General features: G+C 41.0%; 6 protein-coding genes across 6 annotated transcripts; 3 read left to right on the top strand and 3 right to left on the bottom strand.

Moving 5' to 3' along the window:
- Positions 1–403: 403 nt before the first annotated feature.
- On the bottom strand, positions 404–4,002 carry mospd1 (motile sperm domain containing 1). The gene is made up of 6 exons (XM_063487898.1): positions 3,863–4,002; positions 2,207–2,492; positions 2,023–2,098; positions 1,714–1,934; positions 1,203–1,364; positions 404–1,083 (listed from the first exon to the last, which is right to left on the bottom strand). The coding sequence occupies exons 2-6, from the start codon at positions 2,361–2,363 to the stop codon at positions 1,052–1,054; spliced, it is 648 nt and encodes a 215-aa protein (XP_063343968.1). The 5' UTR covers positions 2,364–2,492; positions 3,863–4,002; the 3' UTR covers positions 404–1,051.
- A 694-nt stretch (positions 4,003–4,696) lies between these two features.
- On the top strand, positions 4,697–23,519 carry ints6l (integrator complex subunit 6 like). Its single transcript, XM_063499437.1, has 18 exons — positions 4,697–5,257; positions 5,377–5,454; positions 10,301–10,450; positions 13,821–13,910; positions 14,103–14,286; positions 14,403–14,531; positions 15,214–15,377; positions 15,690–15,842; positions 16,083–16,215; positions 16,589–16,683; positions 16,759–16,869; positions 17,449–17,664; positions 17,784–17,910; positions 18,040–18,182; positions 18,274–18,505; positions 18,585–18,965; positions 21,170–21,263; positions 21,672–23,519. The coding sequence occupies exons 1-18, from the start codon at positions 5,147–5,149 to the stop codon at positions 21,769–21,771; spliced, it is 2,691 nt and encodes an 896-aa protein (XP_063355507.1). The 5' UTR covers positions 4,697–5,146; the 3' UTR covers positions 21,772–23,519.
- A 1,081-nt stretch (positions 23,520–24,600) lies between these two features.
- Positions 24,601–27,280, bottom strand: mmgt1 (membrane magnesium transporter 1). The gene is made up of 4 exons (XM_063487889.1): positions 27,169–27,280; positions 26,767–26,819; positions 26,570–26,673; positions 24,601–25,468 (listed from the first exon to the last, which is right to left on the bottom strand). The coding sequence occupies exons 1-4, from the start codon at positions 27,245–27,247 to the stop codon at positions 25,312–25,314; spliced, it is 393 nt and encodes a 130-aa protein (XP_063343959.1). The 5' UTR covers positions 27,248–27,280; the 3' UTR covers positions 24,601–25,311.
- Positions 27,281–27,497: 217 nt separating this feature from the next.
- On the top strand, positions 27,498–30,507 carry pfdn6 (prefoldin subunit 6). Its single transcript, XM_063487877.1, has 4 exons — positions 27,498–27,693; positions 27,897–27,967; positions 28,091–28,215; positions 30,242–30,507. Exons 1-4 carry the CDS (start codon positions 27,630–27,632, stop codon positions 30,360–30,362), a joined length of 381 nt encoding a protein of 126 aa, XP_063343947.1. The 5' UTR covers positions 27,498–27,629; the 3' UTR covers positions 30,363–30,507.
- Positions 30,508–34,697: 4,190 nt separating this feature from the next.
- her5 (hairy-related 5) lies at positions 34,698–35,519 on the bottom strand. The gene is made up of 3 exons (XM_063483562.1): positions 35,469–35,519; positions 35,280–35,375; positions 34,698–35,165 (listed from the first exon to the last, which is right to left on the bottom strand). Exons 1-3 carry the CDS (start codon positions 35,517–35,519, stop codon positions 34,698–34,700), a joined length of 615 nt encoding a protein of 204 aa, XP_063339632.1.
- A 3,260-nt stretch (positions 35,520–38,779) lies between these two features.
- On the top strand, positions 38,780–40,034 carry her11 (hairy-related 11). Its single transcript, XM_063483550.1, has 4 exons — positions 38,780–38,833; positions 39,049–39,144; positions 39,262–39,355; positions 39,442–40,034. The coding sequence occupies exons 1-4, from the start codon at positions 38,780–38,782 to the stop codon at positions 40,032–40,034; spliced, it is 837 nt and encodes a 278-aa protein (XP_063339620.1).
- The last annotated feature ends 18,527 nt before the right edge of the window (positions 40,035–58,561 follow it).

Here is a 58,561-nt window from a genome sequence, read left to right as displayed (position 1 = left end):
ATTAATATCTTAATAGTTCATAGAACGATGTGTGCATAATGTCTTGCATGCCATCAGACAACCCTGTGCATGCGTATCCTCCACCATCTCTGCTGCTGGAAAATGCTTCCACAGATTTCAGTTCAGCATTCTCTTAAGTGTCACGTCCCTCTCTGTATAATTTCTTCAGTGTTATTACTCTGCCTTATTTACAGCTTTAGAGGCAACTGGTTCCCAAGCAGCTGCAAATCATGTTGCTTTGAGATGACACCCCTCCCCTGAGGTAGACCGCGGGATTATTTTCAGTCACCATCATTGCAAAACTAACAGGAGCTTTATTGTCCTGTTCTGTGCCGTGTGCTCTCCTGACACAACATGTAATGTGTAAAAAATAAAACAGAATCTATCTTTGAACATGACACACTACAGCTGTATTGAGACTTTATTAAACATTTGATAAAGCACGGCAAGCGAACCATTCTTCTTTCAAGAGAAGATCCCTCCTTTGGTAACAGGCAGAAGTATCTTACTGCTAACAAACTTAAAGCCCACTCATACAAAGTATCCACACATGCAAGGAACAGCATTTAGTCTTCAGTCTACTCTAAAACGCTTTAAAAAAACATCAATTTAATAATGGTAACAGGTAACAAAACTTTAATGGCTTTATATACAAGTACCGCGTTTGCATGTTGATTCCTTCACACTGAAATGACCACTTTCTTTCACATAATGGCAACAGAGTTACAGACAATATGTGAGGCCAAACAACAGCAAACGGCCTCACGCTTCTCCACAGGCCCTTCATCTCAGGGACAGCTCCCCTCACTCTGACCTTACACACGACAGCTCTTCCCATTCACTTTAGTTCCGTGTATGTATTAACACAAATGTGTAGATTTGAAAACAAGTATGGTAAAATGTATTTTTCAGAGGATGAGGTAATCGAATAAGTACCCCTGTCCCCCTGCTGTCAGCTCTACTTTTTTTTACTCATAGTAGTGCCTCTGGTGGGAGAACATTCTCTTCATGTTTCTGTTTCTTTTCTTCCCTCCTTTCGGTTCACGGCACTTCATGTGCGTAGGATGACCATTGTAAGAAGCCCTAAAATATGACAAGAAATAACACCGGGTATTATAAACTGCACTGCACGCTTTGTCAAAACAAACAGCGTGGTTCTCGCTTGAGAATTGAACATGCAACTTCCTTCTGTTTTTACTCACCAAGAACATAAGCAGCTACAAGTTTCTTGTTAACACTTAAGTGGAGGTAGACAGGCACAGTAGATTCTTGCTCCCCCAGTGTCGGGAGCATCAGGGCAGCCATACACACCAGCCCAAGCAGTACTGTCAACAGACTGGGTCCTCCAGCAACAGGACGGCTCTCTGCAAATGTCACATACACACAAATAAACACACTTATTCAGTGCAATCACATATGTAACTCAGAAAAAGCCTGGTAATTTACCAAACTAACTTAAACTGCTTCCATTTAAGTCTGAAGGGGGACCCAAAAGTTTGGCCAAATAACAACATACAGCAGATTATGTGGCACTGAATTAATGTGGGTATAATTAAGAATATTATTTAAAACAAAGCAACACAGGGTTGGAAGAACAATAATAAAATTAGAATAAGCGATATCGCCTGAAAGGCTCACCAATTCAATTTTGTGATAATTTGGCTCCATCTAGTGGCAGTTTCACACAGCAGCGCTTTCCCCTCTTTTTCCTACCTGTCTGGAATACAGTCTGTTCAAAAAACTCGCTGTCAGCAATTCGGCGTTCCTCATCTTGGGGCCGGGGGCTAGGCGGGTCCTGTGAGGCAGAGGGACGGAGAGTGGCCGTCACCTCTTTGCGGCCCAGAGCTTTCCGCTGACTCTGCTCTGACACCTGCAGCCGGAACTTGTCGTAGACCCCGTAATGGCACGCGCGCACATCTCGGTGTCGGATTACTCTGCGTGGATGCAGAAAGTTAGCCGTACAGACAGCAATAAATTAATCAATCTGCTAGTTTAGGTTCACCAAAGCGTGAACTAACTCACATATCAACGCAACACTGAGGCTTGACGGCTCCAGTTGCATCCACCACGGTGTACTTGTTTGGCGCTGTGCACAGCACTGACAACGAAGAAAACAATACACGACGTAGCCATGTGATTGGAGATGACAAATGAACATAACAATTATACATAAACACAGAGATGTTGTTTCGATCTGCTCACTGACCTTTAAACTTGAGGGCGAACTCATAGGGATTGTAGAGCGTGAGCACCTGTTTGTGAGACAACTGATCATCGGCATAGAAGACGAGCTCATTGGGGAACACGAACACGGGAAGGCTTCCTCCCACCAACTCCGGCGGTCGATGCTGCTGCTGCTGCATTGGCTCCCGCTGAGCTCTACCCTCTGCCCAGGCCCCGCCAACTCTTCTATAGCAACTCTCAAGCTTTGTGAGCTCCCTTCAGGTGAACAGCACTTCCCACTCTCAGCTCCTTAGGGCCATGACATGATACTGTGAAGAGACACAAGTGATGAAACGCAAAATACACCAAGAGGCAACAACCTGCCACTCTTTTACATTTTATGAAACTCTAATAGGTTAGTAATAGTGTAGTGGTAATACATTTCTTTCATTTATTCATATATCTCCTATAGCTTCTAGTTACCTTACACTTTACTGTGCCTGTTTGTTTACTTTAGTGACCTGAAGGCAGCCAGAGTTTCTGCCCACCTCTTAGATGCTTTGTCTGTTTAGCTTCTCCCCCACCTCTGTGGGTTCACACCCTGTTTCTTCACCCCCACTGCATAACAAAGAGTGAAGCCATCCCCCGCCAACAAAAGTTACCCCACCCCCATTGCCTTCTTCATTTTATTATGATATTCTAGTATATTTAAAAGTACATTTAAACACTTATAACTTAATTAGATTCTAGATTTACTCTGTTCAATTTAAAGCAAAAAAAAATAAAATTATATCACTTGTGTGATTAAAAAAACGAGTATTTTAGACTCATCTAAATGTTTTTAGTTTAGTCTGTTTTTTAATTTTAAGAGTGTAATAAGATATTTACATTGATAAACATTAAAACCTTTTCTAAACCACCTAAACCCATGTCTTTAAAACTTGAGCACAGCAATGTTTTGTTATATACTGATAATCCTACACGTGCTATATTTTAACGCGACGTGTATTTTTAAAGGCAAGTACTTGAAACAAAACTCAGAACTTAATGATAAGCGAGAAAGCTAAGGCAATTTCATTGGTACAACTTTTTATTAAAGGCAAACAAAGTTAAAGTGAACTCCATGTGCCTGGTCACGTGGCCCTTTGTGTTTACATGGTAACGGAAGAGCTCGAGGAGCGAGACCTGTGGTGTCGTAACACTTTTTATTTTCTACGTATTGTTTGCTCCACGTCAGAAAAACACAATAAAATCACTACATTTGAAGCACGATGCAGAGAAGTCATTTTCAGTATATGAGATATGATATGTTATTAAGTTATCTAGATTTCTTTAGCATTTCGTTAGTGTATATAAACTCAAAGCTGCCTTTAAAGCACAGGTAACAACTTAAACAGACACCAGAAATTGGTTTTTCGTTGAATATTTGACATAAATCTATAACAACTGTGATTTTAAAGTAATACGGTGCCCATGATTAAGTAATACCGATGGTATAACATGTTCTTGTTCTGCTCGTTAGCATTACATTTTCACTGTAATGCTAACGGTGTTCAATACTGATGGCTAGCGTTAGCCGGCTAAGAAAACCCAGCTGATAGCAAATTGCCTCTTAAACGTTGTCTTACACGCGGTGTCATTTCAGAAAGCAAAGCGCAGATTTATTTAATTTCAATAACAAGTCAGAGTGAAACTTTACCTTGTTGTCAGCACACGGGTTCGTGAAACGTTAGAGCTGTAAACGAGATCTGTGCTTCTGCTCCCACCCTGTTGTTGTTGCTCCTCAAGCCTTTTTTTTCTTTGTGAATAATTGTACTGCAGACCTCGCGGTGCATGCTGGGATGGCAGAAGGCGAGTACGTGAGAACGTAAATGTTCTGCCAGCACGCGGGCTAACGTGTTTATTACAATTTCATAACGTTTGGATCGGAGCAGAGAAAACTTTACCCCCCAGGCATAATTTAATTATATTTGCAGAATGCTTTGACAACATAACTGCTGTGAAAAAATGTGCTCAAAAGTATACTCACACTTTCCTGGTGCAATAAATGGTTTTCTTTAGCATATAACGTATAAATAGGCCAACTGAAAACAAGAAATAGCCTGTTTTAAACTTCCACCAGGCATGAGGTATTTTTCTACACTGCTGGTATAAAGTTTTAAAACTTACTGTAATTTTAATTTTTCCGTTATTTCTCAATATCATGGTAGCATCGAAGCACACTATTGTGACTTCAGTATTGTCGGAGTTACCATCATTACGGCCAAACAATACAAAAAAGACGGTTCGGTAGCGAGAATTATTTTCCCGCTGTGGTATTTGCAAACTCAAGCATGCATGTCTAAGTTTCTTCCCCAGTTTTTGTTGTTTTAGTTAACAAGGTCATGTAACTACATGCGTTGTTATTACGTTAGTCAGAAGGACGGAGCCTTTGAGACGTCTTGAACGCAGCAAAAGAATCACATATGTGGGCGCGCGCGTGTGAGGTTGTGATGGGGCGGGAGGGATACGGCGCAAGCGGCAAGAAATTTCTGGTCTAACAATATAATTCTCACACTGCAACAATCAGTTATGTGGCTTCAAACTAGCCTCAAGGGACCACAGATACGAGGGAACTGTACCACGCTTTTGAATATCCACCCCCAACACCAGGAGACTGACAAACTGTACTCACGAGCCATTTCGACTTCGTTATATCTGTGCTTGAGGGGGCGTGGTCATTCCCATCGGACTCGGCCAATGGCGTCGCACTGAAAGGAGCTGGGCGTTCCATTCGGTTAGGAGCAGAAGTTGAACAGCGCGAGCCGAGACAGAGCTCTAGAAAGGCAGATAGGGAGAGGGCAGAGGCAACGGCCCTCTACTGGAGGGGGGGCTTATTATAACAAATATATACACACATGTGTGAACTGTTGGGCTGCACGATAGGTCATATGTGGATAATAGTTATTTTAGAAAAGCATATAACTGCGGCTTTACATTTAAAATGCCTATTTTACTTTTCCTGTTAGACACGTCCGCCTCTATGAATCAGCGCACTTATTTGGGTACGACGTATCTGGACGTTGCTAAAGGCGCGGTTGAGGTCTTTATGAAGGTAAATAATGATTTTACCCCGACCTTTTTCAGCACGTATGCACCTTTGGTTAGCTTAGGGTTCCTTGGGGAAGATAGGTCAAAATTAATATATGTTGTTTTGGTTTTCTTTTTTGACAGCTGCGTGCCCGAGACCCGGCTAGTAGAGGCGACAGGTACATGCTAGTTACATTCGATGATCCACCATACGGAGTGAAGGTAATTAGCAACTGATGCCATTTTTACATTTTACAAGTCGTTCGTATTTTTCTGTCAGTGAGATTTTATTGTCCTTCTGGTTTGTAGTCAGTGTTGGGCGGCTTCCCGGTGGCAAAAAACGGCAAATTAGTGCTCCAAATACTGGCAAACGCGGAGCTGCACTGCCTCCGAACATCCAGCAGACATTTTGCTTTTGTGTTGAGAAAAGTCTCGGGCGTTGAGATGGAGGCGTGGAGATTTATTATCAGCTATGACGTCGCTCTTTTTTTAATATAACAACGTGTAGACTGGTCAAAGAGCCCGCCGATCACTTTTTACTCCGCCCCTTGCATCAGTCACGCATTGCCATTGGCCAATCTGGGCTGAAAGTTGATAAGCCCTCTTCATCATGAGATTTCTTTTTTTTTTTTGTATTTTTATGAGTTCGCTCATGTTCTCATTATTCATATTATAATTATTTGTCATCCCGATACGAGTGATCGTCATGTCCTTGCATAGGAGCAATCGTCTTCATACATGCACAGACACACAGGAACAAATAAGAAATACAACGTGGGAATCACTGCGATCATTTCACGGGGTTAATATCAACAAAGGTTTCCTCACTATAATCTATTGACATGTTTTATGACCTGACACATATCTCCATCTGATCTTTTCATTCCCAATAAAATACAATCCACATGAACCCCTAAGGTCCCTGGTGTTCTTCAGTGGCTGCTCTCTACACTATATTAGGTCTCTCCAGGCTTCCATAACTCTGTCTACAAACCACACTCTACTACTCAACACAGCGTGCAGGGAGCTTACTCCATCCTGTGCCATCAATGCCTGGAGAAAACAGAATAGTTTGCATGCCCCACGACCAAGAAGCAAAATGCTCAAAGCTGAAGAGTTAATAAATGTACAAAAGCATATGTTAGAAAGCACCGCTCAGCTCACAGTGCAATGACAAATTACTTCCACATTTCAGTTCTTTATAATCCTCTCAAAAGCTGAGTTAATGTTTACTCTGAACTGTTCAAACAGCAGCGGTGTTTTTAAAGACACTGAAACCAGAAGTGAGAATCTGAAATCATATCTCATGATAATTAAATGCAAACTATGTGACACAATATTTTATGCTCCATCTTTATATGCCCAGTCATTTGGATAATATACTTAAAATCATTATTTATTATTCAAACTAATTCAAGTTTTCATTTAAATTTAAAACATTCAACTCACTACTATTAATCTAGTTATACTTTTGACTACTGTGTAATTATTATTTCGCCAGTATGCTAGTTTTTATAATTTCTTCTGTAACTTTATCATCTTGTGAAACAGGTTGTAAAATGTAGTGAAGATAGGCAGCTCAGAATTTTTTGTTTTCCTGTTACAAAATGTCTGTTACAATTAGCAGCTGTTTGGTTTAACCCAGTAAACTTCTTTTCTATTGGCATATTTGGAAGTTTAAAAAAATAAAAAATTCATATGTGTTAAGTAACACAGCAACAGTTTGGATGGGATAATAGAAGCAAATACAAAGTGCAAGTTTACACAATATCAATTTATTTGTACTTATAAAATCATGCATTTTTAAAAATGACATTTATGTGAGTAAAACATACAGCTACAATTTCTCATTCATGCATATTAATGTGTCATGTATAAGCGATGCGATGTATGCCATTTGCTGTTACTGATGCTACACCCTGCAGCCATATTATATGCATGAAATATATAGAAGTAAAAAAAAACATTTGAATATGGTAAAGGATTTTTTGCATTTGCTGTTGCATCACTTAAGTTATGCACTACATAATTTTTCTGACAAATTTGACAACTTCACACACAACCTATTAAGATAAAGAAAAATGATTATAGTCATATGGTCATATGATATATGCTCTAAGTAAAATATTTATGTAATAAAATCTATTCCCACTATTTGGAAACCTTATATTCTATTAAAAAGAATCTGAAACTGTGAATTAGCAAAAAATAGCTGCAGAGTGGGTAAAAATCTCTAGTTTTTCACACTCCAGTTTTAAAAAGAATTAGAAATATCAGTGTTAAGTTTTTGTTATCTTTTTTGGACATTACTGAAAAACCCTGGGTTAGTTGAAATACAGATATGTTACATCATAATTTTGGAGGGTTTTGCATTCATATATCAAAAAAACAATAACTTCTATCTGATGATTGGCACCAAAACTTGTGTGAACTTCATCACTAGGACCAACTTTATATCATCAACACCAACACATATACAATTCTGTTATTTGCTTGCAGATATTTTTGTGTTACACAGGTAAACCCAGATCTGTTATCCAATGTTATTTGTTATTTAATGTTATTTAATAATGGTCTTTCTTTAATAATGAGCAGTGCTGGATATATATATATATATATATATATGTGTGTGTGTGTGTGTTCGGATGACTACTACAAAGATGAAGATGGGCTCTTTCTCTTCATTGACCTTCATATTAAAATAAGGCAAAAGACCATTTTTAGCTCACATCTCTGTCCACCTCTGCAGCTCATATTGAGGCAAAAGGTCAGGCTTCAGACTCCAGGATGACGGGAATTTTATACTTTTGATAAAATTAAAAAGAAACAAAAATTTTTTAAAAACAATATAAAAGTTGTATGTCAATTTAAAGCTCTCACAATCAGTAATCAAAATTAACTGAACAATTAATAACCAAGTGTGATGGTAAAGGTGGCACTAACAGCGGCTCTGTATGATGTCAGTGAGCTCATATCTCCAATCCGGTCTTTAAGTGATGACGTATGAACCCTGCTTCCAGGTCCAAACTACTCTGCGTTTATTAAGGCTGTTGTGTTTTTAACATGTTTTAATGCTTTGTGTCTTGTTCTATTTAATCTGAACAAGCCCCTAAAAACAGTCAGTGATCCCTGTCGGCCTCTCTCGGTTTTTATTACCACTGTTCATTTTAAAGCTCAGTTTTTAAAACCTTACAATGTAACTACAGCCCAGCAGCAGTATATTAATGACTAACCTCATATTGTGGATGGATTATCTCAGTTGTTCTCCTGACTGAAGTTTGGTCCGTTTGCAACATCCTGCCATGCAATTGCATTTGTCCCTAACCATCGGGAACCCTCACGTTAATGTTTATCGAGTGGAAAAAAGTTAGCGTTCATCCTCCAAAGATGAAAGAATTTAGACAGTTTTCAACTCTCAGTGATGCTGCAGTGTTCCTTTGACTTTGGGACCTGGAGAGAAGTTTGGACCCAGAAATGGCTAATGACGTCAGATTTAAAGACCGGATATTTTGCCTGTTGTCTCAGGCACATGGCTTTCCGTCTGAATAGAGAAGCCACACCTACCTGCACTTTAAACCTTGTATTTGTGAGTGGCGCCCAATCAGAAGAAAGTTGGCTCTAAGGTGGAGGTGGTCTTAAACTGCTTATTTTAGAGCGTGAATGAAATGAAAGCCCCTGCCAAGGACCAGTATAAGTATTTTGAACTCTGAAGTTCCATGTTAAAGCTGCATTAATGAATAATCCAAAATTAACTGATCGATTAATAACCAGTTCTAAAATAAGTCAAAGTATAAAAATATGAAGTTGGAAATGACCCTGATCTCATCTTATTAAATATTGTGTGTAATTTTCATATGATTGTTATATTGCTATCTATAGGACTGAGATTATGCTACTTGTATTCACAGTATTCACCACCAGTTATAGATTAAAACAATCCAAAACATGATTCTCACCCCCCCAGCACTCAGAAGCACCCAGGTGCTGAAGTGCTTTTTCCTCATTCTAAAGTCTACCCTCAGCTTCATCCTGCTCTTCCTCTCTTTGTCTTTGTTGCTGTCCCCTCTTTTATTGCTTTCTTTGTGTGCCGAGGATTACGATAAAGGACAAGGTTATAGTGAACGGAGCTAGTCTGATTGCACAGTTACAGAAGCAATAAATTGTTGATGCAGAGGGAGAGAGAGATGAGGTTGGGTGGGAAGAAAATAGAAATATTCTGTAGTCTGAATTATTGAGTGCACACTAAGCCTTACACTTCTATCGGGGATGATCGGTGTCTGGGTTACTTTGCTGCTAACCCTCTTGAGTGTTTTTAGTGAGGTTTTCTTGTATAACTGCCCAACATTCATCTAATGTCATTCACATAACAGTGTGCTGTGTAGAAATTCCATCTAAATCGTGGCTTTGGAATCATATCTCATGTTAATCCAAAAATCTACCCACTGGCTTGATTCGAAGCATACGTGTTCATCCCAGCAATTCAAGCTTCTTTTTTTTAATTCTCTCTCTGTCTCTTCCCCTCCCTCTCCTAGCAAAGGAAGTGGTAAGCTTGCAGGTCATCCTTAGATTAAGCATGAATCTGCAGCGGTAAAGCACTTGACCCCGCTGGAGAAAAGTCCAATAGCAGTTACACACTCACATCCTCTCTTGGCAGTATCTCTCTGTCACGGAGGACAGGCAGCGCTGGGAAGTGTATTTTTGGATGCTTGTCATGTATGAAATTAGACTTTTTCTGAAAGGCAACTTGCAGCTCAAACGTGGGTGTGAGTTTCAACAATATTATCTTCTATTTCCAGAGCTTCACATTACCTGATCAAATTTTATAGTTACAATTACACCACGGTGCAAAGAGTCAGTGAAACTGAAACTCCTCTTACCAAAGGGTCAGTTTGAGCTTTTCAGTGAACACAATTTGCTGTGTTTTTTTCTTCTTATAATGACTTGATCTAACTATGTGTGGGTGTGAGTCTTTTTTGGTTAGTGGCTGTTCATGCAGAACAGTGACTTCAGACCTCCTTCGCTACTGCTTGTGCCTTAAACACACGTCTCTGCACTGCTTGTATTTCAGGCTGGCTGGAAGGAGAACCATGCCACCTTCATGTGCGAGCTGAAGAATCTGCAGGCGTCCGGGCTCACAACATTAGGACACGCTCTTCGCACCGCCTTCGACCTGCTTAACCTCAACCGCCTCATCTCGGGAATCGACAACTACGGGCAGGTGTGAAAGGTTTCAGAGTTATTGAAACGGGAACTTGTTTCATTGTTTGTCATGGATGTTAACACAACACTGCATAGTTAATTTTTAAGCCCTTTTTCGAGCATCCATGTTCCCCCAGATTCATTCATAGGGAGAGCCACAGTACGCATGAGCAAAGTCGCACTTGTTGCACTTCACGTTGTATACATCAAGTCTAGTAAAGCAAAATCCTAACATTTGGCACTTGCAATCGTGGCTCAAGAGTTGGGAGGTTGCCTTTTAATCGAAAGGTTGCCGGTTCGAGCCCTGTCTTGGACAGTCTCGGTTGTTGTGTCCTTGGGCAAGACACTTCACCCGTTGCCTACTGGTGGTGGTCAGAGGGCCCGGTGGCGCCAGTGTCCGGCAGCCTCGCTTCTGTCAGTGCGCCCCAGGGTGGCTGTGGCTACCATGTAGCTTGCCATCAAATGAATGTGTGTGTGAATGGGTGGATGACTGAATGTGTAAAGCGCTTTGGGGTCCTTAGGGACTAGTAAAGCACTATACAAATACAGACCATTTACCACAATGTTATGTTTACATGATCTGCAAAAGTGGCCCAGATTATTGTGTGTAGTGTGAGGTTTATTTTCCTTGTTCCTCTTTGTGTATAGTCTTCAGTTACTTGCAGTCTGTTTGTGATAATATGGCAACAAAATGTGACAAGTCAGGAAAAATCCCAAATTTGTTAGTGCTACATACACAGAAATTTACAATAACTACGTATTCATGTCATCAATCTTAAATAGAAATTCAGAAACAGTGGTCTAAGTGTTGCAGGATGGTGATTAATCTGCAGAGTAATACAGGTGTAGAGCAACTTTGCTTTTATATCGGAATATACCCTATAGCTGGCAACCATTTGAGGCAAGTCTCCTATTGTAAAGAGACTTGTCACAGTAGTGTTGCGTAGACAGACTCACACTGATTGCAATGCGTTGGCACTTTGTCTGCATTTATAAATTAGACAGCAGTTATTTGTGAAGCTTCCACAGTGTGGCTGAGAGTGATTGGAGTCGGTCCGAATCAGATCCTGATGGTTTTGAGACAGGTACTCCACCAGATGACTTATGCAATTTACTTGTGATAAAAAAGAAGTTGCTACAACTACTTGCAGTTTTTTCCATAAGCAAAAATGTTGAGTGCAGTGATCAGGCAACCAACAGTTTTTTTCCTATTCACAAGGAGGTTGCTGTCCTACTTTTACTTTCATGTGAATGAGCCGTTAATCATGAGTCTGAAATTACCTCACTCAACAGTACTGAGTGTCTCACCACAGGAATCTTGTGTAGTGGGGCTGACTGATGCAGTTAAAGTTGCCCGTTAGTGCATGACGTCTTGGAGTTTGGGATGAAATCTGACTGAGTGAAGCCATTTACTGTATATCACATTTCCACCATCCTGTGCTCCGACTCTACATCTGCACACACATTCATCAAAAAAGTCATCTCTCTTTCTTCTCATCCTCTCTGTCACCTGCTCACATACTGGCTCCCACTGAATATCAGCCTATAAATGAAACCAGAAACACAGGACTGTGACCAGATCACACTGGAATCTGGTACTGTCTGCTAGGGGAGAAAAAATCAGGACAACATAGTCAGTAGTCTGTGTCATAGTCATAGTCAATATTTTGCGTGGCAATATTGTAACAATACTAGACACCAAATATTGATATTTTATTAAGTAAAATGTGATATTTTTGATATATAATAGATATCTTACCATGGAATATCAATATTTGCCTAATAGGAGGCAACTTTTCTGCAAACAGTTGCAGGCTGACTCTGACTGATTGCAGTCGCTCTCAGAGACACGGCCATAGGTTTGCAAATAATTGCTGTTTAGTTTATAAATGCAGTGAGAGAACACGTTGTCATTAGTCGGATTGAATCTTGGTAAATGAGCACAATTCGAGGGGACTCGACTCAACTGGCTGCCAGCTGGCTGTATTCTGGTTATCTTCATATAGAACAAGAAAGTTTCTGAGTGCAAATTATATAAATGAATTTCTGTCTGTTTAGAAAGGAACATATGTGGGATTTATGACACTTTATTACAGGTAATGGTTGTATTATCAGAAACATATTGGATGTATTCGACAAATTGACTCTGTCTTATGGCAACATTTATGGCAGGTTTTAGTGACAGTGTCGGTGTGCTCGACAGTCTCATTTTACACCATGCCTCATATTATCATGTAGGAAATGTTTTAAACCTATTGCACTCTGGAACCTGAATTGATTAAGCACCGGAGACATGCACAGTCTTAATCTTGTACATTCCTACTGTTTAATGCATCTGCATGCAGTTCACAGCTTTTGTCGAGTTGAAGGTGGAAAATGGATTCACACATTCTGCCCTTGTGTGATTGCTTTAAACTGTTAGTCAGTGATATAAATGCATTGTCTTAAAAAGAAATTATGGGACACAATAGTGCTTTTAACACACTGATGTAGTTTTGAATTGATTTTACCCTGTATGTTTTTTGATGTTTTAATTTAGGATTGCTTGTTTAAGCTGCTGATGTACTAATCAGGTGACCAAGGGCAGGTCTACCAGAATAATGTGAAAGGAGATGTGGATTTTACTCATTTTAACTTTTAAAGAAAAGTACAAAAATGAATAGCGGCGACTGGTATTTGTTTATAACCGAGACATTTTATGGCTAAACCCAAATTAAGACTTAAGTTGGACTAAATGTAACTGAAGTAATAAGAGGAAGACATCATGTACCTGGAGACAACACGGAGAATAGAGACTTTTGACTGAAGCCTAATCCACTCGACCTTGCTTCAGTTAACCCAGTCATCTTCTCGTCAAGTACATCTTTTTTCTAAACCCCTGCTCTAAGGCACAGATAGATTACTACGCTCGGGCAGTGACCCGAGTTCTGTGCATCAGGAGCGTTTAAATCTACTTAAGCATTCTCTGTGTGTTTGAATTAGATGAGGCTGACCTCTGCAGCGCAGTGCTAAAGGCCTCTGTCCTTATTATCAAGGAACACACGGATGCTTTGCACCTTACAGATTCACCCACACACAAAGAAAAAGATTACATGTAGTTTCTGTGGGATAGTAATTCCATAATGATTCCTGCATCTTTGTAGATGTCTGTTTAAACGTTATACCAGCATTTTGCAATTAGTCGAAGCATGCAACGTGTAACGGTTGTGCTATTAGGTTCACATGTGTTACCAATTTTATGATCCTTTTCATCCACAGAGCCCTGAACAGTGAGTTGGAATGCAAAGAAAAAAAAGAAGTCAGAGTAGTGAAAATAAATGGCCTCAGTGTTTTTTCCATTTAGTATTGAACTTGGAATTAATTGCTGAATGTTGTCGTTTCCCTCTCAGGGCCGCAACCCATTCTTCCTCGAGCCATCTGTGATCATCACCATCACTGATGGGAACAAGCTCACGCACAGCTCGGGAGTGCCAGATGAGGTGAGAGCACAAACAAATGCAGTGGCACTACCATGTAGTATTTATACAGTGATTCCAGCTGGGTCTGTTGTACACACATGTCATAAGTTGAGTCGCTGAAGCCATCTGAGGGTTAAGATCTGTAAAACGAGCGACCTTTTGCGTTTCCACTTATTAACTTGCTCTCCTGCTTCATTCTTGTCTGCTGTGTAGCTGCACCTGCCTCTGAATTCTCCCTTGGCTGGCAGCGAGCTGACCAAAGAGCCTTTTCGCTGGGACCAGCGTCTGTTTGCATTGGTACTGAGGCTGCCAGGAGCAGCTACACCAGATAATGAGCAACTTGGTAGTGTCCCCACGGACGAGTCTGCAATCACCCAGATGTGTGAAGTTACTGGAGGTTTGTCATGTTTTCCTATTTTCATTCATTCACTGTGTGTCTGCAGTCTTTGGGGTAGAGCTCCACAATAAATTCTCTTATGCCTGATCGGCGTGTGTCTCGCTTTTTCCTCTCAGGGCGATCATACTGCGTGCGAACACAGAGGATGTTGAACCAGTGTCTGGAGTCTCTGGTCCAAAAGGTTCAAAGCGGTGTTGTCATTAATTTTGAAAAAACCGGCCCAGATCCGCCTCCAATTGGGGAAGGTGAGTGATCAGAACGCAGCGACCATTAAAAGTTCAAATCCCAGGATAAAGTTTTTCACCTGTTTAAACTTTAAACACAGCAAATGAAATTAAAGGAGAACTGAGTGCATTTTCTAGTTTGGCCAAGTACAGAGAATTATTATAAACTGGTGATTTAATTTAATTTAAACATCATATTAATGGTACACTCAAAAAAATATTTATGCCCAAAATGCTGATTTTACGTAATTTGATCACATGTAAATTTTCCATTTACAGTGTAATTCGTTACATTTAATGAAATCAAGCCAAATTAAATTTACTTGATTGGTATACAGTGAGTTTATACTTCCTTAATGATTAGTTATTTGGATAAATAAACCTTTGATTTGATATATTTAAGTTGCATTTTATTTAAAATTATTGCTTCATGTTTAAGAGGGCAAAGAATCATTTTTTGAGTGTAAGAGAAACTAGAGTTTCCTTGTTGAATGTAGTTTGGATGAATGTGATCAACTAAAATCAAATTCTGTTCTTTCCCATTTGCATATTTTGTTATTTTTTCCCCCGTTCGTGCAAACGTATTCTTATTTGCCTGTTAGCTCATATCAGTCAACGTGGCGTGATCCTGCCCGTCAGGTTCATCCCTGCCAAGTAGAACAGTTAGTATCAGCCTGCTTATTGTTTTTTTTTTGTTTTCCAGATAACTCTGTGGACTCAAGTCGGCCCGTGTCATCCTTCAGCCCACAGCCATGGCACAGCTGCCACAAACTCATCTATGTGCGACCAAACCCAAAGACTGGGGTGCCAGTCGGGCATTGGCCCATACCAGAGTCCTTCTGGCCGGACCAGAACTCTCCAACCCTAGTGAGCAGAGAAGCTTCAAAATACCTCAGCAGCCTTCTTAGTCTGTCTTTCAGATTACATCTTATAGTGCTTGATTATATGTCAATATTTGTATTGTGTAGCTTTATGGACACGCAAACTCTCTTACTTCCTTTCTCTTTTATTGGCACCAGTTTTTTTCTGTAAGACCTTTTAGTAACCGTCCAGTATAATTGTGATTACCTGTAAAACTTTAATGCTTTGTTATATACTGCTGTCATAAGGACGTCAGAGGATTGTGTATCAAAGACAAACACACCTAACAGTTTGCTCATTTCCATCCGCTGCTCGCAGCCACCTCGCACTGCTCACCCCGTGGTGCGTTTCTCTTGCGTGGACTGTGAACCCATGGTGATCGACAAGCTTCCCTTCGACAAGTATGAACTGGAGCCCTCTCCGCTCACCCAGTACATCCTGGAAAGGAAGTCCCCACACATGTGCTGGCAGGTAGAGTAAATGCTTCCAACAACGCTCATCGCCTTGTTTACAAAGTCACAGGTGTTGCCTCGGGGACTTTCTAGAAACCCAGACATAATGAGGTTACTTGCTAAATTCATCATAGCGTTTCGCCTTTTTTGGGCTGTTGTGAAGTAGTTGTTGGTCACGCCATTAAAGCTCTGTGAATACAGCTTGGCTTCAGTTTTAGCAGCTCTGCTTTACCTTCATGTTTTCTCTTGCTGTCCTCAGGTGTTTGTCAGCAGCAGCGGGAAGCAGAATGACCTGGGGCATCCTTTTGGCTACCTTAAAGCCAGCACCACTCTCACCTGTGTTAATCTGTTTGTTATGCCGTACAACTACCCAGTCCTTCTCCCACTCCTTGGTGAGACATATTGTAGTAAATTTGTCTTTAGGGTGGCCTAAAAAAAACAAAACCACAACTTCTGGGTCAGTAGGCCTGAGCTGACATTATATTTAAAAGCTCTCCTTTTCTGGGACACCTCATCATCTCCAGTCATGACAAGTATCAGTCTAGCAAACAACACAGAACATCATTAAAAGGTTTATCTTTAATAATTCTGTACAAGACATGAATATTGTCTGGGTATTTATGTGTGTTTTAAAGCTTGTTGTAGACTTACCATCATCATCCTCAGTACTGATGCATGTGGATCAGTGGGTCTGCTGCAGCTGGACACTGATGCAGATGCTAAAATCTCTCAGACCCACTCCTCATTTTCTCCTTCTCCCTGCAGACGATTTTTTCAAAGTGCACAAACTAAAACCGAACCTTAAGTGGCGACAGGCCTTTGAGATGTACCTGAAGACGATGCCTCCATACTACCTCCTGGTAAATGAATGCAACATTTTTAATGCTGCCTTTTTCTTGTGTTTTTCTTGTAACTAACATCTTAAATTCTGACAGCCCTTGAAAAAGGCACTGAGGATGATGGGAGCACCTAACCTTATCGCGGACACCATGGACTGCGGACTGAGTTACAGCGTCATTTCTTACCTGAAGAAGCTCAGCCAGCAGGTAAGTCACTTCCAGGCAGTAAAACAGGTTGTGTGGTTTTATTGATCGTGATGAAATGTAGAGATCAGACTAAACGACACAAGCGCTGAGGAGACTGAACTGAAACTATAAACTTGTCAAAGACAACGAGCACTGATGCTGTGTGAGGCCTCCGGTTCCATCAAAGGCTTCTCATCTTATTTATTCTGTTAGTTTGAAGAATATGTTAAGCATCAAGCAGGGGCGTCTAAGTGGAAGTATTATTCAAGTCATAGTTTGGAAACTCATGCACACTGACTGGATATTTGCAGGAGTGACAGTCTCACCATCTGCTGCAGATGCAGGTGCTGACTATACAGCTATGAGTCCTGTGCAACCATCATTTAACTATCAAGTGTGGAGCTAAAAGAGTTTCTACATGAGTATATAAAGTCTTTATAAATACTTGTCTTATTTTTTAATATGATTATCTGTGGCTGAAATGATCTGTATGAAAGACTGCCAAGAAACAGAGTGGAGAGATGTCTTCCAAATTATATTTCACTCATTTCACTTTGCTTGTTATCCTCATACTGAGATGTTGTGTTTGTTGGCTCGAAGGCAAAAATGGAGTCGGATCGTCTGATTGTGTCGGTGGGGAAAAAGGCTCCGCAGGAAACCGGCATAAAGGTGAAGAACCACTCCAGCTCGCTTTCTCTAGCCCACCGGCGAGACTTTAAGCAGCTGCTGCAGGGAATCACGGGGGAGGGGCCCCTTCGCCTGGCGGACATTAATTTCAAAGAGTTTGCCGGTTTCCAGATCGTCCTGCTCAACAAGGTAGATTTAGGACAGTCGGACACTTTGTGCAGTGTGTGGCATACTTTCTGTCAGCGGAGAGGGAAAACACAGCGTGTACAGTATTTGGTAGGATTCTTTCTGACTAGATGTGTTTGCAGGATGTAAAGCCTCAAGCTTATCGGAATGCCTACGACATCCCGAGACGGAACCTCCTGGATCAGCTCACACGAATGCGCTCCAATTTGCTGCGGACGTCACTAAAACTGATCCGAGGGCAAGATGAAGGTAAGTCAATACGCAGTGTGTTGCTAGTGGGAGGCAACAACTTAATGAGCTTGCATCATGCGTTTCTTCAGCTGGAATCCAGTGTAGTTACTACAACATTTCATGAAATCATCGTTTTGTGGTTGTTAGATTCCCTGCACAGTATTCCAGTGGCTCAGATGGGGAACTATCAGGAGTACCTAAAAATGATGCCGTCTCCTTTGAGAGAGATTGACCCCGATCAGCCTAAACGGCTGCACACATTTGGGAATCCTTTCAAGCAGGATAAGAAGGTAATGCAGTTTAGCTGCACACAGATGTCTTCACTCCGTATTGCGCCCTTACACTGTGTAACTGTTTCCTCTGTCTGTCTGTTATTCCCAGGGGATGATGATCGATGAGGCGGATGAGTTTGTAGCAGGCCCTCAAAATAAGAAGAGAGGAAATTCCAGTGACTCCAATTCGGGTGCTACTGTGAAGAGAAGGCGGAGCATGTCACCGTTGCTGCGGCGGCCGCAGACACCATCAGGGAACACCAACCATGTGGTGATTGGGAAGAACCTAGCAGGGATTCAGGGGCAGCAGAACCTCCTCAAACCGGTTCCACAGAACAAAGGTAAGATGCGCAGGTAATAACAAAGTACACTTGAAGGTGGTGAATATGAGGCTCACGCTGTTTATTGTTGCATCATCAGGAGTGGATAGCAGCAACATGGTGGTCACAGAGAGTAATGGCGACAGCGCTCTCGTGCTCGACTCTGGGGAAATCTGGCCTGCAGAGATGGAAACTGAGGCAGGGAATACATCCTCACCGAGTTTAGAGGAGAACGTTGGGACAGGAGCAGCAGTTTGCGGGGAGGACCTCGGTACGATGGAGGAAAGGCTGGTGGAAGATCATCTAAACGAGCAGCCGCTGGAGGAGAAGCACAACTGTGAACGCCTGAGTCCACAGAGCCAGCTGGATGGCGCTGACGCTGAGCCGGCAGTGCCTGAGATCATTTTCATAGCTCCACTAGACGGCAACCTGGCAGAGCTGCGGACGCGGGTCATCAAGGAGGTCCGCAAACCCGGACGAAGTGAGTACATTTTTGTTTTTGAACAATATCATAATTAAAATTTTTTACACAAAGAGTGCTTTGCAAAAAAAACCAACACAAAATTCAGAATTTTTCAGCTCTGGCATTGCCGTGAAACATAAGCGTTACGATTTTATGAAAAGTTTCCATCAAACCACGATGAGCTGGTCCTGATGTTTCTGAACAAGAAAAGGAAGAAACAGATTCTCAGTTCATCCAATTCTTCAGGGTTCGATCCAGGAGATGAAACTGCATCACGGCCGCTTTCGTACATATTTCAGGACGTCAGTGGGCAGTTTGATCTCTTGTTAGCAGAGCTGGGAGCTGTGAAATCATTTCAGAGAGCTAACTGACCTGAAGCAGCATCTAGCTGTGTGTCTGATTTATAATAATATTATTTTAGTAGTTGTATGTGTGTGTTACGAGGTCACTTGTTACCAAATGCAGTGGCCTGATTAGTCACATCTGTTTATTTGCAAAAAATCGGAAAATTCAAGCTTGATTGGAAAAAATGCCAAAAATTATCCAGCAAAATTATGTGGTCTGTGTGAACGGCTACATTAAGAATTGGTGAGTCTCTAAAACATATTTTTCCAGTATGTAAAGGCCTTCATATTAATAATAGCCAAAAGAAAGACTGTCAATATGAAAAGAAGCAGAAGCAAAACACAGAACTAAGATTGATGCGTGACAGTCTGTATAGTTTATTAGAAAAAAGTGCAAGTTTTAAAAAGAAATATTTAAATTCAAATAAAAATGATCAATTTCAAGTGCATGAAACACGGAGTTATTCAGACGACGTTCTCTTCAATCGCATGTTGTAGAAAGTTCAAAAGAGTTCCTCAAACCTTTTCAGATTTTTTTGTTTGCTTAAAATATTTGTGTTAGTGTTTCTAGTGAACGGTCGGACATTCTGGACAATATTGTGATTTAAATGATCACAGTGGATTTTTATTGATTTTTGGGTCTTTTTCAGCTTTATTGACAGATACAGTGAAGAAATGACAGGAAGGGACAGCAAAGAGAGAGAGGCAGGGGAAGACACGTGGCAAAGGGCCGCGGGTCAGACTCGAACCCGCGGCCTGCTCAACACACTGAGCTAAACCGGTGCCCGATCACAGTGGATTTATTGAACTTGAAAACATTGTCCTTTCAACAGTGAATTTCTTTGCATTATACTTCACTGAAAAGTAAATAAATGTGAACTGAACCAAACATACCAGAGGTTATCAGGAAGTTGGTCCACTGAAAGGCAAGCGCGTCGTAGCCAAACACAGCAGCACAGTAATCATTTGTTTTGTTTTACTAATCGTTAGAAGCCAAAATTGTACTTGAAATGAAATAATCGTGATTATTGCACAGCTTCGTTCCATAATGTTTAAATCTTGCCACAGTGAGACAGTCTTCTTTACATTTAATACTTATTAACCACTCGTAATCTCGTATTCATCATCTGATTATGAGTTTCAGCACAAGCTGATTTCTAGTCATCTGCTGAGACTTCAGGGTTGCTGATTTTCATGCATTTAGTTTTTCATGTGAACTCCCAGATGAAGATGCTCTAAAAAGGTAATTAGACTGTGTGATGCACTTTCTAAAACAGTCTTTGGTCATTGTTGGTGGGGGAATTATGCTGCTGTGCCTTTAAAATGTTCTTTTAAGATAAAATGTTTCCTTTTAGTTCAAAGTTCGGATGAAACGGATGTTAAACCTCTTCAACCACATGACAACTCTTTTCTCCTTGGGCGTCTGTTAGAGTTATTGTCAGATGTCGTCTTTATGGGGGTAAAGTTAAAGGTCAAAGCTTGATTGTCCTTAACGCTTGATCATATCACACTTTCACATGTTTTAAAATTGGATTAGTTTTCTGATTTTTAGCTTTTTTTCATTACCTCAGAGAAGAGGTAGCTGTAGCCCATTTACAGTCTATGTGCACCCAGTGAGGAACATTGCAGTATTTTTTTTTTTAAATAAAACATAATGGATCTGTCAGCTGTGCGGCCAGTAATACAACACTAACAATACGTTTACACATTTTTAAAAACTTTTTTTCATATAAATCCCAAATTGTTTTTGATTTCTGAGCTAAATCAGTCAGAGGTGGCAGAGAAATGTAAAATACTGACTATTTTTATTTCTAATTTGGGGACGTACTGGGAACATTTGAACCACTTCCTTACCTTTGTGCTTGTGCCTTTTCTCAGACTATGATGCAATACTCAGACTACTGCAGCAGGTGAAAGGCCCGCCAAACGTACAGAGGTACTTCATCCAGCACGCCATCAAAGAAGCAATGAGGTAAGAAACTGAGCGGCTTTGAATCTTTTGAAATCCCCGGACAAGCCTGTTAAACAGCGCGTCACTGCACTGACATACAGTGAGTTCAGTGTTTCTGAGGCACTGCGGCTTCAGTGGCATTCATTTCATAGCCCTTTGAATCGAATTCATCTGCAGTGCTCTGATAAAGTTTGAGGTTCCTACTGCAGTAAGCTGGAAAAGGAAATCAAATCGATAGTGTGAGCTGCCACCAGCATTACAACTGCACTTGTTCCAAACACCTTGCCACAGTTCATCTGTGGATTCATCTGTTCTGCCTCTTCGTACACTGATTTCATGTGAGGTTGATGTCGCACGACTCCTTGTTCTTCCTGTTATTGAAAAGTCGTCGCTGTGATCCAAAGTAACATCTAAACATGTCCCGAACAGGTTCAAGAAGCGAGTACTGATCCAGCAGCTGGAGAACGCCCTCGCGGAGCTGGAGGAGAAGCAAACAACACCACAGCTTCCCAATGACCATGGCAGGTAGTGACAAAGCAGCTTTTGCTTAAATTTTCTTGCCGGCTGGACATCGCCACCCGAAGAGAGGCATCCCTCTAGACCAAGCCTCGGAAATTCCGATTTGGAAACCAGCTTTGGAGAGGAACAAATGCACTGATAGTCCCTGTGCTGTACGTCACATCCTGTTAGAGGCAGAGGGCTTATTCAGAGGAGGGGCCTTGGGGAGCAGCTCCACTGGGGATGAGTACAGAGACTTTAAAAATAATCCTCTGACAGATGCCTTAAACACCCATATGGCTTTTGTCTGTATGGGAACGTTGCTCAGAAACCACACATACACTCCATTAGACAGATAACACAGTAAGCCAGCAGAGCAATGGATAGACTGGCTTATTGGGATAGTTATGCTAAAAAATAAAAAACAAAACAAAATAGGCCCTTCTTCAGCTGGTCTGAAAAGTGTTTTATGGGTAATAAAGTGTGCATTCATGAAAATTCATGGATGGAAGGAGAAATACTGTCCAGAAGCAAGACAAACCCTCATATTTTTTTGTGTTAAATCTGCAACAGGATGCACTTTGTTGTCCATGTTACTGTTGATCAATATTCCCCCATTATTAGTGGTTGCACTGGCATCAGAGGTGGGCAATATGGGAATAAGACTATGAGTGCCATAGAAGTGGAAGTAACAGAAAACAGAGATTTGAGACGTCCAAACCTTCAGCATCAGAATCTGTGAGATGTCGGCTTTCAGCCCCGACAGCGTGTTTGTGTACGTGCCATCGGCTGAACAATCCGCGCTTTGTGCAGAATCCGTTTACCTGCTCTCATTTGCTGTTTTAGCTGTTTGGTGGTTGCTGAAATAGTTTTGTGAGCTTTAACCGGAGATTCTGACATTGCTGGCAAAATACATTTGTATTTAAAAATCGATTCAGGATTTAATGAATCGATAAGGTGTTATTCAAGCTAAAATCGATTTGAATCAGAAAAGCGAGTTTTTTAAACCCACCCCTAGTAGAGATATAGAGTCGCTTTTCTGAGAATGCATTAGAAATGTGTATTTATGGCTAAATCAGTCAGCAGGCTGCAAACAAGGCTGCACATTATGGAAAATACTGTGTTCAGTATTGGTGTGTAATAGATTTGAGTCAACGGTATAGCAAACTCATAGTGTGCATATGACCATATTGCCCAACCCCAAACAGCATTAAATAAGACTTCACATATGCCTCACTCATGGCAGCTCCCAACATGTTCTGAACCCACAACCAGCTCCAACCTTTTAAAGCGTGACTTTGAAGGACAGCACCAAGTAGCCGAATCAGTGTTTTTTTGTGATAGTTGCACAGAAGCAGCAGTGTTTACCGGTTTAGTGACCGAGGCACATTCTTCCTCTCACCTGCCATCACAGCAATACAACATGGGTCACTCCTGCAACTCCACAGGCGCACACTCACGCCCGAGTCATCCTCACACCTCAAACGCTCCAGCGGTTCCCCAGCGTAACGCAGTTTTGCATCCAGCAGTCACCTTTTTGTTGAAGTTGAACCTTTTGCATTTCTCCTCTGCTGCTTTTCAGATGAACCCGGCGTCAGCGCTCCTCCTGAGTTCTCCTTGTTTTTACAACAGATGTACACTACTTTTTAATGTTCATAGGGAATAGAGATTATTTTTGTGAAATTGCTTATTTCAGAGTCTAAGAAATATTTTGAAAGACAAATGTTCAAAGCCATTTTTGTAAACTGTTAAAATACATATACAAAGTGGAAAGTTTTATGAACCTACTTCTTTTTTTATCAAAACAAAAAAATAAAAAAAATGATAAAAAATTAAACCACGGTGTTTTGTGCGTCAGACTGTGTAGTTCTAGCTTGAAGTTGGTGTTTTTTTAGAGACTTAAACAGTTGATGAGCACACAGCTCGCTTACTTTCATCTTTTTTTATTCAAGCAGTTTTGGTTTAACCTCCATAAAGTCTCTAGAGTCTGTTTCTTTTGTAAAGCCTCAATTTTAAACTGAGCAAATGCTGCAGACACAACACTTTCAGTGTGTGTGTCTGACAGAGTGATGGAGTTGTGGAGCAGAGCTCTGCGACGCACACGGCAGCTGGACCTATTTTCTTGGTGACCCTTTGTCATTGATTACAACAAATTGTAATTTTACAAAAGCCTGCAAACGCTGGAATTGCATATACACTCAGCAGCCACTTTATTAGGCACACCTGTTCAACTGCTTGTTATTGGAGATGTCTCGCGAGCCAATCACACATCAGCAACTCTGCGAATTTAAGCATGTAGACGTGATCGAAATGACCTCCAACTTTATGGTGCAGCTCATAAACTTGATCCCTGTGTACTTAGTGCAGCTCTGCACATCACCCTTGTTCTTGAAAATTGCACCAGTATATCTCCTAAATCTTTTAAAGTCTCAATTTTTTAATTACTTGATTCTTATGTTTTTATATTAAATACACATTAGTGAAACAAGCATTTAATATGTACTTTTTCTCCATTTCTGTTCTACATGGTTAGTTTGCTCCATTTTAACCCAGACTGGAACTTCAGCCTTGACTGCCACCTAGTGTCCATCATAAGCAGCTGCAGGTTTTATTTGGCTCAGGAGGGTTTTTTTGTGATGCAGCAGTCCTGCACCAAGGTCACAGGTACAGCACAGCTCTGCAGACTGTCACTATAGTGATTTAATTTTTAAAGCCATGCGTACCAACTATTTACCATTTCTTACCAACTTCTTCCTGCATAAATAGATGACCTGGAAAGTAAATAGTCCACTTAGTTTTGTCTGACAAAAGCAATATTCCAGCCCAAGTACAACAAAAAAGGAGATCTGGACACTTTGTAAAATCAGTATGCCTTTTATTAAATTAAAAACAATCTGAATATTGACAAAATGTAAAATGAAGGAAAATAAAATTCACTCAGATTAATGTACCAGTACTGTCTAGTCTGCCTTATAGTGTTCACAGTCTCATTATAATAACGCTCTAATATCGCCCATCCCAGTGTTCATCTCATTTCCTGTAACTTAAAAACCATTTTGCTCACATACAGAGTGTACAGAGCATTTATGCTTCCTGGAAATAATAAAGCAAATATTAGAGTCCACTGATTAATCTCATTTTAGTTGACAAAGTTTTCAGTTGCTGACGTGTGTTTGAAACGAAACAGCAACCAAAGCAGGCTTTGTTATTCCCTCCATACAAAAGATATACAAAGGAGAGTAATATCCCAGTTCAGTTCAGAAGGGATCAAAGGGGTACATGTCTCAGTATCTTAAGACTCCAAAGCGTTTACATACTGTATATACAAACAAGTCTGCTTGGAAATAATAATAACAAAAACTGAGGGGTTGGCACAGTCAGTGTTGAATATGGTGGCAACCACGTTATGGACAGAGATGCATGTTCAGACAGCATTATTAGTTTATTTACAAAAAAATAAAGAAAAGTTAAATAGGAGAAAGATGAATTCTGACACGTTCTCCCTCCTTCTGTCTAACAAAAACAAATCTTATCTGACAATGACCGTGTTACAGACAGGAAAAGGCCAGTCTCAGTGCAAATGCTCCAGCTTGCGTAACCGTATGGGGTTGGGCAGAGCTTGTTGGTTGCGTACAGAAGAGGGCTCCTCCTCTGGTGTGCGGAATAGCACCCGACCCCTGTGATTGAAAAGGTAGAAGGATGGGTGGTTCCTCAGAGTGTCAAAAGTCCTGGGGAAAGAAAGAAAAATAGAAAAACCATCTTAAACACTGGCACCAAGAGGCAGGAAGTTATGGAGATTGATTACATTTGTTAAATTATATAATCCACTCCTGTAGGAGAGAAGGGACAGAAAAGTGTGTTTACATCCCAATGGTCCCTGATACAGAAACAAACCAATGTTAACACCCACTGGAATCATCAGTGTTGCAGTGTGGACAACCCAGTGTCCAGTCATCAGATGAGACGTTTTTCAGGTAAAATTGAAAGTTTCAGGGGAGAATTGCATCAACTGTGTAACATTCAAGCTGTGATTTCTCATGTGGGATGCTTTGCTTGCCGATTTGTGTCTACAGGGTTCACTTATTAAATCTAGAAGTGGTTACACTCCCGCTGTAAAAACTTTGCCTATATTTTGGGTTTAGCACTCAAACTAACCAGTTAGCAGATCACAACATGAACAAGTCACTTATGTTTGGCTTGCTTACTGTCTTACTTCTTTAAAACATCTCTTTAATTCTTATATACAACTGCTTAGTTTATACAATGTTGCTGCTGCATTCGCCTCCAAATCACTTTATTCATTCTTTTATCTGATCTGATAAAACCTCACTGATGGATTAAAGGTGATCAAGCAGGGATGGGAAACATGAGGCCCAGGTACCAGATTCAGCCTGGCAAGGATTCCAACCGGGCCCACTCCATGCCTTTGAAAAACGTAAACAGCCAAAGTAGCCGATGTTCATAGCACTGAACAACACTCAGTGAAGCTCCAGCCAAAACACCATCTTGTCACCTGCAGCTGTAGCTATAATAATGTCACACTGTGACCCAAAGCTCTTTTGTCAACCCAGCAACCTTCCATTTACTTTCATGATATAAGGCCCCATTTTTTGGCTTTGCTTTGAATACGTTTTCAGTCTTAGGAGGCTTTCAACACACTGGCTGTGTGATGTAAAGCTGCATCTGTGGGATTCGAGGTGAACAGCTTCACAGTAATGTTACTATAAATGTCGCTGAGGTGGTGAGCCATGAGCTTCCCCTGTGACAGAGGACAAAAAACAACTGCAATGCCGAGGGAGTGGAGGTGTGCCAGGGTGAAGTCAGCTTACTTGTTTTTCAGCTCTGAGGAAGCATCCATGTCTTTGAACTCTCCAGCGATGTGGACAATACCGTAACAGGTCATAATAAATGACAACAAAGTCTGCAGTACAATCTGGAAACACAAAGAAGGAAAACGCTTGGTAAAAAAAAAGAAAAGTCTTTGAAATCAGGAAGAAGGCTGAAAGTAAGAATAAAAGTTACTCACATCAATTGGTAGCGTCTCGTGCTCCTTCTCTGTAAGTCGCATGTATGATCGATCTGATGGGAGAAACATGGTTTAGCTAATGCAGTTAAAATGAACACCTCGCACAAACAGTGCTAATTAGCCAACTCTAAAAAGGGCTCCAAAAGAAATCCTCTTTAAATGCCATTACTCTAAACGGCTGTCTACCACTAGCACTGACCCTTTCGGGCTGCACTGCAAGGAAAAGATTTCAATCGCTACCACTGCGCCCCATTCAAAGCGGAGCAGAGCCCACCTAGCATGATGTTAGCTAGCCAAAAGGCCCGAGCTGCTGTTTTGTCGAGCTACCCGGTGATACCGGAGACAGTCTGCGTTAAATACAGCTACAGAGACGTGTCTTTCGCTCTGTGCAATGAAACTCACGTTGTGCCGCTGAGAAAGCCGCATGAGCTAAGGAGAAAAGTCCGATGCCGACAACACCTTTCCAAAACGACGAAGCCATCTTGAACCGAAGCGAAGAGGAACTGCGCGTACGGTGTCGTAAAACGGTGTCGTAAACAGCCGCACACATGGCGGTGTAAAAAAACACCCTATTAATAAGTGGGAAATTACATATTAAGGGAAACACATATTAATAAGTTATATATAAATATACATGAATATACACATACTGAATGGTTTTATTTGACTACTTTATTTGCCGCAAATACACGGCCCTTCCCCATTTGCGCTCTTACTTTGAAGGGATGAGCTAATATCCGCTCTAGCCTCTGCCCTTTCCGGTTAGCTCGCATAGAGCTTTCATATGCTATATCATCCATAACTTATTATATCTCTTTGAAACATTTACTCACTCGACAGTACTCTTGAAAATAAACACAAACATGGCAGAAGCCATTCAAAAGAAGCTGAAGGTGGAAGTGGAGAAATACGCGCAGATGCAGAAAGGTGGGTGCTAGTTAGCCCTGCATGGTTTCTCCTAGTGTGACATGATGCATTGAGCTAACTGACCATATTAGGAAAGCTAGATATACATTAAAGTGTGTCGTTATAACTGCCGCATGCATTTAAATTATTGTCGTAACAATACTTTCGCTGTAATTAAAATGTAACCAGTTCCTCCCCTGATTAGCTAACTGTGTGTTGTTCAGAGGTTAGCAAGAGCATGTCAGCCAGACAGAAGCTCGAGACGCAGCTGACAGAGAACAACATTGTTAAAGAGGTAACTATGATCGCTTATTTGCTATTTTATTCACTGATGGCACCATTGGTAGACCATTTGTTTCTATGTTGCGGTATGTGTTGTGTTCTGTAGTAAACACGAGATCTCATTTTGTCTTTCCAGGAGCTTGATCTGCTGGACAGCTCAAACACCGTTTATAAGCTCATTGGTCCTGTATTAGTGAAGCAGGATCTAGATGAGGCCAAAGCCACAGTAGCCAAAAGGCTGGAGTACATCAACGGAGAAATGTAAGCCATTTCACCCACACCAATGTGTGAAGAGACCTTCACAGTGCTATGGGAATACATCAGGTTTTGGTCACTGGGGATCAATTATGATTCAAAACACTCTCTGTGAGTTGACTAAGTGTAGGTGTTGTGATGATGAGGGAGAGGTGGAGCGGGCGCACACACCGTCTATATTGGGGGTGGGCAATGATTTTTGAGAACATGAGAAGCTGGGACTGTTTTGGATGGCTGCCCCAACAAGCTTATAAAGAAGTAAAAATTTATATTGAATTAATATTTAGCACATTTGAGTTCAGCTTATTGGTGCAACCCTCCACAACAGTCCCGGGTTCTTGGAGAAAATTATTTGGCCTCCACTGGTCTATAACTGAGACTCATCAGTATTGCAGAATTTGTGACATTCAGAGAGTTCAATTTAAACAAACAAAAAAAACTACCGTCAAGTCCAAGAGCTCAGATTCACAAGTGATTGCACACAATTAAAAAGACAAGCAGCGCCATCACCCACTGCAGCAGTAATTCAAGGTGTTATTGTAAAGGCTGCTTTGCAGTCAGTCTTGGACACGTGCATGACTTCCTGAAATCAGCTGTCATGTCGTTTAGTCATATTAAGCTCAAGGAATAACTGATAAGAGTCCAAGTTCTTTTCTTTTCCGATAAGATAAGATAACCTTTATTAGTCCCACACATGGGAAATTAGTTTTGTTCAGGATGAGTTCAGGATGTGGTGGGAGTCAGCAAATCTGTTTAGGATGACTATTGCCTCGCTGTGGAGTAAATACAGTGGACTCAGAGGTTCATTTTGTGCCAATATTCTGGTCCCACTGTGGCCTGAACCTGCAACAGAAGACTCTTATGAAGCATTTTAACTTTAACTCCAGGCTATACTTACAGAGCTAATTAAACCAGCTCATCACCTGGGAAAACATTTGTCTGTTTCAGTTCAACTTCCAACATTACTTCTTTCCTCTTTTTGCTCTTCTTGTCCTTGTCGACATACACGGGACAATGTTTGAAAAAGTATTTTATTACTTCATGTTTTGTTTTTGGTTTTTTTTTTTCATTGTTTGCAATCTGTCCAGGAGAATAGATCCATCTTGCTGTGCCCTTGCTCTTGTTGTGTAGCCCCAGGTCTTCCCGCCTCATGTTTCCCCACTGGTGGGCACACCAAGCCATTTTTGTAGCTGTCCTCAATGTCACCCAGCTGCCTCTAAAGAAAGTCTCGTGTTATGGTCAAATTGATTCCATTTCCCCTGTTGTGGACTGAAGTCCTTGTCCAGTCTGCACCTTAAGACAGTGAAACCGGAGTCTTTTCACTGGACTCACTGGAGAGGCAGCTGATTATTGTTCCAAAGTGTGTGTCTATAGCGACCGCCCTTTTTATAGTCACATGTCTAATACTGTGGTAAACACTACAGTTCACATGTGAACGTAGTTTTGGGACAGCTGGAACCTCATAAAATCAGAAACAATGCCTGCCCGTTAAAAATGAACTGTGCAGGCAGCTTACAGATAGCTCCATTGTAGATATGAGAACAAACTTTAGCTGTGTCAATGTGCTCCTTCATAGGTAGAGGGCAGTCATGAGCTTGATCTGTGTCAGTCTTTTCTCCTCACTGAGGTTACATAATAGCAGGAGAAGACCTTTAAAAAGACCAGAGTCCTTTAGGCAAAAGTACTAAACTAACTTCTTGATTCAGCTTTATTGCCACTTTGTACTTTTTAAACGGGTTAAATTTTTTGTACAATTATAGATAAAAATAGAATAGAATTCAACTTTGTCATTGCACATGTCACAAGTACAAGGCAACGAAATGCAAAATGCAAAAATGTGGATGTGTGGGTTTGTAATACTTAATTTAAGGTAGCGTTCTTTTTTGTGTTTGAATGGTTTGAGATATTAAATGTTAAAGTATTATAACCCTGAATAATTACAGATGTTCAGTGTACAAGAATGGGATTTAAATATTCCTCATTTGTGTGTGTGTTTAAAACTCAGTGGTTTCCTTTTTTTGTCCTTTTGCAGTCAGAGGTATGAGACGCTACTGAAAGACATGGAAAAGAAATCCGAACAGCATCGAGAAGTGTTGTCAAGTTTACAACAGGAGTTTCAGAAAGCCCAGGGCCTCGCTGTGGGCAAAGTCTGATGGAGTGATGTAGCTGCACGCACGCTTACACAAAGTAGTTAATACCATGTAAACCTGCGACACTCTGCTTGTTTCTTGGCATTTCTTTGCAGTGTTATTACTGTGACTTTTCTCTTGATACGAATAAACTTTTTTTTTTCATGAACCATCACCTTTGCATTAGTTTTCATTTTAGATGGCATTTTTCCTTTAGGACATGTGCTGCATCCTGACAAATTACACACCAGGCCTGTGCAGCACTCTGTGTGTTTGTTTCTGTGAACATTTGCCTTAATTACTGGGGCATGCTGGTTGCCACCAGAGCAGATGTTGTCCAGTCACTGACCTCTTCCACAGCTCACAGCAGAGAAAAAAAGCACAGCGGTGCTGCTTTGTTCAACTAAATGAATGTCGTTCCTCTCCATTTACCACCAGCGGAGGGGTTCACTAATAGTCAAGACGTGAAGCCTGTCTGAGGGTTTAAAGGAAAACATATACTCTAAATTAATATAGATATGCGACTAAACTTTTGTCCGGAACAGCCAGCGGAATTTGAGCTTTTTAAAACTGTTCATACAGAAGAAATACCAATTATGTTATAAAAGTCGCACGTAAATCGGTTTCTTTGCTGAATTTCGCCGCTAATCTTTGTAATTGTGACCCTGCTTTGCAGCGTAGGTAGGCTACATGTGTAAAAGCCGAAGCCGAGCGCATTTACGGGCTCAAACTTCTGCATCACCGGTTTGCGTCAAAATGTTTCACATCTGCTGTGAGTATCCTTAATTTGGCTAACGCTAACCTCACGAGGACGTGCGGTAATTGGCACTACGACACAAAGGCGACGACGAAGGTGTCCTCGTGCACGAGTCGGTTACCTCCAGCGCGCGTGCTCCAGCAGACCCATTAACACCCGGAGGTGCAATATGCTTTAAACACAGCCAGAGCCGAGCCACTGAAGACCGAAACCAGCTGAACGTTCGGGTATTTAGTCGGTCTACACGAGAGAGATACTTTGTTAAGTTTGCTTTGTTGTTTTTTATTGATTTCAGACAATAAAAACTGTGTGTTTACCTGCTATTAAATCATTGTGCTGTATTTTGTGTCTCTGACTTGTGTCTCCTGCGAGCGTCAAATGGTTTGTTGTGGAGGGCAAACGGCGTGTTTATTGTGTTCTCCCTGATGTGGTAAAACCATCACGGGCGGGAGCAGCTGCTGATCTGCAGGTTTAGTCAAACACTTTCCGATGCTACAGTTTGGGATATTTGTTTTGGGACAAAATTCAATTCCATGTCCTCTCTGGCATCATTCTGAGCAAATGTATCTGATTTATAGGTTGATTCTTATCCATTTCACAGTGCCTTAAAAAAAAAAACAAGTTTCCTGTTGACCTGTTTGATCTTCATTTAGACAGATGCCCCTCTAATGAAACCTAATCTGATTTCAACTTTAATTGATTTACTTAGTCTTGTGTGGGCTTTTCTTCGTGCGGTTAAAGCTTAGAGGCGCACAAAGGAGCATCCTGTCCAGAGATCAGCGCAGCGGGACTAACACCTCCTTTGATAGATGTTTTCAAACGCACTTTGAAGGAATTCCTGTAGGATTTATGATAAGGAGACTTAAAGAGACACACGATATTTCAAGTCGCTATAAACCTGAGGCTGTGGATGAGTTTGTGAGTTTTGACGCACAGAAAAACATACATTTTTTAAAAATGTCTTCTTTTCTTTGTGTCCTCTGTCATTTTTTTTTTTAAAATGTCAGTAAACTTAAGGCATTTCAGCGATGTGAAGGCAAAACGAGAGCAGTTACATTTTCAAATAAAAGGGGATGATTGCAGGACAATCACCGCTACTTTATCCAGGACGGGTAAGCGTTGGGCTGCGACCTATCACATCCAGCGTGCATTGAAATGCTGATGGAGGGCAGTTCCCAGTTTTGAGTGGGTCGGTTTTTTTCAAACGCAGATAAGCACACAATCGAGGCTGTTATCGCACTGATTACACCTAGCGGTAGCCTATTCAGGCAGTTTCATCAAATCTGCCACCAAAACCCAGAACGTGGATTTCAGAGTTTCTCAAGGCTAAATAAATATCACCCCCGCCCCCCCCTCCCCTCACCACCAGAGACAGTTTCCGTGATGCTGTCCTTTCAGTGGCTTTGATGACACAAACAACAGCAAAACACTTGCTGGCTGAATATCCCCAAAATCTAAATGATGGAGATGCATCAAGACACTGGCTGAATATATCCAACATGCTCCTTTTACAGAACCTTGTTAGTCTATGTTCTAAGTATAGGTCTTTGGTGAAAACAGACCACATCAAATATACCTCAACAAAACTGGCAAACCTACATTACTCAACCAGACCTTTTTACCATCTGGACCAAAGTTAATATAGTTTTATATATTTGTATTTATATAATGTATTTACTTTAATTAGTTTACTTATTCTATGTGTGTTTAACTGTCAGAATAAGATTTAAGAAGTTTGGAATAGTTTCAGTTTATTCTTAAATCACAAATCAACTCAAATACAAGGTCCAACATAATATTATATAAAGCTTATAAATGGGGACTCAAACTTTAGATAACATGGACCAAATACATATATAATTTTCAGCATACATTATCATCCTAGCCTAAACCACTGCAAATATCCTAAAATAACCCCAAGGATCCTCACATTTAAATAACACTAATCCAATAGTTTTAAAAGGTCTTTGTCATACAGGGTTTTAGGAGCAACTGCTTTGAAGCTCATTTTAAAATTGTGGATCTCTACAGTTTACACTAAAACTTGTACAATTAACTTTGCATTTCTTTCCCCTCAGAAGCATTTTTTTTTTTGCATTGTATCTGTGAGAGGAATAATCTATAAGTCTTACATTATTTTACATTACACAAGCATTCTGAAAAATGTTGCATTCAGTTAACTTTAAAGATTTGTAACTATGAAAAGAGGATCCGCCGGAGCATCCAGCTGTATAACTTTGGTTTGTAAAGTCTGTAATCTGTATGTAGGGTAAGTATTGCACCATAAAACAATACAGCAATTTCAGTGAGGCTCTGAGTCAATTTAAACCCGGTAAAAGGTCTCACTTTAACAGATAAATCAACATATTTAGATAATTCTTTTTCTTTTAAGTTTTTAGTATGCCTTAGAAATTATTCAATGCAAAAATGTAAATCTAATTTTTGTTATTTTTTCTGGCTTCTGTTTGAGCAAAACACAATAAAATTTGTTGAAAGGGAAACGCATTAGATTTAAATCAGACATTCACCTTTATCGATCCCTCATTTATAATATGTTGGACATTTAAATAGTAGCAAACATTACTTCATACAAAATACCAGAGAAATTAACAAAAAAGCTGTTGGCATATCAAAGAATAAGAAAAGACCCTAATATTGATTCCCCCCCCCACACACCTCTGTATGTGTGTGTGTATATATATATATATATATATGTATATATATATACACACACACACACCTCTGTCTGTGTGTGTGTGTGTGTGTGTGTGTGTGTGTGTGTGTGTGTGTGTGTGTGTGTATATATATGATGTATATATGTATGTTAGATTTCATTTCACACCTGGTTTTGCTTTTTAGTTTCCAACAGCCTTTTCTTTGACGTGGGAGGATTTTGTGGATTGGACGGTGCCGCACCCTGAAGAAGTCTAGACTCTGGACAGTGTGTGAATGGCCGCCATTGTTTGCTCCTCTACAACCCGAAAAAAAAAAACTGCTCTGATGATAGACGGAGTCGCCTGCCTATCAGCATCACAAAGGATGTCATAACTGTCGATCGTTGTGGTTAACTATCCTGTTCCCGTTTCATCTACAAGTGCAGCAGCTTCAAAAGGTTCACACGATACAACAGGTCACTCTGGGAGGTTTGAGCAAACTGTCTTTATTGAAGACTCAGCAAACACATTCATGAATTATTTCTCACACACAGTGGCTCAAATATATACACACATCTGAGCCAAAAAAGAGGGGAAAAACAAAAACAAAGCCCTCAGCAACGGTAAAGCAGGGAAAGCAATTTTATGCCCGTCCTGTCAGCACAAATATATGTTTTACGTACTGATGCGTAAATGTGAAAAAAACAACAACTTGAAAAACATTAAAAATGTAGTCCATAATGAGCACATATAGGCGAGGCTCAACGTTTTAAAAAGATAAATCACTGATTACACTCGTACATGTCCGAGGTAATAGAAAGTGACTTGAGTGAGCTAAATACAGGCTGTGCAGTAGCCTAAAAAATACACATTTATACATTTTGCTCGCATAGTTACAGTAGGTACAGTAGTTACATGGACTCATAAGCCTCGGTCTTGATGCTGGAATCACTGAGGCCAGGGCCTCCACAGGGGATCAGGGATGTGCCCCACACCTGCGGGGGACAGATTGCTGGTGTCATCGTGGAAGCCAGCCGTCTGTGTCAGGTAGTGGTGAGAGAGCTGGGGGTGATGGAAGGGCAGAGGATGAGGAGGCAGAACAGCAGCAGGATGGTGGATGTGGCCGGGAGTGGTGGGGTGCATGGGGATCTCTGGAAGCGTAAAGGAAGCCCGAACAGCCGCTCCGCTGGGCTCCCCTGCCTCCTGGCTCTTGCTGGCTATGAACTGGTTGACCCTGAGCAGGCAGGTCCTCATGCCGTCATGGTAGCTGGACTGGCAGGCACAGGCCGGTCTCTGCTCCACGGACAGAGCCCTCTCTGAGGCCTGGTGATCCTTCTGTACATCCTTCTCTGCCTTCAGGAAATCGACCACACTCTCTAGAATCTCTGCCTTCTCCACTTTCGGATTCTTTAGTTTCTGCATTAAAGGGAATGCACGTTACTCAAATCACTCACAAACAGCATATAAAATAAACAACAACAACAAAACATTATGAACAATCGAAATTAAAACCACGACGCAGAGACGTACCTCATTGTGGGTGCTCTCCAGCATCAGAACTCGCAGAGTCTCCAGACTGTGGTTGATGCGCTCCCGCCTGCGCTTCTCCATCTGAGGTTTAGAAATCTTTGGGGGCGAAAAAGTAAAACACTTTAGACTGCAAACAGGAAGAACGCGCTTTTTGCACAAAGTGTTGCTGTCTGCGGAGATGTAACTCACCCTTCTGGCGGCCCTCTGTCCTCGAGCTCCAGGTGAAGATATAACCTTCATGCTTGCCTCGTGCCTCTCCTCGTTGCTGCAGATCCAAACCGAACGAATGACACAAGTTTGCGCCCTTGTTGCAATTTGTTGATCCCCGTGCACGCGGTCACGCCCCCTCTTGACACCCGAGAGAACTGAATTAATCTGAGTCACGTGGTTCGATACGGCCGTTGCTTCCATTAAATTTAAAATGATTTTGTTTAGGCACTCTTATCAAAAATGTTTATTGATTTAATGGAACATTTTGAACGAGTGAAACAGCTACACACGAGGCCTGCCTTTTTTTACGCATTTAACTCGGAGAGTTTCTTTTAGATCGGCTCCCCATACAGAAACAAAAGGATGAACTCTGTCTACTCCTTTTTAATTTCGGTTAATGCTTGTGTCTGCTTGATGCTTGAAAATAAAGATCAGCGGTATTTGCGCAAACACTGCCTCATTCATTTTTATTTTGAATTATTTTTGTGCGTTTCTTCATCAATTCATCAGCCTCATGTTGCCTTTTTGCTTGTGCACCCCGACGCAGAATACCTTAAAAACCTAACACTCAAAGAGACTCGTTTAAAACAAACAAAAAAGCAAACGCGATGCCATTAACAGTTGTGTAATTGTTCTTTTGGAAAGTAAAATGGTGATCCAATGAATACGTTAAACAGGCACTCGATTTATAGGATTATTGTTTTTAACGCACGATTTGCATAAATACACTCAGTCGTCTCTCTTGGCCTCCTCTCCACATGCTGATGACGATTTAAACAAAAATGTAAAGTTGGATTCATCACCTCAGATTCAGACTTTTTGGCACTGATTTTTCGTGTGTAACGTGGTAGACCTCAGCCCCCCCCCCCCCCCCCCTTTATTTCCTTCCTTTAAGAATGGCTGAAGGAATAGTGGCATCTCTCAGGTCTTGTGTCAGGATTTTGTTCCCTTGTTTCTTAAGGACGTGCTTTTCATTACTGATACTTTCATTAGCTGGTGATATGTTTTTAGCCCTGCATGTTCTTCTTTTGTCCTCCACCTGTGGATTGTCCTCAGTTGTTGTTTTTTTAAGGACAAAGTGCACACGCCATGTTTCGAATAAAATCTCTTTGGGAATCCCCTTATTCGTGCAAAAAAGCGTAATTTTTATGCATGTCAAATTGTGTCTTAAATTTGGCATTTTTGCCCCATAGATAGAGGCCGCTGGTAACAATAAATAAATACAGAAATATTAAAACAAAATAAATAAAATAGATTATTTGCTCGAGTTCTTCCATTAAGTTATGCTTGAATGATTCACAAGTCGGTGTTAAGTGGCTTAACAAGCAAACAAAAACAAAAAATCCCCAAGATATTGCTTAGACAGTGGTCAGGTACAACAACTGGGCTGAAAATATATGAAAAAGCATTCGATGTCCAGAAAAACACAAACGCCTCCATGAAGCCTGAACACTACAGAAAGTCACTGGAGGCGAAGCATAAAGCCACGAGGAATGGCTCAAGACTTTTTAGAAGTTGATTTTTACACTCAGGTGTAATGATCATTATCAACATCACCAAGAAAAAAATCGACTTTTTCTAGTTTTCTACTGAATAACAAAATGAAACATGGATGCCCTCACGGGATCTCGCTTCCACACACTGTTTTTGTTGTTCTTTAAACTTGTAAGTTTTCATGTGTTTGGCCTTAAACATTTTATACATTAACAGATGTATTTCTGACCCTGATCTACTGTATTTTTTCCAACGTGTCATGCTGGTGAGACCCACTTTTTTTCTTCTTTAAAAAAAATCTTTCCCCGGCGCATTTATTAACTATCGAAGTACAAATAGTGAAATCATCGAGCTGAACGACTGTTTCAGTGCGGCCTGCGTGTTCTCACATGACGCAGAGTGAGTGAAGTTGGCGTTAACTGCGCTTTTAGTTTGGTGTAGCTCTCTGTGCACTGCATTTATGGTCACCCTGATCCTCATAATAGGCTAAAGAGTGTGGAGATAACACTGGGATGATCGGATCACGGGGATCCAGAGGAGATTAAGTGGCTTTTCAAAAGCAATGATACTTCCGTTTCAAATCAAAGAAAGGGCGATTAGTGGAGGCCCGGGGATCAGCCCTGGTTTCTATGGCAGTCGGGAAAGAAACTCGCTCTGTAAGATACACCATTTGCAGCATGAGGATATAAAATATAGATATAGAAAGGAATTAGGCGTTCAAGTTGTGAATGCAAATACAAGTAAACGCACAGTTTGGGTCTCCGAGTGCGCTCGAGCATTAATGTGTGCAGGATTTAAGCCACGTGGAGCCGCCCCATAAATAATGAGCCCGTGAAACCTGGGATGGAAACTGACTGGTCTGAAATGCTGCCCTTCTAGCAGAGAAATGGAGCATTCAGTTCTAATATGGTGACTCCTCGTGTGTGTCAGTGACAAAGGAGGCTGGGGTGTCGGACCTGACAGGTTTGGGAACGTGGAGCGAGGTCGACAAGTGGTTTGATTTTGAAAGAGTTTGTGTGAAGTCCAAACACCCAACAAACTGTCCCGAAGGAGAAACCCGCACACACTTAACGCTTGGGTGTCATAATCATCATCTTCACACGTCATCACACCAACTTGCCCTTCTCCCATTTGGCCCATATCTACAACTGTGCGCTCACGAAGTTGCTTAAATCTACTTTTTAACGATTATCTTGTGTGCGTATAGCTGCAAACGCAGACAACACACGAGGCTATCTTCAATTTGCGCCCTGCTCCTTCATCTTAACTTGGTCTTTAAAGAAGAGGAAGGACAAAAATCACTTCATGCAACGTGCTGATGTCTCACACGTCACAAAAGTCCTCGTAGCTGCTCGTTTTCTCACTTTGTCCCTGTTCCCACGAGAATGGGATGTTTCCCATGATCTCACTTCACCAAGTGCACATTCTTGGAAGTGTTGAGAGCAACCAAACCTCTTTCCTTATTAAAAAATCTATCTATCTATCTATCTATCTATCTATCTATCTATCTATCTATCTATCTATCTATCTATCTATCTATCTATCTATCTATCTATCTATCTATCTATCTATCTATCTGCAGGCCACACGTTTAGCCACAGATTTAACATGTTGTCTTTAATTGTCACCATGTTGGTAATAGTTTCGGTTTTCCCACAGTCACTCCAGTCTCTGCTCAGTGTCATCACGCACACGTGCCAGCCAATCAGAGGTCGCAGGAGGTGCACTTATAAGTCCCCCTGTAGGAGGCAGGGGGCTTTAAACCTCTGGAGGACATTTGGATAGAGCACTGCAACATGACCAGGAAACTCCAAAACCAAACCCAGAATGATGGGAAGAGCAGGAAAAGGGTAGGAAACTGTATTATTATTCTGTGTTATATTGCATGATTCTTTTTGGGATTAGGAAAACTTTTTATCACTGTAAGCTAATGTTCTTATTCTAAATTGGGTAGACGAGGACAAAAGTAGCTTCTTAGCTTTAGCAAAGCAGTGAAGTCAGCATTCGTTGTGTTGAACTTTCATCACATCACTAAAGCAAAGCTTTGTCGTGACCTCTCTCCTAGACTCTGAAGCCAGTTGTGGAAAAGAAGAGAAGAGATCGAATAAATCAAAGTCTAGCTGAACTGAGGCATCTGCTGATGAATGCCACATCTGATCCAGTGAGTAATGTCTGAACAACCTTGTTTTAACTGTGTATGAGTTGGCAAATAAGCCATAAATGCAGTTTGAAAAAACTGTTTCTTTGTTTTTTGATTTGACCTGTCCATCATCAACAGCGGCTGCAGAATCCAAAAATAGAGAAAGCAGAGATTCTGGACTTGGCTGTTGACTATCTCCAAAAGTGGACTGATAAAAAGGGCCCGAGCAATGGTTAGTTAAGCAAAATCAAACTAAAACCAGCATATTCATGTTGCACTTGTTTATTCCTCACATCTCTGTCTTTTTGAATCCTGCAGACTCATTGGATACTCATGCTCCTTTGGCAGACAGTGGCCACTCGGAGTCCAATGCTCCTCCTCTCTTTAGCACAGAGAGTGCAGGTTTTCAGCAGTGTGTGGCCCAGCTGACCAGCTACATGCACAGAATAACACCGGCACAGAGAACAAGCCTGATTGAGGGGCTTAAACATCACGCAGAGGGTCTGCAGCTGAAACCAGACTTCAACCAGCACGCAGCATCTGTGGATACCATTTGCTCATCCGACTCCAAAGAAGATCCTCCCGTTTTGCTTTTCCCGTCTTTTTCCCCATTTCAGCCTCTCACTTGTTCCACGCCATGCCATGACTACCTGAGCCCTCCTCCTTCTCCCTGGTTCTCCCCTTCTTTCTCCATGTATGCCACGTCTTCTTTTGCGTCATTTGCCTCTCACTTCTCCTTCCCCCCCAGCCTTTCACCTCCATCTTCCAACACCTCCTTCTTTAGCTTCTCACCCACAGTTCCTCACTCCAGCCTCTCCCCTCTCACCACAATGAGACCCCCCTCAAACCTTCTACACAGGGAAGTGTTGGCACCAAACTCTTCCCCACCCATTTGGAGGCCTTGGTTTTGATGTGGATCAGAGACTGACATGCTGACAGCAGCAGAGCCACCTAGTGGGGATAAATTGCAACTGAGGGTGGAAAATTCTCAAAGCCTTGAATGTACAGTGTATAGATTTTTAAAGTCACCTATAATGTATTATTTCTCTTGTAAATAAATTAAGTTCAAATTCATAAAGTGTGTATTCGCTTCCACTCGTGCCCATGTGATATGTCATTAATCTAAATCAATAGCTCCTAAACAATCCTGAACAATGGCAGAGCCATACATTTTTTAAAGAATATTTGTGGCCAGGCTGAGACCAGAAACTGATTTTATTTTATTTGTATTTTCAATTCTTAATCTGTAAGGGAAAAAAACAAAAAACAAAACCAGAACCCAACAACCTTGCAACAGATGCTAAATGTATTTTTCTTTATAATGCTAATAAGGTAAACTGTAGTAAATTGGGCCATCGGGTAAAGTGGGCTATTCATGGTTTGAGTGTCTCAGCTCTTTGAAACTTAACAGTCAACGGTCTCAATAACAGCTTTACAATTAGCATTTAATTTTATTGTTCAGAGTTGTTGAGAGGTGCAGGGCAATTTCTCAGGCAGCCTTAAAATACTTCACAGTGAGTGGTGACATACCAAATCAAATCTTGTTTATAATCTCACTAAAAGAGCTTGAAAACATTATTTTCATGTACATTTTCACAAGTCACAGCAGTAAAGCAACAGCTATGGAGGCTGTGGCAACATCTGGAGGTGTGTTTGCCCAAGAAACACGGGGCAGTTCATCAACCACAGTGCAACAGTGTAGCTCTGGATTGCATCAGTGATAATTAATATTTAATGTGTGTTTTGCAAATACTAGGCTTCAAATTTCCAGCTGGTTCCCTGCTGTTTTAGGACAGTATCAGAAGCAGCTCCGCTGGCTAAAAATGAACCTACACACAGTATGTTAATGTCATGTTACTTATGTGGCATTAAAGAGCATTAGAGGCATAGTTTATCCCACTGGTTCTCAAACCTTGTCTTAGATGCCAAAAAATGTTCATGCTTCCCCCTGTAATGCCCCACCAAGGGCATCAGAGCCAAAGTTTGAAAACCATGGGTCTAGGGTACATATACACAGCCTCCACATCGCACCATAAGACTGCACTTAAGACTGTGTGAGATAAATTGAAGAATTTATTGGGTTTTGACTACACTTATGAATTCACACAGCAACTTAATTGATCTTAACTGCCCTGCCCTGTGTGCCTTAGAAACAATATTAAAGCGTGCCCTTTAGGATCAAGCCTGAACAGAATGTGTTTGTGTTCATGAAATGAATCTTTTAATTACATTTTTTTCACCGGCTTATGATCTCAACTCCGCCTTTGCACATGGCAGTTTGAAAGGGCAATGAGTAAGAGCCTTTAAATGAAGTAACTTGAACACTGACATGCTGACCGATCACTTTTTAACATCTGTCTGATGCAATATTTGAAGTTAGGATACATACGATTTTAAAGATGTGCAATAAATTAACTCAAAGGTGTAAAACCATGTCAAAGTTCCTCTTTGATGATATTCTGTAATATTTTTTAACACAGCCCTCTTGTGTTCCCCATAAATTAAGCTGTTTAATCAACCAGCAGTAGGGTATAAGTGGACACATGCAGTTTCCAGGATATAAGAATGAAAGTGTAAAAAAGCTGAGCCGGTTTGATGATATTCCTTACACGATCAAAAGAGGGCAGCATTGACACAGCATACACCTGTGTGGCAGAGAAGGTGATCTGGCTTCCTTCGTGACCTCTCTTCCAGCGGGTGTTATTAAAGGCGGCTGTCATTCGGGCTAAATAGAGGATGTCATTGAGCTATTCTATCAGCGATAAGCTCGAGATGCACGATCATCACTCTTCTCTCTTTCCGTCTCTCAGTGCTCAGGCCACTCCTTATCTTCTGATTAAATCTCTATTACAAGCTCTGAATATTTTCAGCAGAGAGGCACCAAAGGATTTGGCCTGAGAAAACAGAATTTGTCACATGAGAGAACATGTCTTTGGATAATCGTTATTCACCCCCCACTTCTGAAGAAACTCTGGAGTTATGAGGTAGCCATTGTTCTTTGTCAAAGAAATGAGAGGGCACGCACATCACTGTATAGCTCGATTCCCCACACTGCCTGTTTTGATGATTCTGGAAAGAAAGCAGAGACAGTTGCTCATGCCGGAGATATGATATATATATATATTTTCTTTTTTTGCGGCACGGCAGATAATTAATAGGAAAAGGAATCACCTCTTGGATTGACCTGACAAAGGATGAAAACTCCCTGGCATTTTCTCAGGACAAGCTGATTACAGCTGATCCTGTTACCCTCTTTAATCACTGTTTTTTTTCTGCCAGGTTGCATTCCTGGTTTGTAGAAAGCTCGAGATGTTGTGCTGTGAAGATGTCACAGGTTTGTCTCGGCCTGCAGAGAATCTGCAAATTCCTTTGTGTTGGTGCGTTTCAAAAGTCCAAATGCTGAGACGGGACTGGTGTCAAACACTTCCATCACACATGTGCACACTTGTATGTGTTGAAAGTGCAGTATGTACACTACACAGTATGCACACTGTACTTAGCCCAGCAGCTCCACAACGCAGGTGCTCTTTATGACTGTCTGCCAGAAGGAGAGACATCTAGAAAACATCTACAGGCGCTCTTTTCAGGACCGAGGGTGACAAACATCACAGATTTACTCCGACTCAGCAGCTCTTATATATTTATCAGTTTTGGTAGAGCACATTTGGACATTTCATGTTTCGTTGATCGATAATCAGTACCCAACATGCATTGCAGGTTTTAGATGCAGGTCATCAACATAGTTTTTGTTAAAAAATAACCATAAAGTTTAGGTTATTTTTTGTTTTTGGTTAGGGTTCAACACACAAACTGATCAAATCAAACACCCCGCCCCCAAAGTCTTATAATACTTTTTTATTTTTTATTTTTCTACATGACACGCCATTTAAAGTGTAGAACTGACAAATCTAATTCTATTCAGTATGTTGAAGCTATCATACTACTGTAGTATCTCTGATGTTTAGGTGAAATTGGAACCACCCTTTCAAAAAGGTCATTTGTGGTCATTTAGTCTGTGACCACACGGGGGCGCCCACATTGAAGAGAACAAGAAATGCAAAAAGAGGTATTCTATTGATTATTTTCTGATTGGGGCCATCTGAGAGATCAAGTTGGCTTATGGCATCACAACACTTACAACATTTGTGGTATTGGAAAATCCACACTGATCCTGAAAGTAACCAGCAATAGGATATAAAAGAAATTAGTTAGCAAGGTTGTGCACACTCATAGTTTAATGACTTGTCAGTCACAAGGTAGGGAATGCTTTACTGTCCATTTTACTCTAAATGGTACCATAATTTTTAAAGTCGCCCCCTACTTGTCATTACAAAGAATGCAGTTTAAAACACTTATCTTTTGTGGGAGGGTAGGTTTATGACTGTGATTTCCATCATTTGCTTCACTCATAGCAGCGGCAGTTTCTTGGGAATGTGAAAGGATTAGAGAAAGGCTAAATTTCTTTTGCAGTGTAAAAAATCAGGACAAGTACACATTTCAAACTGTGAGATGATGAAAATCATTTACTGTTTTACGCATGAAGACAGCAGACTGTATTAGAATTTTACAGTCAAATCAGAAAGTCAGTGATCGGGTAGCTCAAGTCACAGGTTATTGTAATGTGTGACGTATGGAAAGATTCAAGTCCACTAAGCTGTCAGTGGGGCTCACAGTTACAGCCAGGACAAATTAATCTTGTTTCACTAAAATCTAACCAGTACTCTGGGAGAAGTAGCGTGTCTTATGGACTGTCGATGGATGACGGACGCCTCACCATGACCTGAGCCCATTGGTCAGGCCAGACGAAAACTAAGCTAAAAACCATGTGTTGAACTGCCTGTTATAACTTGTGTAAAATGCTCAATAGATTAAAATTACCAGCTATCCCAGCTGCCAGTTTGTTGCAGGGCTAACACAGAGAAACAGATTCACACCTACGGCCAATTAACCTAACCCCATACATGTATTTGGACTTTGGAGGAAACTGAGGAGATTCCTCAAGGATACGGGGAGAACGGCCCAAGCTTAGAGTCGAACCCCGGACCTTCTCGCTGTGAGGTGACAGTGCTATGCACCATATCACATTGCCCCAAAGAGATCATTTCAGTTTTTTAAATAAAAATCATTAGTCCTGATATTTTTTCCTCTGGGTATTTGTCATTGAAACTAAATGAAAAAACACAAATACTCTTTCAAAATCGGAACGCTTCTGATTCCTCTCCCTCATTTCACAGGTCTTAACCCGTTTGTAGGTCCAACAGTGGAAAATGATCTTACACAGGAGGGAGAATCAGCTTACATTTAAATGCAGAATACTTGTGCACCTTTCCAAGGCCATTTCAGACTGATTCAGTGCTCCTCCCTATATTTTGGCAACATGATGAAATTGCCTGAAAAAGTATGCAGAGGAAAAATCCAGACAGCACATTATGCACATTTTGCCCTTCATATTTTGGAATCTGTCGAATGTGAGAAAAACAGATGAGGAACTGCTCTCTGGAGTAACTGTTTGTGATTTTCTGAACCTCTGGTGTCTGGTGTGCTGTCTATTTGTGTAGGAGTGACTGTGCATTCTTTTGGAGTTGAGTCAATTTGTTTGACTAAGCTCTGCTTTGGAAGACAGTCCATGGACCCACTGCTTTTATCAGTCAGATTGAAGGACTGCTCTAGACTCCGTCAGCATCCGCGCAGAGAGGAGGACTCCTCACTAAGATCGCATGTCAATACTCAAGAATGTAGATCTGTCACTACTCACAACTAAATATCATTTTTTTCCTACCTTTCATTTCTTTCTCTTTCCCTCTTTTTGCAAGGGTCTTTGATGTAAATAGTGAAAGGATCCCAGACTGTAGCAAATTACCTGAGGACTGAAACATTTTTGACATAAGTCCTGAGAGACGAGGGCAAGCCACTTTTCCTGGCGGCCCCTTTAGCGTTTTTAATCTGGGGCTGAGGGAGACAGCGGCGCTGACAGAATGATGGGACAGCTGGACATGCTTCCAGGCCAGCAGCAAGGGGCAAAAGAAAAGCCATGAGAAGGGCCACTGCAGACATCTCAGCACCGAGCCAACAACTCAGGACTGCAAACCAAAGCAGGACGCAGTGTGACACGTGTCCTTGGGAGACATCTACCTCCTCCACCTTTCTATCTCAATATAACAGCATGCATCTGCAAACACGAAGGAGGGAATTATAAAAGAACTGCTTTGGTTTTTTGTTTCATTTATGGCAAAAAAATGTCTCACACTTATGATATGTAGTGATGATGACTTATACTGCAGTATTTCACAATAGCTTTGACTTACAGCAGGGGTGTCGAACTCCAGGCCTCGTGTCCTGCAGGTTTTAGATATCACCCTCGGTCAACACACCTGAATCAAATGATTAGTTCGTTCCCAGGCTTCTGGAGAATTTCAAGACATGTTGAGGAGGTCATTTAGCCATTTGAATCAGCTGTGTTGGATCAAGGATACATCTAAAACCTGCAGGACACCGGCCTGGAGTTTGACACCTATGACTTACAGTTTCAATTATAACAGAAAAAAGATTGGAACTGGGTCATTAACACTATTAATGTAATAAATAATTAATGAAGAAGCTAGTTGATGATGCAGATAACACATTCAGTAATCGATGTCGATTAAACCACGATATTACTGCACATATGCTGCAGATCTCTAGACCAGGGGTAGGAAACTCCAGGCCTCGAGGGTCGGTGTCCTGCAGGTTTTAGATGTGTCCTTGATCCAACACAGCTGATTCAAATGGCTAAATGACCTTCTCAAAAAGTCTTGAAGTTCTCCAGAGGCCTGGTAATGAACTAATCATTTGATTCAGGTGTGTAGACCCAGGGTGAGATCTAAAACCTGCAGGACACCGGCCCTCAAGGCCTGGAGTTGCCTACTGCTGCTCTAGACTAATTAATTTTAATTCAATTAAATTCAGTTTTATTTATATAGCACAAATTCACAACAATATCACCCCAAAGTGTTTTATACTGTAAGGTAAAGACCCAATGCCAATAATCAGATGAGGCCCCCAAGAGCATGCACTTGATGAAAGTGAGAAGGAAGAACTCCCTTTAAACAGGAAGAAACTTCCAGCAGAGTTCAGAAGGGATCACAACATCCGAAAGCTGGGGGTGAGAGAAAAGACTAAACAAAGAGGACCGCATAGGGATATAGGAAGAAAAACATGGGAGAGAGAACACACAATGTAATGGTAGGCAATAGTGGCATATCAATACCTGAGGGAGTTAAAGGAGGTGAGAGGAGAAGCCTATAGCAGCATAACTAAGGGATGAATTAGGGTCACCTTATCTAACAATAACTATAAGCTAATGTTGAAAATAGTAAGTCACTGTTTCCAGAATCCAAACTGGGATGAGAGGGCTCTGAAAGTTGATGAAACTCTAGGAACTACAAGCATAATAAGGTACTATGAGGTCTTACAGCGTTCTGGATCAACAGAGAAAACTTCTAGAACAGTCCAATAATATTGGCTTATGTCCAGTTGTGACATAATAAAGACACGGACTCTGAGGCAAGCTGTTTCTAATTTTACACATATTGCATGGGTGACAGAAAGCAATGTATACATTTGTTTAATATGCACACTGAAGGACATATCTTGATCAAAAATGACTCAAAGATTTCTCACAGTGTTACTGCCGACCAAGGTAATAATGTCCATAGTAAGTATTTGGGTACACATCATGGTTCTAAGATTTTTAGAGCTGAGCACAAAAACCTTAAAAATTATTATAAAAATTATGGGACATTCAGGCTTTTATGTCTTTAAGGTATACCTGTAGTTTAGTTATTTGATTTGTGTCATCTGGCTTCATAGATAGATATAACTGAATATCATCTGCATAGCAGTGAAAATACACTATGTCTTCTATTAACACTGCTTAAGAGAAGCATGTATATGTAAAAAATAATGGTCAGAGCACAGAAGTGTGTGAAAACCACAACTAACCTTTGTGTGTGAAGAAGTCTCCCCATTTATAATAAAAAAGCATCATTTGCATTGTGATTAAACCTCACTGAATCAAAAAAGAGACAGAGGTCCACATTTGGACAACATTTCATTTGTGAAGGTAAGAAAATAGAGTTAATATTATTAAAAATTGTGCTTACAGTCATTATTTTGTTTGCATTCATTATAATTTCATGTAAGAGTTTTTCTGCATTTGTGTGGTTTTCTGTGGGTTTTTTTTGGCTCAACTGGAAATGCCACAGTCAGGATTTAGTGTTTTTTCCTTCCAAGATCACTCCCATCACTCTCATCTAACCACACCCTTACATTCCAGATGAGGCACACACACACACACACACACACACACACACACACACACACACACACACACACACACACACACACACACACACACACACACACACACACAAAATGTTAAAATGCCCAAATTTACAAGAAATATGTTGACAGCCTGATACAAAAACAGTTCTGACTGCTCTACTTTATTTTCCTCTTCCAAACAACTGCATGAGGGGTATTTATTCATTTTTACTGCATACCCCTCTTGCAAAATTTTACGCTTGTAATAAGGTACATAGCTAATGTTTCTAGGTGGGTGGGTGCGTTTCTGTTTTCTTCAGTACTTGATTGTAAAGGACAGACTTTGGAGGCAGCTACCAGTTTCCCGTGAAAGTCAATTTAATTTTTAAATTGTCATTTTAAATTAAAGTTAGCATCCCATATAATATTACTTTGAGATATGAATGCTTCTTTTTTATCAGCTCTAGCTAGTGCTGGCATCAGCTAGTAATTCCTTAGAGGGTTATATTAAGTTCAACACAGCTGGGCTGTCTTTGGCTTAGCTTGGCTTGACAAATCCTAAAACCCCAGCTGGCAATAACAGGTATCACAATGTGGTTATCAACTTTCTCTGCTTTCTACTTCAGGGTCTGTGCATGCTCACATAAAAAAGGAGGTTTCACAGGTCACATGGCTTTTCTTCACAGAAAATGATCCCTATGAGTGTCACCTACTCCAGTCAGTGACAATATTAGATAGTGCTGTCTGGTGAGTTTGTGTGGTAAAATACAATTTATTTAAGTATTTTATTGTTGAGTGCGCTCTCAGTGCTGCTGTTTATTTACAAGGTGATGGCTGCAAGTTCTGAAACTTAAACCTGGATACATTTAAACGTTAAAGGTTACCATCTCATAGGCTATTAAAGGAGATGTGGAAATCACTTAAGTTTGTTGGCAGATGAAAGTGAAATTAATTGCACTGATTGAAGAGGTAGTCTTGATGTGTCTGTTTTGCGTGCCAGTTGTTGGAGTTCCAGCTGTGTGAAACAGACTAAATAGCCAATGAGAATCAAATATAAAACATGTACACATTTTCTAAACAACATGCACATTCCTGTGACAATGCAATGCAGTTTGCACTTAACTCTGTGGTTTTATTCGGGTATGGATTAAATCTGCATTACATATATGTTTCATATAAAACATATAAACCCAACAGAAAATCTATACTGTGCTTGAAACATGATGTACACAAAGGAGTCAATTAAATGTGGCAATTTGAGATGATTTTTAACCCTTTCATGCATGAATTATGACAACCTCAATCAGGATTTTCTTTCTTAATATTTCATTCATCTTTAGGCATGAAAGATGAATAAAAATACTTAAGAAAAAAAATCTTGATTGAGGTTGTCATAATTCATGCATGAAAGGGTTAAATAACAATAATTACAATGAAACACGTCACACATCTATAATAACATTAAACGACCAGTGGGTGGCAGGGTATGGAGTGACACGTCAGTGTGCAATGTGGTGCTTTATGTGCAAGTATGCCATCAACACTGACACAAATACAAGAAAACAGCCTTTGAAAAGCTGTCCACTGTCGTGACCACTATGCTGAAAGGGTTAAACTGACATAACCAGGTTATGTGTGCTACATCAGTTACCATGGTGATTTAGCCAGGTAAAAAGAGAGCCCCTTTCGTAACACAGGAAACTCTGACTTTAAGCTTGAGATATCTGGCTAATCTATTAATCTTGCTTCTCAGTATACCCCTCTGGTCTACCCAACTATCTACATATGATCTCACAAAAGAAAACAAAAAAACTCCTGAACAGACAAGATGGCAACAGCTCAAAAGCCAAATTTGAAGGCCAATCTTTGATATAATGAGTATGTTTAAAAAAAAAAAATTGTATAACTTGAATAACTGCTGGTAATACTGGGATGCAGATTTTGTTACACTTGGACAAACTGTTTCTTTCCAGTCTTCTAACAGAAGCAAACCAGCAAACGTCTGTAGCCTGTAGAGACACACACAGTTGGCAAGAACGTGAGAATCTTATTTCCCAAAATGTGCAACTGTTACTTTAAGATTCGAAACTATGCCGGATTAAAATAAATCCTTTCACTTGAAAGAAAAAGTAACACATTTAGCTCAGACTGAACATCCCACCATCTTGACGGGAGCTCTATTGTCACGACAAACATGCTTTAAGCGGACAGGAAGTAACCTGAGCCAAACGAGAGGATATTGAATCAGACGTTGCTAGCTTGTTTTTCAGAGCAGGGCAATTATATTTGACATAAGGCGCTTTCCACTCATGCATCAGTGCTCTCCACTTTCAGAGACTGCTATCACATTGGTCCAGTGGTTTGCCTTTCTTCCTCTCAATTTTACAAAGTCATTTTGCTGTAGATGACGAACAATGGCTGTCTTTTCAGAGATCCTATAACCTTTTCTTCCCGGGGGACCCCTTTGCAATCGAGTATGCCAAAGCATATTGTCATTCGCGTTGCTTGCGCGGTCCAAATTGTAATCTTCCCAGTGCTGCTTAGAGATATCTTGAGATTCAAAGCGCGGTTAATTGTCAGCATGTTCTGACCTGAAATGCATCTCTGTTGGCGTCATCACAGTGCTACATTCATCACATTTGTCTTAAACTTTTAACCCAGAGGAGCCATTTCTTTAAACTTGGGGTTTTGACTCGAGCCTCTCCTGCCTGTTTTCCAGAATTTTCCTGTGTTTTGTCTTTGAGCTCTGGAGCTCTGGAGCGCTCCATTTTCTGTCTGGGAACATGCATCCTCCTCAGCTTGCGTGACCCTGTCCTCCCCCTCCACCCCCACCCATGGGTGGGCTGTGACCCTGCTTGCCTGCAGCCACTACAGGTTACAAACTCTCACCCTGCAATGCTTGTAATCCTAGGGATGTACTTCAGTGTGCTTAGTGCTCTTTGCCCCTTTCTAGAATTCAGTAAGAGTCCAACAGGTCACAGGTCAACGTACCAAACAGAAGCTGCAGATAAAAATAGCCACTGATACATAGGTCATCTAAAAATACTAGCTCCTGTCCGTTCTTATTTACGGAATACTTTGTTTTGCAGGGAAACATTTGGGAACTTTTGACATTTTCCATCGGCCAACGTCTGCAGAAACAGGAGTGAGAGGCCGTTTTGTTCGGACAAAAAGCGGGCTTGATGATGCAGATGTCTTTTTCTTGTATGTAACCTCATACTGCTGAGAAAATGTCAGAGTGCAGGCGAAAGAGTGTGTGGACATCAGATTCTCCGGGACCTTAAGGGGCCCCATGCACTGACAAATAGAGCACTCTGTCCTTATCTCGACAATGTAAGAATTCCACCTCTGCTGCTGGAGACGGCAGCGTCTGAAGCCAGAGTTTATGAACAATAAAAAGCATATTAGGAAAGCTCTAAAATTAGCCACGGTTGAAATAAAATTAGTCTTTATTGCAACTGTGTTTGACTTTGTATTGCCTCAATTTATAGTGGCTGCGCTATATTTGACAGCAAACAGTGGATAGTTTAATAGGAAGGGTTGATAAAAGGTGACTGACACCAAAGTGCACAGTGTTCCAAATTTACCACGCCATGACAAATCTATAAATACAAGCCTGATGTTCTTTCAGGAAACGAGGTAGCCTCTTTTTCTAAGAATGAACAAACTAATCAAGACAGCATTCTAGTCCTTTATTGACTTACTCATGCATTACAAGCGTGGAAAAAATGCTTTTTTATTGCACTTTCACAAGATGACACCTGGCAGAACTGATGTAGGTGAGCAGAGTGTGCTCTGTCTTGGGGATCTGGGGTTTCCCACTGCAGCTCCATGCAGGAACAAGCACCAGAGCAACGGAAAGGAGGAAATTATATATCTTGACTGCCAAATACCTACACTCTTAACTTAGCTGGTAGTCATTTGTGAGGGGTCTAGTGCAGTCATGCTAATCAGTAAGTGACCAGAGAGTAGTGATGCTTGGTGTATGAAAAAGGGGAAATAAATATAATATACAACTTCTTACTAAGGTGTTGGTCCACAATGTGCTGCCAGGTTAGCTTCAGTCTCTCATAAAGCGGTCAGGAGGGTTGAGATATGATGACCACAAAGATCATAACATTTGATTGATATCATACTCATTTAACAATTCAGTGACCTATCGTGCCTTAAAATCGAAGGGAGCACTCTCATCAGATTTCTGTTTCATTGGGGTATAAAGGTGAACTCTGGTGGGCCCACAGCATGCCAGTAAAACTGCACACACAGCAGAGTCACAGCAGAGCCCCTTGCTGTAGGCGTCGGATGTTCCTGGTGAGTGTGACAAATGGACCAGGCCATGTATTGGTTATATGATGCTTGTGAGTTTTTCACCGCAGTACAGTCAGCTGTCCATTCTTTATAATTAAGTGTGTAAGCAGTGAAATCCTGGCTGATGAACTGTTCTTTGTGACATTCTGATCATTTTCTGATTTTTAGGTCTTGTTCAGTTTATCCTTTCATACAATCCACGAGGACCATAATTACAAATCATCCAACTCTAACTCACTGACTCTCTGTGACTGAAGCAGCTTGAATCTGTGCACTGAAATTAAACTGCCCCAAGATCGGCTAGCGGGCTGGTTAGCCCAGCTAGTCTGGCTATTTATGGTGTGTAATCAAACATTTACTGGAACCTGATGTAAATATGGCCAATCTCAAACTCACATCAGCTTTTCCAGCATGTCCAGTTGGTCTTCAGGATAGTAATTGGCGCTGTTTCTTTGGCTGCGAGTGAGGGGTTTTAGTTGGAGAATCCACAGTTTCCAAAGCTCAAGGTTGTGGATCAGGTGAGGAGTGAGTACAGATTTCTAGAGGAGACCCTAAAATGGTCCAGAGGTGTATGAGAAGATGTGCTTGAACTGGTGATCAGCCAGGCTATTCCCAGAAACTTTTTAAATCATTATTTGTAGATATATAGAGCAAAAGCTGCGGCTAGCTTGACTAGTAGCCAAGCTAGCAGAAGCGCATTACATTTACAGTGTTATCTGGCACCATCATCAGGTCTGTTTATGACCACAATCATTCGCTTGACTGGGACTTTCTGTTTAGTGCCAAGTTGCAAACATTAGCATGCCGCTATTCCAAACTAATGCAGTAGACACATTTATCCAAACTGTCTTTCTGAGCATGTTAGCAGGAGTTAGCTAGTTAGTTAGCTTAAATCTTCAGTTTTTCTGATTCATTTTTGACATCTTAGGATTTGCAGGGCTTTCTTGTGTCAATGCTGTTAACTCTCCTGACTACTTCAAGCTCCACTGTCACTCCCGTTACAGTCTCCCTGACTCTGTGTGTGTGATACACATCTGGTGACATCTGGGAACATTATCATAGCACACTCTGAAGGCCTGAGAGCGGCGACACAATGTACTGCGAGGGAATCAGTGCTTTCTAACATCAAAGCTGCTACGCTTGTTCTACGTCACAATCAGAGATTCTCCGGCACTGATAAATACGCATTAGTTTGCCTCTCCCAGTGTTTATTTTTGGTGGTGACGTTTTCTTCTCGAGTCCCATCGCCCCAATCCTCAAACATACCCTCTGAAAGCTTGAGGAACTTTTAAGAGATGAGCACGCTATCTCCTCTTGAGAAGTGTTGCGTGAGACCATGTGTGTGTAGTTTATCAGAGCTTTTCTTTGTCTCTTTTCATCCAGCTCCCTATTTCTAAGTTCTTCATAAAACACAGCTGCCTCCTCTTGAGACTAGACTTATCTGTCATTCAGGCTCCCTCCTCTTTTTTCACTGTGGTCTAAATGCGTGGACCACCAACCTCTCATCTTCCCTGAGGAGTAAAGGCAGGGCGATGTGATGGAACAGATGAAATTCTGCTCAGAGCTACGGGACCTGGTGGTACTTTGTCTAGCCCATCTAGATCACTCTGATAAGGTGCCACGATAAGTAACATGAAAGTACCCTGTCATCAGCTTTTTCTTCTCTTCTTTTCTGCCCACAACATCACAGCGAGGCAAATAGACAATACTTTTGCATGTCACTGGCTTTCAGAGGTAAAAGATGGTTTTAAATCAGCATGAAAGAGTTCTCAGGCCTCGTCTCATAATTATCTACTTCACTGGGTCTCCTGCTGTCCTCTCCATTAGAACCACATTCTTCAGGTTCAGCACAGAACCCGAAGCTAACAGTGATGTTTTATTACTGATCTGATACTCTGTGAGACTACATCTGACTTCACAAGGCCCTGACTTGTGTGTTGGACTGAGGTCCTGAGCTGCAGTGCCAGGACAGCAGATTTACGCTCACTATTTTCCACCCTTAGCAAAAGCATTTCGTCTAAATTTTGTTAACTTTATCTGTTGAAAGCAGTAATAGTTTTCTGTCACAGTAATTTTTTTTAGCATCAATAGTATCATTTTCACATTAGTATCTCTCAGCACCTTTCTTTTTTGGAGATACAAATACTTTTGCTTGGACCAGTTTGTTTCAAAAACATTTTTTTTTACCTTAACTGGTTAGATGTGGGATACCTCCCTAATACGGTGTCGCCATTTTTCCCCCATTGGAATCTTCTGCAAATGCCAAATGCTTTTTTGCATTTGATTTCAATTTTTTAAAAGGATGTGTTGCTGAAATGTTTCCAATTTACAGAATGACAAGCCCAGTGCCAAACCTGAACAAATTAATTATGTCAGCCACTCTGCAGACATTCAAGCATACTTCAATCAGCTCTGTTCTGATCTCGCGCAGCATCCTTGTGGGTCAGACCAAAGGAATGAGGTGGTCTCTGTGAAAATAAACATTAACTGTGAGATGTATTACACCCGATTGCAAAACATCCACCAATGACAACATAAACCCTTACCTGTCTTCCTTCAGGGCCCGGGATTGTAACTGCTACTGTGATTGGTCGCTCTGCGTGAGGCATGTTGGGGAAATAGCATGCCTTTCTCTTCACAAGAAAACTGTCTTTGTTTGACTCTGACAGGGGGAATGTGTGGCTAAGCATCTATGTGGCACTTTGAGCACTTGAAATGAGTCCCCAGTATTTTCCTAATGTGCGCAAGGAAGCGCTTTGATCCTGGGTGTCAACTCACTGGAAGATAGTGCTTTTCCTGGTTTGTTTCTTTTAGAGACAAACTGAGCTATTTTTCAAATAATCTAAACCAAGACTGAGAAAGAAAAGTGTCAAATTCTACCTTTGAATACTCAAATATGACACAAATTAGCTTTCTTTAATAATGAAACCAGGTATTGTCTTTCTTTTGCCCAACAATTTTTTTTGCATTTCAATAATACAGAGTGTTTGACCTGCCTAGCTGGCAGCAGGTTTTTGATCACCTCACTGATAACTCTGAATCCAATAAAAACACACCTGGGTTATTGAAAGACCAGAGCCAACCAGACAGACTAATGTGAGCTGGACCAGCCTATTAGTGCAAGCACAGTAAGCATTATAGGGAAATGGCAAGGAAATAAATGGCTCCCCTCTCTAACACTGGAACATTTGAACAACTCCCCAAACTGTTCTGCTGAGTCCCAAAGCTTTGAAGTCTAATGTCTGCCTACTGAAGCAGACACTGTTCATATCTCCTTGGTTGAGGCATGGGAAATGAACCCGAGAAGCACAAGTGAAGGTCTACAAAGCTTAAATATGATATTTCCTGTGTGTTCGGTGGCTCTGTTCTTGGCCAGATCTGTATGGTGATTAGTTACTGGGACGTGGAGAGGTATGCATGCCTTATGAGCAGGAGGACAAGGAAGAAGAACCTCATCAAAACCACTCCCTGTCCAGCTAATCTTTGTATTCTACTTATTGCGGTCACTGATCTGTGAAGGCTTTTCTAACTAGTCCTGGGTGTTATTAGAGACTAAACCACGTATGTCCACATTATTAGATCTCTTAAAAATCTGCATGAATTTTCCTGTAATGTCACTTTGAGTTTGACATCTGGGGTTTAGGGTTTGGAAAGGTCTACAATAAAACTGATGGCCACATCCAGTTTCTGATTTGGCCAATACTTCATGAGCACGTACCTGGAAAACAAATGGCATTTACGTTAGCCTGATTTTGCGTTTAGTGTTCATATCCACATGTTAGCATGATACAATGCTCAAACTGAGCTCAGCGTTAGCTCAAGTGGACCATGGAGTCAAGGTCAGCCAACATTCTCAGCAGATCAGCAAAGTCCCACATTAAAGCACCCTGCCTGTGCTGCTTCAGCCTGAATATAGTTACCACTGCCCCTGCAAGCTACTTTGCAACCCACCCAATTTTTCATGTTATTTGCACCATTTCGGACTTATATATCATCTCAGTTGCCCTTGATGTCCGCTCTGTTCTGTGATTCACATTCTGCATTCTCTCCTCCTTTTCAAGTGTAGTTTAAGGTCACACCATTGGTTGTTGCATGCTTTGACTATGATGTCACCACATTTCCTCAACCATTTACGTCTAGTTTTTGCTCGCCACTGTTGCCGTCACGAATTGCTTTATGTTTCTTTGATTTCTAAATCAGTACTTATGCAGAAATGTTCTTCTCGTTGGTGGCACCTATTATTCCAGAGAAAACCAAGGCGTGTTTGTCACCACTTAAGCACCAGTATAAATGGTTATGGGGTTGCAGCGATGCCCCAGTAGGCATGTGCAACAACCCATATGATGACCATAAACTAAGCTTTACAAAATTCAAGAGGTGCAAATCCAACCCAAATGACACTAGAGCATTTTGACACCAGCAGTTGTCACTATTGGCATGTGCTACAATTCGTGAGGACAGTGGTGACCATAAACTGGGCACTGGTTTTCAATATCTACATCACAGAACAGAGCCAGACTACATAAAGTGGTCCTGATAGAACTATGAATATGAACTATGAAGAGTTATATTCTGAACTATATTTGCCTCTTAAACTGTATCTTTGCATTTAACTGAAAGCACTAATGTGTCTCAGAGTTGCTAGCATGGCTCAGCTGCATGTTGTAAAAATAGAATAGCAACCTCCTTATAATTAGTAAAAATATCAGTAGTTGCAGGAACCAACTTTTGATCGCAAGGCGATTGCACAGGTCACCTGTGACAACTTATCACCAACTGCACTTACTCTCAGACAGTTTTTCACATAACTGCTCAGACAGATTGTCCATACACTGCATTCAGTTTGAGTCAGTCTGCACTGATTTCTGAAGTTCTGTTTCAAATCTATGAGGTTCTGGCTGAATGTACGTAAGCAGTTAATGTGAATTTCTGTGTATGTAGAAAGCAAGAAATTAGATATTTTTGCCAATTTATCGTAAAGATATTGTATTTACTTGCCAACCTGAACTCGTTTAATTGACATTGATAGCAGGCTGGCTCCATCTTTTTGCCGTTTTATCGCTGTCTTGATGCGCCAACGTCAGTTTGAAGACAGCAATTAACTGTAACTGTAACAAATTTGCAAGGCGACTGCATAGTGAGTCAATTAGTCTCCAATTACTGTGTACGCTTCATACATGATGAAAAGAGATGCCCACAACCCAATTTTCAGCCACAAAGAGGAGGATATGTTTTCAGTGGCAACGGTGCCAATGCTAGCTGACTTGCAGAAAGCATCAGATTTTTATGAGGCGTACACGAGTTATGATGTTGTTTGTTGTGCATATGTGTGATATTTTCATCTTCAGCGAAGAAGAATTTGGTATTTGAAAAGTTCACAAAATGCACCAGCTAAGGGACAGTTGGTGATGTTGCAGTCCTTATATTTGTTGAACACGCAACTTGCCAATTCACACCTCAGGTATTACACCGTGTACGCAACATGCTCACCGAACTAGAATTGTTCTAAAAAAAGTCAAAATCTCAATCTTTGAACGGCGCGTCCTCTTCTTTCAGTCTCTTTTAACTCTTGTGGTTTATCACCTGTTGCGGTTCTTTCGCGGTTTTTCATGTTGCCTCTGATACTGGAACAAATGCAGGCTTTGGGAAAATAAAGGCTCGCTCCAGGCTTTGCTGATTAAACACTGAATCTGTGATAAGCAGGAGAAATCAGCAGTTGTGAGCAGCATGCTGGGATGGATTTTGATTGATATGGGTCCATTAGAGAGTCTTCTAAAGATACTGTCACAAGAGTTTTCATCACACATGCTGGCTGGGAAATAATCATGTTATAATTCCATTTGAGAGTTTTTAAAGTCATTTTCATCATCATTCATCCAGTTTTCTCATCTGTTTATACTAGAAGAAGATCCAAATTCTGTTTGTAAAACGTTTCCTAAGCTAAAGAAAGGTCTAAGAATAGATCCACATATTGTTGAATGGCCTGCACACTGTGAAGCTCCCTGAGATAGACTTAGTCTGGTTTTAGATTGTATAAATACAGACCTGATATGAGTTAATGCTATCTTATCCAATAAACCCATAAGAAGGCTCCCCCCCCTATTTTACAAAAACAAAATGGCCTTCAGTTTTACAGTTGGTGGTATCTGGGATGTGCAGAAGTTTGTGTCCAAGTTAACCGAGGTTTAGCACCGTCCACTAGTCTTGTGTGTTGTGGTTTAAAGGTGGAGTCAGTGAGTTGGCTGTGTTAAACCGCCCGTCTCGTTGCCTCTGTAGTGGAGTGATGTGTCTTTCCTGGCCAGGGGATTTCCTTCTTCCAGAAGCACTCAAAGTTATTACTGTGGAGGAGGATCTGAGCTCTGCTGCAACGCCTGTTTGAAGTTCGCCACAACGTTTTGCACCGCTAACACTCCCAGAGATCACAGCGAAGAGCAGCCGCAGCAGCAGGGAGCACACAGACGCAGACGCACACACCACTGTCTGGTTTCATTTTATTGTGATCCGAGGTTACAGCCGTGATAACAGTTGTGCAAATCCACTTTCACCCAGCTTTTATATCATATACACTTAACACTATGCATAAGTGATGTAATTAGGGATCGTAGCATTTATAATGCAGCAGATTACAGGTCTATTGATTCACATTGATTTCTCTGAAGTGGTTTCTGTGTTGGCTCACACTCCTTTCTATTCTCCAAAACAACAAGCGACTCAAGCGGCACCCTCAGAGCCTAGTGACTCGCCGGGGCTTGTTCATGTTTAGCCCTGTGATTTATACAATGCAACTATGTAAGAGCTACAGATTATTGTACTGTATGGCAAAGCCCTG

Source organism: Pelmatolapia mariae, linkage group LG2, assembly GCF_036321145.2.
Source record: "Pelmatolapia mariae isolate MD_Pm_ZW linkage group LG2, Pm_UMD_F_2, whole genome shotgun sequence".
In the NCBI taxonomy this organism is placed as follows: Eukaryota; Metazoa; Chordata; class Actinopteri; order Cichliformes; family Cichlidae; genus Pelmatolapia; species Pelmatolapia mariae.
This window is presented reverse-complemented; position numbering and strand designations above follow the sequence as displayed.

Excerpts from the sequence above, each read along its gene's own strand:
- mospd1 (XM_063487898.1), bottom strand. The coding sequence starts at position 2,363 with ATGCAGCAGCAGCAGCATCGACCGCCGGAGTTGGTGGGAGGAAGCCTT. Across the intron at positions 2,099-2,206 it reads GTTCGCCCTCAAGTTTAAAG|TGCTGTGCACAGCGCCAAAC; the intron begins GTCAGTGAGCAG and ends CTTCGTTGTCAG. Across the intron at positions 1,935-2,022 it reads CCTCAGTGTTGCGTTGATAT|AGTAATCCGACACCGAGATG; the intron begins GTGAGTTAGTTC and ends GCATCCACGCAG.
- ints6l (XM_063499437.1), top strand. The coding sequence starts at position 5,147 with ATGCCTATTTTACTTTTCCTGTTAGACACGTCCGCCTCTATGAATCAG. Across the intron at positions 5,455-10,300 it reads ATCCACCATACGGAGTGAAG|GCTGGCTGGAAGGAGAACCA; the intron begins GTAATTAGCAAC and ends CTTGTATTTCAG. Across the intron at positions 18,966-21,169 it reads GGTCCGCAAACCCGGACGAA|ACTATGATGCAATACTCAGA; the intron begins GTGAGTACATTT and ends GCCTTTTCTCAG.
- mmgt1 (XM_063487889.1), bottom strand. The coding sequence starts at position 27,247 with ATGGCTTCGTCGTTTTGGAAAGGTGTTGTCGGCATCGGACTTTTCTCC. Across the intron at positions 26,820-27,168 it reads GGCTTTCTCAGCGGCACAAC|ATCGATCATACATGCGACTT; the intron begins GTGAGTTTCATT and ends TTCTCCCATCAG. Across the intron at positions 26,674-26,766 it reads ACGAGACGCTACCAATTGAT|ATTGTACTGCAGACTTTGTT; the intron begins GTGAGTAACTTT and ends TTGTGTTTCCAG.
- pfdn6 (XM_063487877.1), top strand. The coding sequence starts at position 27,630 with ATGGCAGAAGCCATTCAAAAGAAGCTGAAGGTGGAAGTGGAGAAATAC. Across the intron at positions 27,694-27,896 it reads ATACGCGCAGATGCAGAAAG|AGGTTAGCAAGAGCATGTCA; the intron begins GTGGGTGCTAGT and ends TGTGTTGTTCAG. Across the intron at positions 27,968-28,090 it reads AGAACAACATTGTTAAAGAG|GAGCTTGATCTGCTGGACAG; the intron begins GTAACTATGATC and ends TTGTCTTTCCAG.
- her5 (XM_063483562.1), bottom strand. The coding sequence starts at position 35,519 with ATGAAGGTTATATCTTCACCTGGAGCTCGAGGACAGAGGGCCGCCAGA. Across the intron at positions 35,376-35,468 it reads GACAGAGGGCCGCCAGAAGG|ATTTCTAAACCTCAGATGGA; the intron begins GTGAGTTACATC and ends TCGCCCCCAAAG. Across the intron at positions 35,166-35,279 it reads TGGAGAGCACCCACAATGAG|AAACTAAAGAATCCGAAAGT; the intron begins GTACGTCTCTGC and ends CCTTTAATGCAG.
- her11 (XM_063483550.1), top strand. The coding sequence starts at position 38,780 with ATGACCAGGAAACTCCAAAACCAAACCCAGAATGATGGGAAGAGCAGG. Across the intron at positions 38,834-39,048 it reads ATGGGAAGAGCAGGAAAAGG|ACTCTGAAGCCAGTTGTGGA; the intron begins GTAGGAAACTGT and ends CCTCTCTCCTAG. Across the intron at positions 39,145-39,261 it reads TGAATGCCACATCTGATCCA|CGGCTGCAGAATCCAAAAAT; the intron begins GTGAGTAATGTC and ends CATCATCAACAG.